The 72,089-nt window shown below is 39.9% G+C and overlaps 1 long non-coding RNA gene, 1 pseudogene and 6 gene segments (V, D, J or C); all 8 read left to right on the top strand.

Annotated features, from left to right (window-relative positions):
* The window catches only part of LOC121820056 (uncharacterized), a 6,534-nt gene extending 1,383 nt beyond the window's left edge, over nucleotides 1-5,151 (top strand). Inside the window, exons 1-2 of the long non-coding RNA XR_009601447.1 lie at nucleotides 1-2,763; nucleotides 2,874-5,151. The exon at nucleotides 1-2,763 is cut by the window's left edge and continues 1,383 nt beyond it. This is a non-coding gene — a long non-coding RNA (uncharacterized LOC121820056). The remainder of the gene's footprint in view (nucleotides 2,764-2,873) is intronic.
* An 8,495-nt stretch (nucleotides 5,152-13,646) lies between these two features.
* Nucleotides 13,647-14,400, top strand: LOC114115816 (T cell receptor alpha variable 22-like). The segment is given in 2 exon segments: nucleotides 13,647-13,835; nucleotides 14,007-14,400. Coding segments are annotated over 2 exon segments (429 nt in total).
* A 5,897-nt stretch (nucleotides 14,401-20,297) lies between these two features.
* Nucleotides 20,298-20,975, top strand: LOC121820055 (T cell receptor alpha variable 13-1-like). The segment is given in 2 exon segments: nucleotides 20,298-20,439; nucleotides 20,608-20,975. Coding segments are annotated over 2 exon segments (387 nt in total).
* Nucleotides 20,976-39,783: 18,808 nt separating this feature from the next.
* LOC114115807 (T cell receptor alpha variable 13-1-like) lies at nucleotides 39,784-40,983 on the top strand. The segment is given in 2 exon segments: nucleotides 39,784-39,899; nucleotides 40,065-40,983. Coding segments are annotated over 2 exon segments (387 nt in total).
* A 15,199-nt stretch (nucleotides 40,984-56,182) lies between these two features.
* LOC114115805 (T cell receptor alpha variable 9-2-like) lies at nucleotides 56,183-57,294 on the top strand. The segment is given in 2 exon segments: nucleotides 56,183-56,288; nucleotides 56,412-57,294. Coding segments are annotated over 2 exon segments (381 nt in total).
* Nucleotides 57,295-60,207: 2,913 nt separating this feature from the next.
* On the top strand, nucleotides 60,208-61,267 carry LOC106991256 (T cell receptor alpha variable 22-like; annotated as a pseudogene).
* A 3,009-nt stretch (nucleotides 61,268-64,276) lies between these two features.
* LOC114115760 (T cell receptor alpha variable 13-1-like) lies at nucleotides 64,277-65,363 on the top strand. The segment is given in 2 exon segments: nucleotides 64,277-64,404; nucleotides 64,571-65,363. Coding segments are annotated over 2 exon segments (474 nt in total).
* Nucleotides 65,364-68,016: 2,653 nt separating this feature from the next.
* Nucleotides 68,017-68,588, top strand: LOC132660114 (T cell receptor alpha variable 14/delta variable 4-like). The segment is given in 2 exon segments: nucleotides 68,017-68,137; nucleotides 68,269-68,588. Coding segments are annotated over 2 exon segments (369 nt in total).
* Nucleotides 68,589-72,089: the final 3,501 nt, after the last annotated feature.

Genomic DNA, 72,089 nt, shown 5'->3' with positions numbered 1-72,089 from the left:
CTGAATCACTGCATGGAGCAGATTTGCTCTGTCACCCTGATCTCTCACCTCAGTAGAGGTGGTTATTTGAGAGAGCAGTCACATTCTTTAAGCCAGTGCATTTGGGGTGAAAGGAGGGATATCTTGGTTACGACAGTGTACCCTAATTAACATAGGTTCATTTGAGGGAAACACAATAATATTTTCATGGCAGAACCAACTTTTTAACCTAATTAGGTGACAGAATCCACTGGAAGGTAGAGTGGGGAGAGGACAAAATCAAAATTCTAGACCCAAAGCAGTAGATCTGGTCTTGTTTTTGCTGACTGTGTGGAGCTTCTCCACCTTTGGCTGCAAAGAATATAAACAATCTGATTTTGCTATTGACCATCTGGTGATATTCATGTGTAGAGTCTCTCTTGTGTTGTTGGAAGAGGGTATTTGCTATGACCAGAGTGTTCTCTTGGCAAAACTCTTGTTAGCCTTTGCCCTGCCTCATTTTGTACTCCAAGTCCAAGCTTGCTGGTTACTCCAGGTATCTCTTGGCTTCCTACTTTTGCATTCCAGTTCCCTATGATGAAAAGGAGATCTTTTTTTTGCCTTAGTTCTAAAAGGTTTTGTAGGTGTTCTTAGAACCATTCAACTTGAGCTTCTTCAGCATTAATAGTTGGGGCATAGACTTGCATTACTGTGATATTGAATGGTTTGCCTTGGAAACAAACATAGATCAGTCTTCAGATTTTGAGATTGCACCGAAGTACTGACCGCTACCTCTGGCGATATCCAATCTGTTCTCCATAAGCTTTTTTTTTTTTTTTTTTTTAAGATGCCATATGTAAGTAATATCATTAAATACTTGTCTGTATCTCTCTGACTTATTTCATTACTTTAATGCTTTCATGATGCATATATGTTATTGAAAATAGCTTAATGTTTTCTTCTATGAGTTTTATTTTTGGGGGGTCTTATGATCAAGTCTTTAAGCCTTTTTGAATTGATTTTTTATGGAGTATAATAGGGGTGCTCTTTCATTCCTCTGCTTGTGACTGTGCAGTTTTCCCATCACCATTTATTGAAAACATTGTCTTTGATCCATTGTATTTTCTTTAATTGTAAATTAACTGGTCATACATATGTGAATTTTTTTCTGGGCTCTCTATTCCATTCCATTGATCAGTGTGACTGTTTTTATGTCATTATCAAACAGTTTACGGAGAGGACAATGGCAGCCCACTCCAGCACCTTTGCCTGGGAAATCCCATGAACGGAGGAGCCTCGTGGGCTGTGATCTATGGGGTGGCATAGAGTCAGACATGACTGAAGTGACTTAGCAGCAGCAGCAGCAAACAGTTTTATTGCTATAGCTTGTAATATAGCTTGAAATCAGAAAGTGTGATGCCTCCTACTTTGCTATTCTTTCTCAAGATTGGTTTGGTTATTCAGGATCATTTTTAGGTCTATAAAATTTTGGATATTATTTTTTCTACTTCTGTGAAAAGTGCCATTGGCATTTTGATACGGATTACATTGAAACTATGGGCTTCCCAGGTGACTCAGTGGTAAAGAATCCGCCTGCCAATTCAGGAGATGTGGGTTCGATCCTTGTGTCGGCAAGATCCCCTGGAGCAGGGAATGACAACCTGCTCCAGTATCCTTGCCTGGAAAATTCCATGGACAGAGGAGCCTGGCAGGGTACAGTCTGTGAGGTTGCAAGATTTGGACACCACTGAGCACTCCCGCATGCATTGAACCTATAGATTGCTTTGGGTAGTATGAATATTTTAACAATATTAATTCTTCCAATACATGAGAATAATATATCTTTCCATTTATTTGTGTCTCCTTAAATTTTCTTCATCAATGTCTTATAGTTTTGGGCCTTGTCTTTACAACTAAAAGATTTCACAAGCATCATGTGGACTCATGAGCATTAGTCAAAGAAAACATCTCTGCCATCTTCCATCACCACCATGACAGAACTGTCTGAGGCATTTAGCCTAATTCCAAAGATTCTCATAGACTCAAATTCCAACTCTGAGATGCCTTTTATAAACTGATTTCTCAGTGAACTAACTTGTTACTCTACTTTTATATGACATCTAATTTCTATAGGCTTCCCTGATGGCTCAGCCGTAAAGCACCTGCCTGCAATGGGGGAGACCCAGGTTCGATCCCTGGGTGGGGAAGATTGCCTGGAGAAGGAAATATCAACCCTCTCCAGTCTTCTTGCCTGGAGAACCCCGTGGACAGAGGAACCTGGTAGGCTACAGTCCATGGGGTTGCAAAGAGCCGGACATGACTGAGTGACTTCAGTTTCTTTTCTTTGTCTTCATTTTCTGTAGACTCTAGGACTAACACACCATCATAGATTTGGGACAGTAAAAGCATATTGGGAAGACAGACGTTTTTGATGTAGCTCAGAAAATAAAAGGAAGACACGTGGGGCCTTGGGATCTTTGTTCTACATTTGGCCTTCAGAGGGCAATGTGCACAAACCAAAGATCTTGTTCAGCTTCCTCTGTTCAGTCCTTCCTCCCTGCAGCTTGCTGAGTTCTTTGCAGAGGCAAGAGAGAGGAATCAGACATCAAACATCAGAAAGCTGTAGGCTCGTCTCAGAAGCATTTGCGTTTTTATCTTAGCAAGGAACTTGTCCAGACTTAAATTTCTTTCTCCTGCCACTTTCCTGTCTGCTCAGGGGAGATCATTCAGAAAAGACTTCACAGCGTTTCCACTGCTCAGCCATGCTGCTGCTGCTCATCTCAATACTGTGGATATTTGCCCCGAGTGAGTAAAGTTTCTTAGTGGTCTGTAGTTCTACAGACTGTTACTACAAGTACAATTCTTTTCATAGTGATGTCTGCATTGCTTTTACTGACATGACATTGATTTTGCAGGAGATTCCTGAGGCCAGTTAGTGACCCAGCCTGATGACCCTGTTTTGGTCTCTGAAGGAACCTCATTGGAGCTGAAGTGTAACTATTCTCACGGTGCAACTCTCTATCTCTTCTGGTACATCCAGTACCCTAGGCAAAGTCCCCAGCTGCTCCTCAAGTACTTTTCAGGGAACACCGTGGTTCAAGGCATTAGAGGCCTCGTGGCTGAATTTAAGAGCAGTGATTTTTCCTTCAACCTGAGGATATTCTCAGCCCATTGGCGTGACTCAGCTGAGTACTTCTGTGCACTGAGTGCCACAGTGCCTGGGACTGCAGGAGGAGTTGAACACAGATCACTCATGGTAGTGGAGTTTTCAGACACTCACGATCGCTTTTTGTCTTATTTTAAACGATCTTTTGCTATATGATTGCAAATGAGGCAAAGAGAGCTGAGCAGACAGAAGTACTTTTATATAAGCCTATGGTTCCATGTCTGGTAAATTTTATTTCAGGAACTTTTCACTTGCTTTAGAAACCAAGTAACAATAAATAGTTAAGATCCTAGAATGTTCCTATCATGTACTAATCAGATGCTTGAGGACTTGCCTTTAGGTTGACTGTTTTAAGGGATTGACTGTATGGGTTTTCATTTAACACTTTGTGTCTCGCTCAAGATAGAAAACTGAAGATGAACTGCTCATGTTCTCTCCCTGAAAATTTGCCTCCTTAACTGGGTCATTCACAGACAATTTTCTTGAATTTTTTTCCCCCACTGGATCTCACTGTGTTGGTCACAAAATGTTAGAATATTTTCTCTGAATATTTATTTCAGTTAGGAGGACTTCTGAAGTTGGTTAACACTAAGAGATTGATTAGAATCTTACAGGGCTTAGAAAACTGTTATAGTCATATTAGTTCTGGCAACTCTTTAAGAATAGTACCTAAGGAGAATGGAGATTTAGAATTCCTCATATCTAAAGAATTTTTCTCAGTTATAAAGGTAGCTTCTCATTCTTTTGGTATTCTCTTAAATTCTATAAATCTACAGCAGAAATTTGTGAATATAACTCCTTTGCTGCTTTCTTTCAGTAATGGACATTTTTCCCCCTGCCTTGCTTTCACCCTGTTCTTATATGATTTCACTGTTAGAATGTTAGAGTTTGATTTTTATATGTTAAAATTGTCATAATTAATCAGGTAGTAAGTTTAGCAATTCAAACTTTGCTAGAATATTGATAAGAATTTTGATGAATCCTAAGATGATACTGGAACCAGTATAAATTTGTGATCCATATAAACTTTTTATCTAGGATGGGAAGAATTGTATAAGAAGTTTTTATAGTCCTTGTGTTCTTAAGGACTTGGAACATAATGAGTACTCTAGAGAAGGAGGAGAAGGAGGAGGAGGGGGTTTTCTGGTTGCCTATTTGGCCTACACTATAATGAATGAGGGGTTTTTCCCAGGTGGCTCAGCGGTAAATCCACCTGCCAATTCAGGAGATGTGGGTTCAGTCCCTGGGTTGGGAAAGTCCCCTGGAGAAGGAAATGGCAACCAACTCCAGTATTCTTGCCTGGAAAATCCCATGGACAGAGGAGCCTGGTGGGCTAGAGTCCACTGGGTGGCAAAGAGTTGGACATAACTTAATGACTAAATAGCAGCAGCAGCAGCAGCATAATGTATAGGAGATACGTGCATAGGAGCTCAAAATATAAAGGGAACGAGTAGATTGTGACCATGATTTATCTTAGTAAAACGGTGAGTCTGAAAATAACAATAATTTTAGGACCTACTGATATGGTTTGTAATAAATGTGTTTAAGTGATTGCTGGATGAATATAATAAGGAAAGTAAAAGGGGTATTGGAGAAACACAATTAAGAACAAGCAATGTATGCTCATTTAATGTCTCTTTCCCTCCCACCCTTCCTTTCTGTTTTTGGATCACACTCTCTTCTACCTCTCTTTCCAGGTGACTCACTGTCGTTGGTTAAACCACATGTCCTGTAGGACTACAGGGAGCACTTTATCCAGGAGAAGTTTTTGATTTGAGGTTTTCCTTTTGATTCTGAACTCAAGCTGAGTTTGAAGAAAAATAAGTCCTATACCAAGGACCCCAAGCAGCTGGGAGATCATAATCCAACCTCCCAACCCTAACTCTGCCTGTGAAATCAAAGTGGTCTTCCTCCCTCCCTGGGTCCCTCCCTTCTTTCTTTTTATTAATAATTCATTGTTATTTATATAATTGTATGAGTTTTAGAAGTTTCTACAATAATAAATTATATGAGGAATAAAATGAAAATCTTGAGCTACTTTATCTATGAAATTAACAATTTTGACTTTTCCAGTAATTAACCAGGGCTTCCCTGGTAGCTCAGCTGGTAAAGAATCCACCTGCAATGCAGGAGACCCCGGTTCAATTCCTGGGTCAGGAAGATCTGCTGGAGAAGGAATAGGCTACCCACTCCAGTATTCTTGGGCTTCCCTGGTGGCTCAACTGGTAAAGAATTTGCCCACAATATGGGAGACCTGGATTCGATCCCTGGGTTGGGAAGATCCCCTGGAGAAGGGACTGTATAGTCCATAGGGTTGCAAACAGTTGGACACGGCTGAGCGACTTTCACTTTCTAGATAGTACCAGTTGGAAGACAACATGATAGGATGGCTCTGTGTGTAACAGGGTTCAGCATGTGCTTCGAATCAGAGACCATTGTATGTTACTGTCTCCATGTAGCCAGAATACATGGGACCTGGAATCAAAAGAAGGGAGTGGCTCCTCTCACTGTTACACCTAATAATCCATTAACAAACTTTAATAGATTTGGCAATTTTATGCATGTAGATCTGGAGATCTTAGTCCCTCTGGGAAGAATTCTTTCACCAGAGGGCAAAACAATGGCTCCAGTCAATGGACAATGAGACTGGATATTTTGGGCTCTCTAGCCATCAAATCAACATGGAAGAATAAAGAACATGTTAGCTGGAGTGACTGATCTTGAATAACAAAAGGATATTGGATTGCTTTCATACAATGGAAGCAAAGAATACTGTGTTTGGAGCCGCTTACTATTGTCACGTCCAGTGGTCAAGCTTAATAGAAAATATCAGCAATCAAAACTAAAACAGGACCATTGAAAACTCAGATCTTTCTGGAATAAAGGTTTGGGTCACTCAAACAGGCAAAGAACCAAGACCTGGAAAGTGATGACTTCAAGGTTTTTTTGTGACATTTCATATGATATTAAAATTGACCATTGTGATAGTTTTCTAAGGCTGCCATAATAAAATACCTTAGCCTGGGTGACTTAAGTAGCAAACATTTGTTTTGTCATAGTTCTAGATGCTATAAATCTAAGATTTAGGTATTGGCAGTGTTAGTTTCTTTGAGGCCTCTTGCCTTTGTTTGAGAAACATAACTCCTTTCTCACTGCTTTTGCCAAGTCTTACTTCTGTTTCTTGCATGTCTGTGTCCAAATTTCCTATTCCTATAAGGACACTACTTAAATGGATTAGTACCCACCCATATGACTTCATTTTATCTTAAGACTTAAGGCCAGATACAGTCAGATTCTGAGTACTGGGAATTAAGCTTCAACATATGAATTTGGGTGGGGGATATGATTCAGTCAGTAACAACCCTCTAGTAAATAAATGTGAAGTTCATAAATAAGACAGCTGAGGCCTTCCTTAATTAAAATTTTCACTAATTTCTGGTACACAGAATGATTATGAATAATTCTGAGGATGAGGTTTCCCACTTTCCCTTGATGTGTTTTTAGAGAAACTTGAAAAGTGGTTCCTTTTAAATGATATATTTAAAAATGCTTCCTTAATCCCTCTTACACTGTTGGTGGGAATGCAAACTAGTACAGCCACTATGGAGTACAGTTTGGAGATTCCTTAAAAAACTGGAAATAGAACTGCCTTATGACCCAGCAATCCCACTGCTGGGCATACACACCAAGGAAACCAGAATTGAAAGAGACACATGTACCCCAATGTTCATCGCAACACTGTTTATAATAGCCAGGACATGGAAGCAACCTAGTTGTCCATCAGCAGATGAATGGATAAGAAAGCTGTGGTACATATACACAATGGAGTATTACTCAGCCATCAAAAAGAATACATTTGAATAAATTCTAATGAGGTGGATGAAACTGGAGCCGATTATACAGAGTGAAGTAAGCCAGAAAGAAAAACACCAATACAGTATACTAACACATATATGTGGAATTTAGAAAGATGGTAACGATAACCCTGTATGTGAGACAGCAAAAGAGATGCAGATGTACAGAACAGACTTTTGGACTCTGAGGGAGAGGGAGAGGGTGAGATGATTTGGGAGAATGGCTTTGAAACATGTATAATATCGTATAAGAGACGAATTGCCAGTCTAGGTTCGAAGCAGGATACAGGATGCTTGGGGCTGGTGCACTGGGATAACCCAGAGGGATGGTATGGGGAGGGAGGGGGGAGGGGGGTTCAGGAGCGGGAACTTATGTACACCCGTGGTGGATTCATGTTGATGTATGGCAAAACCAATACAGTATTTTAAAGAAAAAAAAAAGTAAAATAATAATAAAAAAGAAAATGTAACAGCTCCACAATAAATATGCCAAAGAAGAAAAAAAATTTAAAAAAAGCTTCCTTAAAGCTCTTATTCATAGCTGTCTCTGACCTTTTGCTGTATCGGATTATGAAATGTCCTCATTTTTAGTTTCATCCTCTTCTGTAAGTAAATCTTAATTTCTTAGTTTCATCTCTGCTAACTTTCCACCACTCTCTTTTTCTTTTTGAAAATTAATTTTTTTGAATTTGTGTCTTTTTAAAAAATTAGGTCTTACCTTGCAGAAGTTAATTTTGTTCACTAACTTGGTGTCCTCTTGGACTCCTTCACTGTCCCTTAAGCAGAATTGACACTCATTTGGAATGTCTCTTTGATGGGTCTGATGCGTTCACTGGGTAAGGGAGGGGGCTTCAATCCTTACACACAGGGCAGTAGGGACAACCATCAATAGGGGAAGGGCCATATAAAGGGTAGTATATGCATAGTATGGAATACAATACAGCAGAAGAACCTATGTTAGTATATATATATATATATATATATATATATATATATATATATTAACCTATGTTAATATAAGAAGACCTACAAGATTTATTATTGAGTCCATAAAGCAAGTTACAGAAATGTTTCACAATATGCATCATTTTGTATTAAATAAAAACTAAATAAAATACTAAAAATGCTATATATTTTCTACTGGCTTGTATATTTGGTATACCTACAATAAGTCCCCTATATAGGAATGAGTTCTGTTCTGAGAGTGTGTTCGTTAAGTCCAGTATGTTCCTAAGTCCAACAAAGTTAGCCTAGGTACCCAACTGACACAATCGGCTATATAGTACTGTAATAGGTTTATAATACTTTATCACACAATAATGTATAACAAACAAACAAACACAAAAAGTAAAGAAAACACTTTTAATCCTACAGTGCTGTACCTTGAAAAGTACAGCAGTACAGCACAACAGCTGGCGCACAGGGAGTAGCATCGAGTGAACAGGCAGGAAGAGTTGCTGATGGAGAAGGGAGAGGAGGTGGGAGATGGTACAGCTGAAGGGTCATCAGCAATAGGAGATGGAGGGCGGACTCTGATTTCATTCACACCTGATGTTGATGGCATATGTTCTGCTTCCTTGCTGGATTCAATTCTATCTACCCTCTTGAAAAGAATGATCCAGGCCTTGTCTGGGTGGTAAGTAACTCTTTTTCGCATCATAAAAGACTCAGTAGCACTGGCCTGCATTCTGAACAGCTGCTGCAACCTTTGTGTACTCTATGTTCTGGTCCTCTGCCTCAGAAACTAACAGTGCCTCCTCCAACAAAGAAAACCCCCTTGCCATTTCCTGCTTTGTGAATCTCTTTGGTTCTTTAGTTACTTCTTCCTCTTGTCTCTCTTCATCCTTACTCTGCACCTTCAGTTTAGATCTTCATTAGTAAGCTCCACATTTGCATCTTTGAAAGCTCTCAACTTGTCGGTTCGTATGTAGGAGACTTACTGTAGATAAATCTAAAGTAAACCTGCTGGCATCAATTCCAAATCTATGAATGATCAAAATGGTCAAATTTGGAAGTGAAGAGTCAAAGAGAATTTTAATTTATATATAATGTTTTATTATTTTAATCCTCCATAGATTCATGAATTCCTCTTAATGTTAAACTTAATAAAATTATAAAAGCTTTCCTAAAATGTTATCCATATTCTGCTATATTCTCATAAAAATGCCAGAAAGAGAAAACAATCTCCTTTTAATAAGATTTTGTTCACCTGCATCAAGTGAAATATTTCTCTCTTCCCTGGGATCATATAGCTTTCAGTACTTTCCTCTTATGGTCCTACTCTTTGATTCTTGGCTTTACTCAGTGGACTGTAAAATGCTGTCTCATCCCTTTTACATATTCTTAAGATTTCATAAATTGCCTCATGTACAGTAGAATTTTAGTAAATATTTATGCACTTATTTTTAACTAAGTAAAAAAATCAAATAGCAATAGATGAGAATTGTCAAATTATTTTACAGTATTAATTTTCATGAAATTCCATCTTAAAAGTAGGATTTGTTCATTTTTAATCCCTGTTTAATCCATGCAGTTATACTGTTTTCTGACCTTCAGCATTTCTTTGACCAAGAAACAGGAAGTGAATGGGGTTGGGGTTGTGTGATGTTGAGTTGAGTGAGTGAGTTCAGTTGCTTAGTTGTGTCCTACTCTTTGCAATCCCACGGACTGCAACACACCAAGCCTCCCTGTCCATCACCAACTAGCTGGTCTAAAGTGAGCTTTGTTTCTGCACACTAGGGGCCGCTGTAGGCTTTACAAGAAGTAAAGACTGATGGTTCCAAATGTTCCAAAGAGGGGAGCCCAGAGAGCAAATATTCAAACTACTACACATTTGCAGACATTTTTCAACTAGCAAGGTAATGCTCAAAATTCTCCAAGCAAGGCTTCAACAGTACGTGAACTGAGATATTCGAAATGTTCAAGCTGGATTTAGAAAAGGGAAAGGAACCAGAGATCAATTTGCCAACATCTGTTGCATCATAGAAAAAGCAAGAGAATTCCAGAAAAACATCTATTTCTGCTTTATTGATTATGCTAAAGCCTTTAATTGTGTGGATCACAACAAACTGTGGAAGACTCTTAAAGAGATGAGAATACCAGACCACCTTACCATCTCCTGAGAAACCTGTATGCAGGTCAAGAAGCAACAGTCAGAATCAGACATGGAACAACAGACTGGTTCCAAATTGGGAAAGGAGTACGTCAAGGCTGTATATTGTCACCCTGCTTATTTAACTTATATGCAGAGTACATCATGCGAAATGGCAGGCTGGATGAAGCACAAGCTGGAATCAAGATTGCCAGGAGAAATATCAATAATATCTACATATCTCAGATATGTAGATGACATCAACCTTATGGCAGAAAGTGAAGAGGAACTAAAGAGCTTCTTGATGAAGGTGAAAGAAGAGAGTGAAAAAAACTGGCTTAAAACCCAGCATTCAAAAAGCTAAGATCATGGCATTTGGTCCCATCACTTCACTGCAAATAGATGGGGAAACAGTGGAAATTGTGACAGATTTTATTTTCTTGGGCTCCCGAATCACTACAGATGGTGACTGCAGCCATGAAATTAAAATACACTTGTTCCTTGGAAGAAAAGCTATGACAAACCTCGACAGCATATTAAAAAGCAGAGACAGAAATGCAAATCAAAACTATAAATATCACCTCACACCAGTCAGAATGGCCATCATCACTAAGTCTACAAACAATACTTGCTGGAGAGGGTGTAGAAAAAAGGGAGTGTTTTTGCACTCTTGGTGGGAATGTAAATTGATACAGCCACTATGGGAAGATGGTAGGGAGATTTCTTTAAAAACTGGGAATAAAACCACCATATGAATCAGCAATCCCACTCATAGGCATATACCCTGAGGAAACCAAAATGGAAAATGACACATGTATCCCATTGTTCATTGCAGCACTGTTTACAATAGCTAGAACATGGAAGCAACTTAGATGTCCATCAACAGATGAATGGATAAAGAAGTTGTGGTACATATACATGATAGAATATTACTCATCCATAAAAAGGAACACATTTGAGTCAGTTCTGTTGAGGTGGATGAACCTAGAACCTATTATACAGAGTGAAGTGAGTTAGAAAGAGAAATATAAATATCATATTCTAAAGCATGTATACAGAATCTGGAAAAATGGTACTGAAGAATTTATTTTCAGGGAAACAATGGAGAAACAGATATAGAGCATAGACTTATAGACATGGGGAGGGGGGAGGAGAGGGTGAGATGTATGGAAAGAGTAACATGGAAACTTACATTACCATATATAAAATAGATAGCCAGTGGGAATTTGCTGTATGGCTCAGGAAACTGAAACAGGGGCTCTGTATGAATCTAGAAGGGTGGGATGGGGAGGGAGATGGGAAGGAGGTTCAAAAGGGAGAGGATATATGTATATTTTTGGCTGATTCATGTTGAGGTCTGACAGAAAACAACAAAATTCTGTAAACCAATTATCCTTCAATAAAAAAAATGAAAAGAAAAGAAAAGCAAAAAAAAAAAAAAAAAAGACTTTTTAAAGTGCTTGCAGCTAAATTGTGCTAAACAAGTTGCCAAAACTTGGGAGTGTACCATAAAAGAAAATTGATGCTGAAAAAGTCAACCTTTATCTGAGGAAAAAAAAAAAAAAGCAGAGACATTACTTTGCCAACATATGTCTGTCTAGTCAAAACTATGGTTTTTCCAGTATTCACATATGGATGTGAGAGGTGGACCATAGTGAAGGCTGAGCACCAAAGAATTGATGCCTTTGAACTGTGGTGTTGGAGAGGACTCTTGAGAGTACTTTGGACTGCAAGGAGATCAAACCAGTCAATCCTGAAGGAAATTAATCCTGAATATTCATTGGAAGGATTGATGCTGAAGCTGAAGCTCCAATACTTTGGCCACCTGATATGAAGAGCTGACTCATTAGAAAAGACCCTGATGCTGGGAAAGATTGAGGGCAGGAGGAGAAGGGGACGACAGAGGATGAAATGGTTGGATGTCATCATTGACTCAATAGACATGAGTTTGAGCAAGCTCTGCTGCTGCTGCTGCTCTGGGAGATGATAAAGGACAGGGAAGCCTCTTGTCCTGAAGTCCATGGGGCTGCAAAGAGTCAGACAAGACTGAGTGACTGAACAACAACCAGAGAGCACAGAACAGTCAAATCATACATAGCAAAGGTGGGGAGAGGGGAACAGTATTTGTGTAAAGTTATCTGAAGTTTCAGCTTTGTCTTTCTCTATAAACTTAGGAAAGCTGAAGTCCTTACCTCTCTAAATCAATTATGAGGATGATTCTTTGAGCAGAGGTAGAGGGATGGGAATATTAATATTACTGAGCTCTGTGAGCATGGAAGCTCAACAGGAAACATCTCCATTACCTGTTTTCAATATTTAAATTTTGTGATTAAACTCTCCCAATTCCATGGACCTAGGAAGTTTTCATATATCTCGCCTGAGACTAGAAGAAGCAAGAATAATCAGGAGCAAAAAGGAAAGAATTAAAAAGCAAGAAACACAGGTAGAAAGAGGAAAGAAAAGGACAATATTTAATTTGACTAGCAATATGCATCCTTTTCAGAATCAGCTGTGTAGTGCATCTGTCCGCCAGTTGGGCAGGAGAAGGGGGGAGGTGGAAGTTAAGTCAGAATGGACATTGTACATATATCCTGTGTTTCTTTTAACCCACTGAAATCTTACTAGAATAATATTCTGTGCAGATGACAGCTGTACCTTCTGGGTTTCTAGAGCTCTCAATTTCAAGGAAATGTATCACTGTCTTCATATATACTGCTTGTATCAGTTTTCCTTTATTAGAATTAACATATCACTGAATTATTTTTTAAATGAGGTATAATTGACATATAGCATGGTATTAGTTTCAGGTATATGACACAATGATTTGATATTTATATACAGTGGAATGATCATTACAACAAGTCTAGTAACATGTGTCATACAGAGTTGCAATTTTTTTTTAATGAGGAGAGCTTTCAAGATCTACTCTCTTAGCAACTTTCAAATATGCAGTACAGTATTATTAACTATAGTCATCTTACCATACGTTCCATCCCCACAATATTTGTTTTATATCTTAGAGTTTGTACCTTTTGACCGCATTCATCTATTTCATTTCCAACCCTCATCCCTCCTTTTGGCAACCACTAATTTGTTCTATCTATGAGCTTGATTTAAAAAAAAAATACTCCACATGGAGTAGAGTATTTATATGTTATTTGTCTTTGTCTGACCTACTTCACTTAGCATAATGCCCTCAAGGTCCATCCATATTGTAGCAAATGACAATGTTTTACTCTTTTTAAAGGCTGAATTGTCATACAACTGAATTCTTAAATGCTCTGTCATTCTAAGTAATTTGGGAGCGAGCTCACTCTTCCTATGATTCTTCAAGGTTCCATTTAACACAGTTGAGACACTGATCTTCTCAGAAGTAACACCCACCCTTTCTCACACACTCTTGCACAAATTTTTCTTACATAAAGTGTTTTTAAAATGCCTTATATCTTCATATACTACAGATATTGTTCCTACCCTCCTGCACTGTTTGCAACTACAGTTCTGGAGAGATTACTGCACAATCTTCCTGGTTCACTGTGGGTGGAGCTTCCTGTTAAGTGAATGACAGAGCTCAGATGTGACTGGTTCTCAGTAATACTGGTGAGTTCCAGTAAAACTGGAAGATTTTGACAGTAAGAAGAAAACTTCTCTGGATCCAAGACTCTACACCCTCCAGAGTGGGGGAAAAGTACCCCAGTAACTGAGCAAGGAGTCATGAAGAGGTGGTGGGAAGCCTTGCTGGGGCTTCTGTGGGTCCAGGTTTGCTGTGAGTCTGGGTTGTCCTAGAGTGCAGCTGGGAGGGAAGGTGAGCTGAGCCAGAGCGCCCAGATGGTCCTACATCCTCCTGGGTGTTTCCTGAGATAGTTTACAGGTCTGGAAACTGCATCCATGACTCCCCAGAGACATCATACGTGTTTGTTTCTCTCTTTCCAAGCAGGGGTGAAAGCGGTGAAGGTGGAGCAGAGCCCTTCTGTCCTGAATCTCCAGGAGGGAGCCAACTGTACTCTGAGGTGTAATTTTTCTGCCACAGTGAAGACTTTGCAGTGGTTCCAGCAGAATCCTGGAGGCAGCCTCATCAGGCTGTTTTTCATAGCTTCAGGGATGAAGCAGAATGAAAGACTGAGTTCCACAATGAATTCCAAAGAGCGGTATAGTACCCTACACATCACAGCCTCCCAGCTGGAAGACGCAGCCACCTACCTCTGTGCGGTGGAGGCACAGTGCTCCCAGGTGATCTGCAGCCTGTATCCAAACTGCAGCTGCCTCAGCCCCAGCCCTCCATGGGCTGGCATGTGTCCCCACAGTAGCCTTTGATAGCAAGTTTGAGTCAATCTCTGACTTTGCAGGATCCTAAAGTGGGTATCAGTAAATTTTGTTGCTCAGTCATTACAAAATAAACGTTTATATGTCAACATCACAATAATGCTTGTGGGAGAGATGTTAAAATTCTCTGAAAAATGAGAAACTGTGATTTTGAAAATTGCTGCTACATTGGAAAGCAAATTTTCGTAAGTGTAGAAATTGAAATTGCATGTGATAATAGCTTTAATGAAAAGAATAGTATTTTCATTTTGAATTAATCCAATGAAACAATTACTAACATAGAAAAATAATTTGTACTCACTTCCCTATAATTAAACAGTGATATGATGTATAAATAAGCACTTAATTATAAGTAAGTCATGAAGCCACTTTTAGTCTTATACGCCTTCCACAAGTTACAGAGAATGTCAGTGGAAACATTAAAATGTCCCTGTATAAATTTATATTTGGCATTAAATTCAGAATTACATGAAGTTGATTGGTTTAAAGAATTAAGTTGTTTCTACAAAAATTGTTCCACTGGAGACGTCAACTCTGGATTTACTAGAATTTATATTTCAAACTAATTTATCAGACATTTATATTATGTTGTTACAGCATACAAAATACTCAAGAGCTCTAGTATCAGTTACATCAACAGAAATATTCTCAAAATTAAAAATTATAAAAAGTTTTGTTTACAATCTTGCATTTACCAATAGCAACTGAAATTGCTTTCAATTATATTAATTAAAATTAAATTGTTAAAGTTATAATTTTTATATCCTAATAAATTAATTTGCAGAAAAGCAAGCCAGGTAAATCTTATTATCAAGATATGATATTAATAAAGTATTTGTTATTAATTCACTGCAGATGGTGATTGCAGCCATGAAATTAAATGACGCTTACTCCTTGGAAGGAAAGTTATGACCACCCTAGATAACATATTAAAAAGCAGAGACATTACTTTGCCAACAAGGTCTGTCTAGTCAAGGCTATGGTTTTCCCAGTGGTTATGCATGGATGTCAGAGTTGGACTGTGAAGAAGACTGAACGCTGAAGAATTGATGGTTTTGAACTGTGGTGTTGGAGAAGACTCTTGAGAGTCCCTAGGACTGCAAGGAGATCCAACCAGTCCATTCTAAAGGAAATCAATCCTGGGTCTTCGTTGGAATTTTGCCCTCCTCCTGAAATATCTATCACAAAAGAAAAATAGTAACCTTAAAAAATTTCTCTATTTGCATCAGTAATTTCACATCTAGCAGTGGAGTTTTTATTTTCTTGTAGCTTGCTCAAGTGTTCCTTTATTTCCTATGACATTTTTCATTAAAATGATTTTTGGTTCTTAAAAAAAAAAAGACTGATGCTAAAGCTGAAACTCCAATACTTTGGCCACCTCATGTGAAGAGTTGACTCATTGGAAGAGACCTTGATGCTGGGAGGGATTAGGGGCAGGAGGAGAAGGGGACGACAGAGGATGAGATGGTTGGATGGCATCGATGACTGACTCGATGAACGTGAATTTGAGTAGACTCTGGGAGTTGGTAATGGACAGGGAGGCCTGGTGTGCTGCAATTCATGGAGTCGCAAAGAGTCGGACATGACTGAGCGACTGAACTGAACTGAAGATCCAAAATATTTTTTGCAAGTTGTAAATTTATGTTTCTATTTAATATATCATTAAATGGCAATCCACTCCAGCACTCTTGCCTGGAAAATCCCATGGACGGAGCAGCCTGATAGGCTACAGTCCATGGGGTCACAAAGAGTAGGACATGACTGAGCAACTTCATTTTCACTTTCACTTTCACTTTCTTTATAAACTCTACCTGGCTTCCCAGATGGTGCTAGGGATAAAAACCCTGCCTACCAATGCAGGAGATGTAAGACACATGGGTTCAGTCCCTGGGTGAGAAAGATCCCTTGGAGGAGGGCATGGCAACCCAGTCCAGTATTCTTCGCTGGAGAAGCCCATGGGTAGAAGAGCCTGGTGGGTTACATTCCATAGGGCCACAAAGAGTCAGACATGACTAAAGCAACTTAGCGCTCATGCACGCATAAACTCTATTGCCTTTTTTAAGTAAGAAAATATTTTTTAAGATCTCTATATTTTTTAGTGTCACTTTTTTCTGTTTTTCTGAACAAGCGGCCTCAGATTTTCATTTTGCATGGAGTCCCTCAAATTTTACAGCCATCCCTGCCTGGGAATCTTGAGTACCCAAGTCAGACCTGGGAGGAGGGAGCTATAAGCCAGGGTACAGTTAGGCTGATTGAGAAATAATTTGTTGCTTTACCCGTGAGTGAGTTCATCCACCTCCTTCAGGTTCCAAAAGTCACTGAGTTTCTTTCTTTCTTTCTTTTTTTATAAGAAATATATGTTATAGATAAAAAATAAAAAATATATCTCTGGAAATAAGTTCCCTGCTTACCTATGGCTCATCCGTGTGGTGATTTTGATACTCAGTGAGTGAAGTCCCATTTTATTCCATTTTACTTGGATTTAGGTTCACCTTGATCTGTCATTGATCTCATAAGTGAAAACCCAGATCTGATCTGGTCCCAAGGACCCTGGCTCTGCTTCTGAAGAGACCCCCGTGTTGCTTTGTGACAACTTCAGTCTCCCGAGACTGCATGGGGATATGAAGACGGTCTTGAGGTTCCATGATGCAGGCAATTTCTCCCCACTCTCATGTCACTCTACATTGCACATAACCTGTCCTCAATAAATATTTGCCTTATTAAACAGTATACAAGAACACCTTTTGGAAATTCTTTAATCCAACTTCATTTTACAAAACAGGAGCTAATCCAAGATGACAGTAGAAAAAATTATACACTAACTGATTTGGGAGAAGAAAGAAATTGGATTTTTCTCACTTATTGTTTAGCATCTTTCCCCCTGCTTTCTTCCTGTAGGGCCATGTTTCTGAGCAAAGAGAAACTAATGTAAGACCAGCCATTTAGGTCACTGTAGGTTTGGATATGGGAAAGTTATGGTCCAACTTATTTGACCACCTGTATGAAGAATCCCAATTTATATAAACATTTGACACTTAGGGCAGGAAAGGAGCCTCAAGTTGAGCCTTTGTTGGTACCAGCAGACCAGTCCATCCTTCACAGGCTTCTGTAGTAATAAAGTCAAAAGTAAATGTGCCATCTCAACACTCAGATATATTTTAAGGACTTTCCAAGAAATAGCAGCTATAGTCATTATTTCAGGGAGATTTCTTGAAGGCAAGATATAACTATATAGCATCACTAATACATTGTTATACAAATGATTATTGGATCTGAAGACCATGAGGGCATGAATATTGCCCTCATTCTGCTTGACAGTCCATGAAGATACTAGAAAAAGCCTTCTAAGATCACATTTTTTTATGGTAAGCCAGGCAATGTTCAATGAAATATTTTTGAGGCAGTAAATTTTGCCCAGGGGATGGCTGTGCCTGTACTAAACTTTAATATGTGGAACCCTGTGCTGAGCAGACCATATTCAAACTATACTATTCTGTCCTGGATACCATAACTTGAAAGAGAAAACGCTGACCTAAAGTCTCTCTGTCTCTTGCTGCTGCTGCTGCTAAGTCGCTTCAGTCATGTCTGACTCTGTGCGACCCCATAGACGGCAGCCCACCAGGCTCTGCTGTCCCTGGGATTTTCCAGGCAAGAGTACTGGAGTGGGTTGCCATTGCCTTCTCCACTCTCTGTCTCTTAGAAGAGGACAAATCTCCCCATAAATTATTTGGGAATTATATCCTATGATGGATGATTGAAAGAATAGAGGACATCTGGTGGCTCAGATGGTAAAGAATCTGTCTACAGTGCAGGAGACCTGGGTTTGAAACCTGGGTGGGGAAGATCCCACTGAGAAGGGAACCCATTCCAGTATTCTTGTCTGGAGAATCCCATGGACAGAGAAGCCTGGTGGGCTACAGTCTATGGGGGTCACAAAGAGTCAGACATGACTAAGCTACTTTCACTTTGGAATGGAAACAGTTTATATATGTAAAAACACACATTTTACATTGACATACAAATTTATGTGTTGATTTCTGATTCTTTATCTTAGCTGTGCTTAAATCTTTAAGGGTGCAAATGTGAATGAGGCATTATATTTATTCTTCATACCTCCAGAAGACCAGTGAGTACAGATCACAAAAAAGGGCCCTCACTTCTATAAATGAGTTAATCTTGGTTTCACTTTTCATAGTCAGTTATTTTTACCTAACCTATTTGGATCAGTTACCTATTTGTACTACTCCCATAGTAAACACAGGCAATGTTTAGGGTTCCTTTTTTTTTTTTTCTTCTTACAGAGGTAATTGGAAACTGCCAAGTTATTAAAGTAGATGACAGAGGAGAGGGAGATAACTCTGGAAGTTTACAGAATTGAAGAACTTTCTTAAGGTCTTGGGGAAAGAAAACTGTAGTGGAGTTTGGGAGAAAAATTATAGAGTCTGGAAACTGAGCCAGCAATAGTCAAGACAGCAGAGATTCATGCCCTGAGAGTGGGCATATATTTTAGAGGAAATTTCTTTAAGATGTGAGTTAGTCATTGCATTTATGCTAGGCCATGCCTTTTGTTGGGCTTCCCTGGTAGCTCAGCTGGTAAAATATCTGCCTGCAATGTGGGAGACCTGGGTTTGATCCCTGGGTTGGGAAGATCCCCTGGGGAAGGGAATGGCTACCCACTCCAGTATACTGGCTTGAAGAATTCTATGGACTCTAGGGTTGCAAGAGTTGGACACGACTGAGCAACTTTCACTTTCATACCTTTTGATATCAGAGAGTAAAAGCATCTGTAGTATAAATTTACATATGGTTATTTTCTGAATATGCAGCCTGATGTTTTATGAGGATTTTTTACTTTCTCTCAATACTTTGCAGAATATAATCCACATAAGCAATAGGAATAGATTTCTTAAAGAATGTTCAATTTCTCATTGTAAATCAACACAATCTACAGGTTGAACTGTTTACTAACTCATAGAACTTCCTCCTGCACCCTTATCATTCAGATTTGATCCTTTCAGTCAGTTCAGGTCAGTCACTCAGTCGTGTCCAGCTCTTTGTTACCCCATGAACTGCAGCACACCTGATCTCCCTTCCGTCACCAACACCCAGGGTCCACCCAAACCCATGTCCATTGAGTCGGTGATGCCATCCAACCATTTCATCCTCTGTCATCCCCTTCTCCTCCTGCCCTCAAACTTTCCCAGCATCAGGGTCTTTTCAAATGAGTCAGCTCCTCCCATCAGGTGGCCAAAGCATTGGAGTTTCTCAGCACATTCTTTGTTGAAGGAAGTTTCCACATTTTGACTGATGGTACTGTCAATTCTCTGGGGATACCAAGGTCATGGGCAAGACCAGCTTAAGGGGCAGAGATTGAGTTAGCAGATCTTTGAAATATCAAATGATCTTCTCTGCTCTTTGATTTTCATATTCCTTTCACAAAGTTTTTTCTCCATTACAGACAAATGGGGATGTTAGATTTGGCTGAAAAGGAAGATTTTAAATTTTCTTTGTTTGAGGGAGTAAATGATGGTGCTTTCCTGATTTCAAACCTGAATAAATGGCAACAGCATTTACCTTCTTCCAATTTATTAACAGTGACTCAGTCCTGTGCAGAGATTTAAATGTTAATCTATACATTCTTACCATGCATTTAAATTTTCAATCTAAAACATAGTTTGTTTGATCTTTGCTGTTTTTATGTATCAGAGTCCCTCATAGGCACAGGTGCGAGAAAGACATTTAACCAGAGAGTTCCGTAGTTAGAGATGTGACCACCAGATGGTGGTGCACCTCTGCTGATCAGAACATGTGGAGGGTTCATGTGAGTGGGTTCTGAATGGATAGGTAGGCTTGGGGCAGAAGCAGAGCCTTTTTCTTATTGGCTGGGTAGACAATGAAAGAAACCACTAGAGAAAAGAAGGGATCACTTGGTAACAGTAGCAGCTCTCCTGGCTGGAGACTGCAGGTCCACAGTTGGTCCTAAACGGGAAAAACAATGAAGACACCCATTGGAGCTTTAATCGCATTCTTGTGGCTGCAGCTGGACTGTGAGTTGAGGGTTAAAGGGAAACAGAGTATATTAGTAGATATTCTTTAGATGCCAAGACTGGCTTTATTCAGGTTTCTTCTAGTTGTTGTAGAAAAGGGAAAGTAAACTCCAGAGCTAAATAATCTGACAACCTTTCTCCTTTCTCTGACTTCTACTTTCTCCGTAGGTGTCAGCCTTGGGAACAAGGTGGAGCAGAGTCCTTCTACTCTGAGTGTCCAGGAGGGAAACAGTTCTGTTATCACCTGCACTTATACAGATGGTAACTCAGAGTATTTCCCTTGGTATAAGCAAGAACCTGGGAAAGGTCCCCAGCTCCTTATAGCTATTCGTTCAAATAAGGGCAAAGAGGAAGACCAGAGACTGACTGTTTTATTGAACAAGACAGCCAAACGTCTCTCCCTGCACATCGCAGCCACTGAAGCTGGAGACTCGGCTGTCTACTTCTGTGCAGCAAGTACACAGTGCTTCCCAGGCATCTTCTGTCTGTACTCAAACCTGTGACTGGGGCAACCCCCTTCCTTTGGCACAACCTTCAAGTTATAGCATTTGTCATAGTGTTTGTTTACAAGCATGAAAAAGATAGAATAAAAACATTAGGTTTGAAATGACACAGAAAGTGTTAAAACACATTCTGTTGGATGACTACTGCTTACTGAATTATTGAAGGGAGTTAGGTTTTACTTTAAAATTCAGGCTTTAAACATTATCCTCAATGGTGAAAAATTGAAAGCATTTCCCTAAAGTCTGGAACAAGACAAGGGTGCCTACTCTCACCACTACTATTTAGCGTAGTTTTGGAAGTTTTGACTACAGTAATCAGAGCAGAAAAAGAAATAAAAGGAATCTAGACTAGAAGAGAAAAAGTAAAACTCTCACTGTTTGCAGATGACATGATCCTCTACATAGAAAACCCTAAAGACTCCACCAGAAAATTACTAGAGCTAACCAATGAATATAGTAAAGTTGCAGGATATAAAATCAACACACAGAAATCCCTTGCATTCCTATACACTAATAATGAGAAAACAGAAAGAGAAATTAGGGAAACAATTCCATTCACCATTGCAACAAAAAGAATAAAATACTTAAGAATATATATACCTAAAGAAACAAAAGACCTATATATGGAAAACTATAAAACACTGGTGAAAGAAATCAAAGAGGACACAAATAGATGGAGAAATACATTGTGTTCATGGATTGGGAGAATCAATATAGTGAAAATGAGGATACTACCCAAGGCAATCTATAGATTCAATGTAATCCCTATCAAGCTACCAATGGTATTTTTCAGAGAACTAGAACAAATAATTTCACAATTTGTATGGAAACAGAAAAAATTTCGAATAGCCAAAGCAATCTTGAGAAAGAAGAATTGAACTGGAGGAATCAACCTGCCTGACTTCAGTCTCTACTACAAAGCCATGGTCATCAAGACAGTATGGTACTGGCCCAAAGACAGAAATAGAGATCAATGGAACAAAATAGAAAGCCCAGAGATAAATCCATGCACGTATGGACACCTTATCTTCAACAAAGGAGGTAAGAATACACAATGGAGACAAGACAATCTCTTTAACAAGTGGTGCTGGGAAAACTGGTTAACCACTTGTAAAAGAATGAAACTAGAACACTTTCTAACACCATATACAAAAATAAACTCAAAATGGATTAAGGATCTAAACATAAGACCAGAAACTATAAAACTCCTAGAGGAAAACATAGGCAAAACACTCTGACATAAATCACAGCAGGATCCTCTATGACCCACCTCCCAGAATATTGGAAATAAAAGCAAAAATGAACAAATGGGACCTAATTAAAATTAAAGGCTTCTGCACAACAAAGGAAACTATAAGCAAGGTGAAAAGACAGCCTTCAGAATGGGAGAAAATAATAGCAAACGAAGCAATGGACAAAGAATTAATCTCAAAAATATACAAGCAATTTCTGCAGCTCAATTCCAGAAAAATAAACAACCCAATCAAAAAGTGGGCCAAAGAACCAAACAGAAATTTCTCCAAAGAAGACATACATATGGCTAACAAACACATGAAAAGATGTTCAACATCACTCATTATCAAAGAAATGTAAATCAAAACCACAATGAGGTACCCTTTCACGCCAGTCAGAGTGGCTGCTATCCAAATGTCTACAAGCAATTAATGCTGGAGAGGGTTTGGAGAAAAGGGGACCCTCTTACACTGTTGGTGGGAATGCAACCTAGTACAGCCACTATGGAGAAAAGTGTGAAGATTCCTTAAAAAGCTGGAAAGAGAACTGCCATATGACCTAGCAATCCCACTGCTGGGAATACACACCAAGGAAACCACAATTGAAAGAGACACATGTACCTCAGTGTTCATCGCAGCACTGTTTATAATAGCCAGGACATGGAAGCAACCTAGATATCCATCAGCAGACGAATGGATAAGAAAGCTGAGGTATATATACACAATGGAGTATTACTCAGCCGTTAAAAAGGATACATTTGAATCAGTTCTAATGAGGTGGATGAAACTGGAGCCGATTATACAGAGTGAAGTAAGCCAGAAAGAAAAACACCAATACAGTATACTAACACATATATATGGAATTTAGAAAGATGGTAACGATAACCTTGTATGCGAGACAGCAAAAGAGACACAGATGAATAGAGCAGTCTTTTGGACTCTGTGGGAGCGGGTGAGGGTGGGATGATATGGGAGAATGGCATTGAAACACGTAAATTATCACATGTGAACGAATCGCCAGTCCAGGTTCGATGCATGATACAGGGTGCCTGGGGCTGGTGCACTGGGATGACCCAGAGGGATGGGATGGGGAGGGAGATGGGAGGGAGGTTCAGGATGGGGAACACATGTACACTTTTCACGGATTCATGTCAATGTATGGCAAAACCAATACAATATTGTAATGTAAAATAAATAAATAAAACTGAAAAAAATTAGCTCACTTGTTTAAGTGGTATCATTGTTGCCATAATTTTAGAAAAATAAGGTAAAATAAAAGATGAGATAAAAAATAAAATTCACGCTTTAAATATGACTTTATATTTGCTATCAGACTATTTTTCTATAAATGAATACTTGGGAACAATAGTACATTCTTATTATGGATGGGTTCTTAATGCTTGTGTTTAAAAAATTATGTATGTTATTTTTCACTTATTGTAAAAATTATATTCTAAATGTAGAAAATGTGTCTAATACAAAAATGTAAAATTTATAATTCTGCATCCAGATAATTTATTGCTAATATTTGATTTACTCTCTTTTTAAGTTCTAGTATGATTAGAATTCTGATTTTTTTTTACTTAATATTGTATCCTGAAATGAGCACTTTTAGTTTCATTATCTTCATCTCTGACACCTACTTTTTAATGGCTTCATGAAAGATTTTTCTCACAATTATATTTAAAATTTTCTTTCTATATTTCTGGCAAAATTGGACTGTCTTTTCTATCTATTCTGAGTACTTTCTTGTTGAAAATGTGACTTGGGTTTTCTTTGGAGCCTAATGATGGAGCATATATAATTTTGTATGTTTGAGGGAAATCAGAATAGAAAGTGATTTATTCAAGAATATAATTTGAGGATTAGGCTCACAAATATATTCTTCTTTTCAAAATGTTATTAGTGTTCACGTTTACTCTCATGTAAGTTAAAAGGGAGAGTTGTGTTTTTAAATCAAATTCCTTTTTGGTATAATTTTGTAATTACACCCTGCTGCTGCTGCTGCTGCTAAATCGCTTCAGACATGTCTGATTCTGTGCGACCCCATGGACTGCAGCCCACCAGGCTCGTCCGTCCATGGGATTTTCCAGGCAAGAGTACTGGAGTGAATCACACCCTGACCTATATTAACTCCATGCAAACCTTGATTTTATATTTTTTTCTTTTCAGAAATTTTATATGAATAAGTGAAAGTTGCTCAGTTGTGTCTGACTCTCCAGGCCAGAATACTGGAGTGGGTAGACTTTCCCTTCTCCAGGGGACCTTCCCAACCCAGGGATTGAACCCAGGTCTTCCACATTGCAGGAAGATGCTTTACTAGCTGAGCCACAAGGGAAGCCCAAGAATACTGAGGTGGGTAGCCTATCCCTTCTCCAGCGGATCTTCTTGACCCAGGAATTGAAGCGAGGTCTCCTGCATTGCAGGAGGATTCTTTACCAACTGAGCTATGAGGGAAGCTCCATATGAATAAAGTCATACAATAAAAAAAGCTTTTGAGAAGTCTGCATCTTTGTGAGGTGGAGCATATGGTACTAGGCATGTATGATCGCTTTCACTGCCACCACTCTCACTATTTTTTAACCCAATTGTTTTGAAATTTTAAGTTATTTTACATAAATAACTCATCATTTAAAGTGTTTGAATTCCTTTAAAATTTTATTTGTATTTTTACAAAAGAAACATTATGGCAACAGATAATGATCAGGTTCATTGGAGTGTTGGACCAACTCATAATCAAGTTAAGAGGTATTCTTCATGCAAAGCTAACTGTACCAACTCCATTATGAATTTTTCTAATATTTTTAAGACAAATGTTATTGGTCAAACTTCACTTTAGCAGTACTAATTAGGGTATGTTTATTACTTGGTGTTTACAGGAGTTGAAACTAAATAACATCTCCAACAATTCTTTAACATTGTTGCACAATCAATGGGCTTGTTGAACCAAATTATAGCATTAGGATGGTTACTGCTTCAAGTGAAGCCAATATGTTAGTAAGTTATTTTATTGGTAGGAGAAAATCATAAAGTAGGGGAAATCATAAATATATAACACACTAATGTTAAAGTGGGCAAGTACCACTAAAAAGATGAAAAATAGAAGAACAGAAAAGGTAGTGTGACAAACAGTGGTTCCAGATATCTTAGAGAATTCTCTAGTGGTCTTGCATGGAGATATCCACCTTAGGCAGTCGTATATTTGTTTCAAGGATCTTGGGTCAACCCCATCTTCTGTGGATTATCTGCTTCGGACCATTCTCTGGAGAACCTTGGTTTAATATCTCTAATGTAAATAACTTTACAATTCTTGTCAATTAGGGATGCATGATGTTATAGTAGTTGGTACACATGCGATGAAGGATCAATTTCCTGTACTTTACCTGCTGAATTGATAACAAATAGAACATGTTAAAGTCATTTCCGCAAGTTCAATGGCAGTTTTTCTCTGGGTATTTTGCCAGTACTCAGTCATCCAGGTTGTCATGAAAAACATTAAATGAAAGGCTAGGAAATCAACCTGTGCCTGTCATGAAAGGACTGATTATAATGGGTTTATTTATTTAGTTCAGTTGGTGAAGGATTGGAATATGTGTCATTTGGGCCCTTGTGAATTACCTGGGCATATCAGGGACCAGCTGGAAGTGAGACAACGTATGATTTTGTGAGAGAAGGAAGCAGGGCCATGGGGGCCAAGACTAATTAATAATGTATTAGGCCATAGCAGTTCAAGGTTGTCTGATACTGTAATTCATTTCGTTCTAATATTCTATTTGTTCTTTCCACATCTTCAGAACATAGAGGGACAATAAGAGTAGCAAAATGTCTGAGTGAGGGCAAAACTTTATATAACTATCTCAGAGAAACTGCTTCCTTATAGAGATACAATTTGAAATGACACAGGTAGTAAACACAGCACCAAGTTCATTTTTAATTATAGTGAGTGCTGTGGTTTATCAAAAGATTGCTTCGACCCATGTGAAGAATAAAAATACTGTTACTAGTACATACTCATAACCCATGGAGATGTGAAATTGTTTAAATTTCTTTTAGAAATACCCAAATATTTCCTTGGTATAGTATTCTAGTTCATATTTGACTTTTACAAATTTTATGGGGTTTTATGGCTTCCAAGAAATGCATGAGCTGACCCCAATATCTACCAGTCTAGAAAAGTTTTCCCACAATAATTTTTACAGTGTTGCAGCTAATATTTCCCTAATGCCATATCTCAAGATTTGAGTAGGAGTTCAATGGAGATCATTTGGTTTCACCAGACAGCTGTCTTGGCTTTGATATATTGTGTCCTCATGGATCCAACAAATCAATCATTCTTAGTCATTCCTTACAAAATCAGGGTCTGGCATTCTGAACCTAAGATGGAATTTTTGAGCCTTTCCATGGATTTGCCTTTATGTTCTAGAAGAGGTTCTTGCATAAGGACTTTACTTAGAAAGTTACGTTTAATGTGATGATCTGCTCGATCATTTTTTCCCCATACTCTGCAGTCTTTCATGCTGAGAGACTTTGTCTTTATGACAAAATTTCTTTGCATAGCATGATGACATCAAATAATTCATGTATTTAGTGTTCATTTTAATTGGAGTACACAAGACATATGCCAAGACTAAGAAAAGCCAGGGAGTTAGGAAATCTCTTTGTCTCCATTGTATTTGAAAGCTATGAACTGCATTCAAAACCTACCGACCAACACTGAATATAATATTTTTTGTAAATTGACTTGCCCAAGAGAGATGCACAAGTTCAGCTACTTGAATTAATTATACTTCCCCTAAGGATTGAGTTTTATAAAGGGGTCTGGAGTAATTATTGCATAAACAGCCTGGCATTGTCCCTTTCAATTTTTAAGATCAAATACTTATTAATGAAGAAATTCATATGAGAATGTCTGAAAGATCTGTTCTGGACATGGACACTTCTTGAATGATAGAAGTGTAATCATGAGAGTCCTTTGATTGAGAAATATATTGCAGTTGAATAATGGGAGGAGAAATTAATACTATTTCATATTTATTCAGCCAACTGACATGAAAATGTTGAGTGTGTCCAGAGAGTTATAGTCATGTGGTACCATCATATTTAATGGAGATACTAGAGCAAGATTTGATAACACTTCAACCAATTTAGCTGAGGCTGCTGTTATTTTGAGAAAAGGCTGATAAAGTTTGGATACCATATTAAGAGGTAGAATAATAGGCCAGGGATTGTTGTTATTTGCCATGATGTTGAACAATATTCCTAGAGCATGGCCTTACTTTTAACATACATATGCAGAGAAAAAGTTTCATAACCATCAATAATACTGCAATCACAGTCCTTTGTAGGTATATGGGGTCACCTATGATACGTTCTCCATAGAAATGGGCATTCAGAATATAGAAGCTTATTGCAGTTCATTTAGGGTCTCAACTGAAGTAAAGGGAAAAATGTAATTTCAAAGATTTGATAACCTGATGACCAAACTCTGGTGTCTAAATGACCTTTATGAATGAGTAGAGCTGGGCTATAAAAACTAATAGAGAAGAGTCTGTGATAGGACTCAGTGTGAGTGTGCGTGTGTGCTAAGTCACTTCAGTCGTGTCCAACTCTGTGAGACTATGGACTGTAGCCTGCCAGTCTCCTATGTTGGCAGATGGGTACTTTACCCCAGAACCACTTGGAAAGCCAACTGCTGAGTCATGTTCAACTCTGCAACCCCATGGACTGTAGCTTGTCAGGCTTCCATGTCCAAGGAATTCTCCAGGCTAGAATACTAGAGTGGGTTGCTGTGCCCTCCTCCAGGGGATCTTCTCGACCCAGGGGTCAAATTTGGGTCTCCTGCATTGCAGGCAGTTTCTTTACTGTCTGAGCCACCAGGAAGCCCCTTAATTTGAGCAGCTTCAGTCTAAATTCTTCAGCCAATTGTGATTAGATTTTTTTGCTTTTGACCACAAGACAGGCAACTGAACATTGATAGTGAAGAGAAATAGTGCCTTAACAGCAAGAAGAACAAAAAAGTTACAATAATTAGTCCAAACGGCTTTCCCTTCTTATTATTAAATGGTTTATTTCTACCTTAGGAGATGTGAGGATGGGTGCTTATTATATCTTACACTGTTTCCATAATGTATTACACATAATATTTTAAAATAAGAGCTACCTACTCAATTCCTTCACAGATGCAATGACTGAATACAACATTGGTGGGGTCATCAATCTTTGCTGAAATACTAGATTTAACTCGTTTTTATTTTCAGATGTAATTGATAGCAACTGAAGAGCTGGTTAATGCAAAGGAAGTTTGGGGTGAGTGAGACTCTCACCTGGTCCATAGAGAAGTTGACATACCCACATCAACTTGCTACTCCAGGAAACCCCTCTTTCCTGTTGTGGAGGGGCAGCAGCACATACCCAGCAACTCTTTCCTCACCCTGTCAGGCTCATCTCACGTTGCACACCCTTGACACTGAAGAAGATATTTTCCATCTAGTGGAAGAGCTGCAACATGCTTCTCTCCAGCCTTCTGAAGGTGGTCGTGGCTTCACTGTGTTTAGGTAAGGATGGTCCCAGTGGGATTGTGACTCCTCTGTGACCTAAGGACTGGGGGAACAGGCAGTCTTATGGGAACCCTGGGAAGAAGGGGTAGTAAGATCTAAAGTAGGATTTCCTTATTCCACATCACTATTCCTAAATTTCTAATTCTATTTTTTTCCTTTAGGATCCATTATTGCCCAGAAGGTAACTCAAGACGCACAACCAATGTTAATACAAGAGAAGAAGGCTGTGACCCTGGACTGCACATATGACACCAGAGATTCAAGTTATAGTCTATTCTGGTACAAGCAGCCCAGCAGTGGGGCAATGATTTTTCTCCTTCGTCAGGATTCTTATGGCAAGCAAAATGCCGCAGAAGGTCGCTGCTCATTGAATTTCCAGAAAGCAAGCAAATCTATCACACTTGTCATCTCAGCTTCACAGCTGGAGGACTCTGCAGTGTATTTCTGTGCACTGAGAGAGCCCACTTGTACCAGAACCCAGGGCTCTACTCCACCTGCTGTAGGGACCAGGGCAGGGGATTGGCAGCACAGACAGGAAGTGGCTAGGATGGCAGTACAGGTGCAGGGTAGGATGGAAGACACTCACCCTGAGAAAATACCTCTCTAGGTTCATAGACCATGTTCAGAGTTATCATCAAAAACACCTTTATCCCTGACTCATTGTCTTGAAGGTAGACACATAGCCTTTTTAGCCAAAGATCGGAAAGAACAGCTACATAAAATCTTAGCCATTTGATGATCAGATTGAGCTAGAACAATTGGCTAAGGAAGTTCAGAAACATATGATGGAAAAATCAGTAAAAATATGTGTGACTTGTTGGGTTTTCAGATCAATTTTTCAATAAATATTTATGGATTACATGTTGTGTGGAGGAAGAAAAATTCTCCTCTACCCTCTTTGTGTCCCTGGTTAGGCCTAAGAATTAAACTGACCTAAGATAGATTAGATTGACTAGTTTTCTGTGAGTATGGAGCTAAAAAGCCTCTTGATGAAAGTGAAAGAGGAGGGCGAAAAAGTTGGCTTAAAGCTCAACATTCAGAAAACGAAGATCATGGCATCCAGTCCCATCACTTCATGGGAAATAGATGGGGAAACAGTGGAAACAGTGTCAGACTTTATCTTGGGGGGGCTCCAAAATCACTGCAGATGGTGACTGCAGCCATGAAATTAAAAGACGCTTACTCCTTGGAAGAACAGTTATGACCAACCTAGATAGCATATTCAAAAGCAGAGACATTACTTTGCTGACTAAGGTCCATCTAGTCAAGGCTATGGTTTTCCCTGTGGTCATGTATGGATGTGAGAGTTGGACTGTCAAGAAGGCTGAGTGCCAAAGAATTGATGCTTTTAAACTGTGGTGTTGAAGACTCTTGAGAGTCCCTTGGACTACAAGGAGATCCAACCAGTCCATTCTGAAGGAGATCAACCCTGGGATTTCTTTGGAAGGAATGATGCTAAAGCTGAAGCTCCAGTACTTTGGCCACCACATGCAAAGAGTTGACTCATTGGAAAAGACTCTGATGCTGGGAGGGATTGGGGGCAGGAGGAGAAGGGGACGACTGAGGATGAGATGGCTGGATGGCATCACGGACTCGATGCATGTGAGTCTGAGTGAACTCCAGGAGATGGTGATGGACAGGGAGGCCTGGCGTGCTGCGATTCATGGGGTCGCAAAATGTTGGACACGACTGAGTGACTGAACTGAACTGAACTGAACTGAAGATAGATTAGAGGAGAAAAACATGCAAATTTTGTTAAATTTGTACATGTCCATGGGAGCCTTCACAAGAAAATGAAGATCTGAAGGAACACCCAGAGCAGGGACAGTTTTTATACTTCTAGGATGAAGCAACAATAAATCTGTGAAGAACTGACAAGACCATGGGCTAGTGATAGTCCACATACCCCCTGTGTATCCTAATCTTTCTTGAATACAGAGAGTCCTTGGTGCCATTATAAAATCTCTCTTCAAAAAAAAGAATTTATTTACTGCTTTTAGGCAGAAAAAAAGGGATCCTTTCCTGCATTTACTCAAAATATTTTTTATGTCAAAGAGGCATAATTTGAGTTGACATATTCTGGTTTCCTTCAATTATGTCATAGGCATTGTTTTCAATAATGATGGTCCTCTCAGAATGATGTCTCTTTTTATAGACCATGCTGTTTTATACTATTTCTGAATTAGTCTGATCTAGGTCTGTTTGGTGTGAGTCCATGGTACTCATATTTACTTTCTAAGGTGACTACTATGCAATTTTCTCAGTTTGTAAAGGACTGTTAATATTTTTCTTTATATTTTAGTTTTTACCTTATCTTCAAACAAATTTCCCTCTCGATATTCCTACATGTTCAAGTCTCTATACATAATTAATTTAACTTTCTTTTTTATATTTATTTTTAATTTTCTTCCAAGTACAAAAATGTTATTTAGATTAAATAACTATAGTATGTAACTCAGGAAATTAGTGTGAACAATAAAACAAAATGAAAGAAATCAGAGTGAAGGAATTAAAGATAAAGCAGAAATTGACTGATCAAGGGAAAATAATAAAATCAATAATAAAACCATAACCTGACATTTTAAAAAAAGGGTTATTTTAGTACTTGGAAGTGTATTAACAGATGAATTTGATCTGGAAATGTTTCCTTTTGACCTGGCATGATTCACTCACTATAGCTGTTCAGAACATATGTATTTGTGTAAGCTTATCTGATTTTGGTATCTCGTATCTGATATTTTGACTCCTCTCTAATTTAATTGAAATTATAGATATAGCATTTATTCCTTTTCTTTAATCTCCTTGTTGCATTTAGTTTATTTCTATTTCTGTGGTGTATAAGAAAAAAAAATGATAAGTTTTTCTCAACCATATTTATATTGAAATCTTGGCTTCCACTTACTGCTTGTATATTTGTCTTTTATTGTGAGGGGTCCAAGTTTTACTCTAGAAGGTGCTGGGGTAGTAACTGTGGTCCAAATTTATGAGATGTAGAGATGCTTCAGATTTCTGTAGGGCATCTGAAAATTATTCTCCTTTCTATCCATAGACCTCTCATAATCTTGCGGAAGTCTCACAACTATGATGATTCTGTACAGGTCAAACCATGGTTTAAATAAAGTAGCAGTATAGAAAGGACCAGGCTTCACGAATAAAGGCAAGAAAAAGGGAAGAATTTAGGCTTTTAGCACTTGTATTTAATATTGTACCAGGGGTTCTGGTCAGTGCAATAGGCAAGAGGAAGAGACAAAGGCAAAGAGTTTTGAAAGGAAAAGTGAAACTATCTTTAGTCACAGATAGTATAATTGTCTGAGTATAAAGTCCAATGGATCTATGAAAGAAATCTACCAGAAAAAATAAGAAAGTTAAAGTCAACTATACACCTCTTATATGATTCAGCCATTTCACCCCAGATATTGACCCAAGAGAAATGAAAGCATGTCTATAAAAAAAAATCTTATTCACACATATTCATAACAACTTTATTTGTAACAGCCCTAAAATGAGACTAACCTAAATGTACATCAACAGGTGAAAAGATAGGAAAATTGTTTTGTATCCATATAATGGAATACTACTCGGCAACACAAAAGAATAAGCCATTGATATTTATAACCATGAAAGAATCTTAAAATAATTATGCCGAATGAAGGAAGCTAGACAAAAGGTATACATTATCCCATTTATATCATGTTATACTAAATAATAACAAGTTTTACTTGTTGTTAATAACAATTAACAACAAGGAGGTGGGGAGAGGGTCGAGAGGACCCCAAAGAGATGTGAGGAAACTTTTGGTGGTGATGCACAGTTCAGTGTCTTGATTGTGATGATGGTTTCACAATTATGCATATATATGTACATACATATTTGTCTAATCTTATGAAAGCTTTCTTTAAATAAGTTCTGGAGAAGGAAATGGCAACCCACTCCAGTATTCTTGCCTGGAAAATCCCATGGACTGAGAAGCCTGGTGGGCTACAGACCATTGGGTCACAAAGAGTTGGACACGACTGAGTGACTTCACTTTCACTTTAAATAAGTTCAGTATATTTTTATGAAAACTATGCTTTAATAATGGCATTAAATCCAAATTTAACAAATATCTTTCTTCATTGTTGTACAAGACTTCTGGTGTGACTCAAATGCAAATATTTGTGCTCTACATTCTTACTGGCCTTAAAATATGTTTTCTTTTTAAGCATGGATAACAACTTTCTGCATCCATGCATTCTGTACTCATTTTTTCAACTCAGCATCATCAAATCTGTATTGTTTTTCCACTTTATATCAGAATAAATGTTTTTAGCTTCTTTTCCTGAATTCCTTTCTAGCATAATTTTGAGGCAGGTTCTGGCAATGTGATTTGGAAGGTGAAGGAGAAAGGAAGAAACATGTGAGGCCAACCAGTATCTGAGTCTGCTTTTCCTACTTAATTGGAATATGGGAAACCAGTCACACGCTGACTTTGGATTCATGGAATGCCCTGATCTGAAACTGTGGAGAGTCAATTCTCTGAAAGAAACTGGGCTAGGCTTCCATCTAGTGTCTAGGGACTAATGATTACAGGGGCTTTATGGACTGTTTCCTTCTCCAGAACTTTAGCCTGATAGCCCTCAGGGTTTTTGGTTTCTTTTAATTTTTTAAATAAAATGAACATTCATAAAAAGCCAGCTAAAAAAAAGCGAGCTAAAGAAGACTTTTTTTTTGCTGCTGGTACTTTACAGAAAAGAATCATTTAACACAACGTGTATAGTTATAGGCTTCCCAGGTGACGCTAGTGGTAAAGAACCAACCCGAGAGTCCGTCCCTGGGTCAAGAAGATCCTCTGGAGGAGGATATGGCAATACACTCCAGTATTCTTGGCTGGAGGATCCCATAGACAGAGGAGCCTGGTGGGCTACAGTCTATACAGTCAGAGTCCGACACAACTGAAGTGACTTAGCACTGTGTAGTCATGGAAACATTTTTCCATTCTGAGCCCAGAGCTTTCTCCCTGAACCTTGGCAACTATCTTTGTCTAGACATTGATCACAAATGAAATTTTGTTGGACTGTTTTCAACAAAACCTCCTAGGGAGCTTTCAAAATTACAAATTCACAAGTCTCAAGTCTGGAAAATATGATTCCTGAAATTTGTGCTGCATCTGGAATCTGTAATTTTAAATCATGCACATATTGATTCTATCATCAGCTGTTGTATAAATATCAATTTATAAGTCTTTAACAATTTGAAAAGCTGGGAAAGAAGAGTCCTAACTCAAGCTCCAGGCTTTTGACAGAAATTCACATCTTTAGGGTTCCAGACATGGTGGAGGAAAATTATTTGGTTAAAGCTTGGCATCAAAATGTTGGTATAACATTTTGCTTATTGCTATTACATTAAGTAATAAAAAGTGTACTTGAGATTAGATATCTACTGAGTGTATTATTAGTATGATTTAGTAAGATTAGTATTTGTAGCTCAGACAGTAAAGAATCTGCCTGCAATGAGGGAGACACAGGTTCGATCCCTGGGTTAGAAAGATCCCCTGCAGAAGGGAATGGCAACCCACTCTGGGATTCTCACCTGGAGAATTCCATGGACAGAGGAGCCTGGCAGGCTACAGTCATTGGGGTCACAAAGAATGAGACAGGACTAAATGACTAATACTTAACCAGCTTGAAACTGTGAGAGAATAAGATATTCATATCAGAACATCAAGTAGAATTTCATAAATTCAGGTTATGGTGTTTCTTTCTGACTAGGATTCACATTTTCATTTTCAAATGATTTTTATATTCAGGAATACATGGCTATTAGTAAGATATGTGACATTTCCTCCTTAAAAGCTTTCATTAAAAGACAGGGTTCCTTACAATTGATATAATTTAGGACTAGTCCCTCATAGCTCAGTTGGTAAAGAATCTGCCTATAAAGCAGGAGATCTGGGTTTGATTCCTGGGTCAGGAAGATCCCCTGGAGAAGGAAATGGCGAACCACTCCAGTATTCTTGCCTGGAGAGTCCCATGGGCAGAGGAGCCTTGCAGGCTACAGTCCATGTGGTTGCAAGAGTTGGACAAGACTTAGCGACTAAACCAACCAACCAAGGAAACAGTGCATTTCAAAAGTAGTGATTCCTCAAAGATTGTTTATTCATCATTTTTGTTTAATTGGACAGATATTTTGTGATGTAATTAATCTCAGTTGACTACTCTACATATTAGGGTACAGTGTTGAAAAGTAAAGAATCACTCAGTAATGACTTGGTTTTTTATTACTTCTAAGTTCAACCCCAAACGCTTTTCTGGTATTCGATGAATTATGACTAGCTCACATGGAATACATGACGATGTAAAGGACTGTTTTAACATGCTCAAAGAAATTGGTATCTTTTCAGTTACAGACATACCCTAGGGATGTTCTGTTAAAGGACTTCTGTCAGGTAGGTAGAGGCCTAGCAACAAAATAGACCTAAGAGGTTAGAGCAACTTGTTCAGATTTCCAAGCGCCATCTGAAGACTGGTATCGTGTTAGTGTTAGTCGCTCAGTCATCCCCGACTCTTTGCGACCCAATGGGCTGCAGCCCACCAGGCTCCTCTGTCCGTGAGATTTTCCAGGCAAGGATACTGGAATGGGTTGCCATTTCCTTCTCCAAGGGATCTTCCCAACCCAGGGATCGAACCCTGATCTCCTGCACTGCAGGCGGATTTTTACTGACTGAGCTACAAGGAAAGCCCTGAAGACTGGTATATGTCTCAAAAAATAAAGCTGGGGAGGAGAACATGTTTGGGAGACTAGGTTACACACATCCTATTCCTCTCTCTGTCCACCAGAGGGTGCAGCTTCCTGATGCCAGCACATTTCCTGTGTGAAATGCAGGCTTCGATTTGTCACTTCACTGTGATTTCAACCTTTCTTCCTCTGAAAAGTCAAGAGCTTTATTCAGGTGACACTCCAGAGATGAGCTCTTCGCCAGGCTTAGTGACTGTGATACTCTTAATGCTTCGTAAGTAAAATGCCTCTTAAAACGTGGATTCTTCCTTCTATTATGTCAGCAAAATCTTTAACCATAATTTTATCCTAGAAAAATATGCCCAAGGTGACACAGAATTTTTTTTTTATAATTTGCCCAGGACAAACCCATGGAAACTCAGTGACCCAGATGGATGGCCAAGTGAGTCGTTCAGAAGGGACTTCTGTGACTATAAACTGCACTTATTCAGCCTCTGGGTACCCTGCTCTTTTCTGGTATGTCCAGTATCCTGGAGAAGGTCCACAGCTCCTCCTGAAAGCCACGAAGGCCAACGACAAGGGAACCAACAAAGGTTTTGAAGCCACATATAATACAGAAACTACCTCCTTCCACTTGGAGAAAGCCTCAGTGCAAGAGTCAGACTCGGCTGTGTACTACTGTGCTCTGAGTGACACAGTGACGGAAACTGCAGGGGGAGCTGAGCACAAACTCTGAGCAGCAATGGGGCCTGGATGCTGAGTCTCTGATCCCCTCTGGTCCCAGCAGAGTTTATGGTGGCTTGTCACTCAGTCTCTGGTTGATACAAAAATCATACCAGTGTCTAGAGCAGAAGGACAAGAAGTAAACATTCCCCTGTGTGAGTGCTCAGCCACTTCAGTCATGTCCGACTCTTTGGGACCCCATGGACTGTAGCCCGCCAGGCTCCTCTGTCCATGGAATTCTTCAGGCAAGAATACTGGAGTGGGTTGCCATGACCTCCTCCTTGATCTTCCTGACCCGGAGATCTAACCTGGGTCTGCTGCACTGCAGGCAGATTCTTTACCACTGCATCACTGGGAAACCTTCCCTTTACCCAACCTCTTATTAGTGAAGCTAAAAACTGTCTGACACCAATGGTTCCTTATCAAAGACCAAAGTAATTTCAAGGTTAAACCACATAAACAATGCAATAGTCCCTTGCTCATCCTTGTAGCCAAAATCCACGCCCCGCAGGTTGTTCCAGGCCAACTAGATGGGTTTCGCTTTACCAAGTTTTATTACACTTTTAGTATACAGTATTCTTTATACTGTATACAGTACACAATATACTGAGCCAGAGTGCCCCAGAGAAGGTGTCATTTGCAGAGTGTCTTCCTGACAGAGCATGCAGGTGAAGTAATAGCAGAGCTGCAGCCTCCAAAAACCATGACTTTTAAAAAACTTTTATTTTTAAATTGAAGTATAGTTGATATACAATGTTGCGTTAGTGTCAGGTGTACAGCAAAGTAATTGTTATGTACATGATTATAATACATTATACGCATAGCATATGTATTCTTTTTCAGATTTTCCCTTACAGAGTTTTGCAAAATATTGAGTATTTTGTAATAATCTTGAAATTGTGAGAGATAAGGAAGTGAGAGAAGATGGTATATTGAAAAGAATAATAGAGCAATCAACCTCTGTATTACACTGCAAATATACTGCTGGTCTTTGCAAATATTGGTGCAATCCTATTTAATTAACATCTGCTTATTGGCACACTAGGAGTACTTTTGTTGTTTGGAAGAAAGTTTTAAGCACAGAAGTAAACAACATATGTTTTCTGGTTCTGCAGTGGCTATTATGATAAGAATGATGAAAAATGTTATTGACCTTGAAATGCTTGCTGCTTCTAAAATATTTTTCTTTACTTCAGTCTTCCACCTTCATGAAATTTTCTTCTACTTTTTTCAAAGGCTGTATTTGTAGGCTTTATGAATGAGCTATGGTCATAACATTAATATATTTTTGTTATGTACTGTTGGTTTAAATCTAGTTAATGTTTCATTAGACTGGTTTAAATGTAAATTTTATTTTTAAAATTTTATAAGTAAAATGTATGTCAAAGTATACTTTAAACAATACAAAATGTTGTGCAATAAAATGTTTTGTCTGAAATTTGTATAAACACAGTAGATTAATAATACACATTTGTCTCTAAGATAGTAAAGAAATCAGAAAGGGTATAAACCTGCAAACACAAAAAGAATAGATAAGGAGATCACAGCACATAGTGATGTCAGCAAAATTTCCAAAGGTGAGAAGTGTAAGGAAGAATTAAAGCTTGTGTTACAGACTAGACGAAGAAGAAACCTAGGTTTAGTGCAAGAGGTGTCACGATGTGTGCTGTGGAAGGGTTTTTAAAAAAAGGACCAGTTGTCTTTGAATAGTTGAGAAGGATGGTGTTGCTCTTGCGAGTGCCTGTGTATGTGTGGGTTGAAGGTGTGTGGCGGGCACTAAAATAGGAGGCCTGAGTGAGATTACTTACAAGTAAAGAACACCAGTGCTCTCCATAATTCTTTATAGTAGTGTTAGTCGATCGGTCATGTCTGACTCTGCGACCCCATGGACTGTAGCCTGCCAGGCTCCTCTGTCCATGGGATTTTTCCAGACAAGAATACTGGAGTGGGCTGCCATTCCCTTCTCCAGGGGATCTTTCTGACCCAGGGATCAAACCTGGGTCTGCTGCATTGCAGGCAGATTCTTTACTGTTTGAGCCACCAGGGAATTTATGACAAGCAATAACTGCTTTCTAAATCCAGAAGAAAAGTGGAAGTTAGTCTTTGATGAATTAAGAACATCACATAAAAAATTGTTCCAAACTTTGTGTACTATCTGGGCTTCCCTGGTGGCTCAGATGGTAAATAATCTGCCTGCAATGCAAGAAGTTTAACACACATAAAACCCCCACATTTTAATAAATATACATATTTATATATTGAGTAGATATTCTTCACCATAGCTGTGCAAATTTTTTAAGGTATGAGATATGCAACAGAGGTTAAACTTATTCTTTGTAATCCACAGGGCCAGAGAACCCAAATCACAGGAGAGGGGCTTCTACCTCTGGAAATGAGGTAGTCTTGGTTGCCCAGGGACCATTTCTTATGACAGGTTCTTTAGGGCCAGTCTTCTATACACACTATTTCTCTAGAAGATACAGGCAATACTGAGGCTTTCTTGTTATTCTCACAGCGGTAACCAGAAAATTCTAAGTAATCAAAGTGGAAGATAATTCTGGAAACTCACAGAAGTTAAGGGGAAATGTATTGGGGAAAGAACATTTTATTGGGGAAATGTCAATGTCAGTGACTTGGGAAACAACATTGTAGTGGAGTTTGGAAGAAAAATAATAGAATACAGACTCTGAGCCAGTGATGGCCCAGGCAGCAGAAGCATGCCAGTAGAACTGACTCATATTCATACTCTGGAGGAAATTCCACTAAGGCTGAGTCATTCACTGCTTTTAAGATACGTGTGAGTTTAAGGTGTCTATGATGATTTGATATATGTATATATTTTGAAGTGATAACACTGAAAAGGTTAGTGAACACATCTTTCACTGCACATAATCACCAGGGTTTTTGTCTTCTTGTTATTATGGTGAGTTATTTAAGGTCTGTACTCTGAGCAACTCTCAAACGAAAAGTACAGCGTTGTTAACTACAGTCACAGTTGACAGGCAAGACTGGCTTAGAGGAACACAATCTAAGATAACAGGCATTTGGAATATCAAATGATCTTTTTTCTCTTATAGGCTTCTTTGGCTTACATGTTCCTTTTAGAAAGATTTTCTCCCCATAGTAGACAAAAGAGCATGGTATACAGGCTGAAAAGGAAAGTTTTATATTTTTATGTTTAAGAGTGACTCATGGTGCTTTTCTAATTTCAAAACTAATATCAGGCCCATCTTTGGATGAAGAGCAACAGCATCTACCTCTTTCTAACTTACTAAAAATGACTCAGTTGTGTGCAGAGGTGAAAACCTTGATCTCTACGTTATTTCTGTGCATTTAAATTTTCAATCTAAGACATAATTTGTTTGATCTTTGCTGTTTTTATGCATCAGAGTCCCTCATAGGCACAGGTGCGAGAAAGACATTTAACCAGAGAGTTCAGTAGTTAGAGATGTGACCACCAGATGGTGGTGCACCTCTGCTGATCAGAACATGTGGAGGGTTCATGTGAGTGGGTTCTGAATGGATAGGTAGGCTTGGGGCAGAAGCAGAGCCTTTTTCTTATTGGCTGGGTAGACAATGAAAGAAACCACTAGAGAAAAGAAGGGATCACTTGGTAACAGAAGCAGCTCTCCTGGCTGGAGACTGCAGGTCCACAATTGATCTTAAATGGGAAAAAATAATGAAGGCACCCATTGGAGCTTTAATCGCATTCTTGTGGCTGCAGCTGGACTGTGAGTTGAGGGTTAAAGGGAAACAGAGTGTATTAGTAGATATTCTTTAGATGCCAAGACTGGCTTTATTCAGGTTTCTTCTAGTTGTTGTAGAAAAGGGAAAGTAAACTCCAGAGCTAAATAATCTGACAACCCTTCTTTCTCTGACTTCTGCTTTCTCCGTAGGTGTCAGCCTTGGGAACAAGGTGGTGCAGAGTCCTTCTACCCTGAATGTCCAGGAAGGCAACAGCTCTGTTATCACCTGCACTTATACAGATGGTAACTCAGAGTATTTCCCTTGGTATAAGCAGGAACCTGGGAAAGGTCCCCAGCTCCTTATAGCTATTCGTTCAAATAAGGACAAAGAGGAAGACCAGAGACTGACTGTTTTATTGAACGAGACAGCCAAACGTTTCTCCCTGCACATCGCAGCCACTGAAGCTGGAGACTCGGCTGTCTACTTCTGTGCAGCAAGAACACAGTGCTTCCCAGGCATCTTCTGTCTGTACTCAAACCTGTGACTGGGGCAGCCCCTTTCCTTTGGTGCAAACTTCAAATATGACAAATGTTATATTGTTTGTCTGCAGGTGGAAACTGATGTGCTAGTCATAAAAAACATGTAAAAGAAAGTGAAAGTCACTCAGTCGTGCCCAATTCTTTGCTGCACTGTGGACTATACAGTCCATGGAATTCTCCAAGCCAGAATACTGGAATAGGTAGCGTTTCCCTTCTCCAGGGGATCTTTCCAATGCAGGGATCAAACCCAGGTCTTCTGCACTGCAGGCAGATTCTTTACCAGCTGAGCCACAGGGGAAGCCCAATAATACTGGAATGGGTAGCCTATCCCTTCTCCAGGGGATCTTCCAGACCAAGGAATCGAACTGTGGTCTCCAGCATTGCAGGCGATTCTTTACCACCTGAGTTATCAGGGAAGCCATAAAAAGCACTGGATAACAATATTAGGCTCAAGGGTGGCTAGAAAGGGTTAGAACATGTTGTTGGATACCTGTTGCTTAGTGAATTCTTGAAGAGAGTTGGTAATTTACTGATTTATTTTTAAATTGTAAGACCAACTTTACATTTTGACATTCAGACTCCTCTTCTATAAATACTCCCCTGTTATCCATATCACAATCCTTATTATGAATGGATTTTAAAAAATATTCTGCTTTGACAATAGCATACTTTTCTGATTATACTAATTACATGCCAAATATAAGAAAATCCTTTATATAATTAATACGATATTGACAATTCTATGATCACATGATAATGCTAATATTCAGTTTACTCTTTCTATAAATTCCTATCTTAATTAGTATCTTTTTCCACTTAATATTAAATATTGAACTGAGCATTCCCCATTTCATTGTCTTGTTCCCAAACATCAGCTTTGAAATAGCTCTATGAGAAATATTAATAAATTACAATTTTACATTGTTTGAAATCCCTTTTATGCACATTGACCAATTTCTTATTGAGAAAACGTGACATGTGTTTTCCTTTAGTGCCCAGTAATAGTATATATTTTTTGTGTATTTGAGGAAAAGTAAGATAGAAAGTGATTTGAAAATGTCATGTTCAAATGATTGCAAATCAAATGGTGTATTTGCTTTCTCCTGTCTCTGGACAATTTACTACAAACTTCATGGCCTTCTCTTGATCCTAGGAGGCCAGTCTGGGTGTTGATAGCCTCCATTTTTCTTCCTTTCCCTAGGGGGATGCTGGCTGCTTACATCTGTCTTGTTTCTTCCAGGCCAGCAGAGTGGGGCCGCCTTCTGTACACGCTCACTGCTGCTGCTGCTGCTGCTGCTGCTGAGTCGCTTCAGTCGTGTCTGACTCTGTGCGACCCCATAGACAGCAGCCCACCAGGCTCCCCCGTCCCTGGGATTCTCCAGGCAAGAACACTGGAGTGGGTTGCCATTTCCTTCTCCAATGCATGAAAGTGAAAAGTGAAAGTGAAGTCGCTCAGTCATGTCCGACTCTTAGCGACCCCATGGACTGCAGCCTACCAGGCTCCTCTGTCCATAGGATTTTCCAGGCAAGAATACTGGAGTGGGGTGCCATTGCCTTCTCCTCACATGCTCACTAGGCATCTGCAAAGCCTCACTCTGGCTATTCTTTGTGCCCTGGGAGCAGTGACAGGGTGGGGTAGTGTTTGAGTCAGACGTTGTGTGATGGCTGGCATCCCTGGGCCACTTTTGATGATTGGCAGGCAAGGCATCCCCAGTGACTGGTGGGCAGTCCTGATGGAGCCAGTGCCCTGTAGGAGGAAACTTGCCCATTATTTAATGCCCTCCTGGGGACCTGGCTGCTGTTCCCAGTCACTCCCCACTCCCCAGCTGAGCTGTACACCTAAGTATTCTGGGTGAGGTGAGAAAGGAGCGAGTCTTTTCTGCAGGTTCTCCCAAAGCTGGAGAGCGGATGCTCACTCACAGGCCCCCACTTTCCTCTGGAGAAATCGCAGGTCAAGAATGTTTCTCCTGGAGTCCAGCTGTGTGCTTTGAGGGGAGGAGTGATGAAGGTAATGTGAAATTGTTTCCCGATTGCCGGGAGAAATATCAATAACCTCAGATATGCAGATGATCCCACCCTTATGGCAGAAAGTGAAGAGGAGCTAAAAAGCCTCTTGATGAAAGTGAAAGTGGAGAGTGAAAAAGTTGGCTTAAAGTTCAACATTCAGAAAACGAAGATCATGGCATTCGGTCCCATCACTTCATGGCAAATAGATGGGGAAACAGTGGAAACTGTGTCAGACTTTATTTTTTGGAGCTCCAAAATCACTGCAGATGGTGACTGCAGCCATGAAATTAAAAGATGCTTACTCCTTGGAAGAACAGTTATGACCAAACTAGATAGCATATTCAAAAGCAGAGACAGTTACTTTGCTGACTAAGGGCTGTCTAGTCAAGGCTATGGTTTTTCCAGTGATAATGTATGGATGTGAGGGTTGGACTGTGAAGAAGGCTGAGTGCCGAAGAATTGATGCTTTTGAATTGCGGTGTTGGAGAAGACTCTTGAGAGTCTCTTGGACTGCAAGGAGATCCAACCAGTCCATTCTAAAGGAGATCAGCCCTGGGATTTCTTTGGAAGGAATGATGCTAAAGCTGAAACTCCAGGACATTGGCCACCTCATGCGAAGAGTTGACACATTGGCAAAGACTCTGATGCTGTGAGGGATTGGGGGCAGGAGGAAAAGGGGGATGACAGAGGATGAGATGGCTGGATGGCATCACTGACTTGATGGACGTGAATCTGAGTGAACTCCGGGAGTTGATGATGGACAGGGAGGCCTGGCGTGCTGCGATTCGTGGGGTTGCAAAGAGTTGGACATGACTGAGCGACTGAACTGAACTGAACTGAACCCATGGATGTGAGAGTTGGACTGTGAAGAAAGCTGAGTGCTGAAGAACTGATGCTTTTGCACTGTGGTGTTGGAGAAGACTCTTGAGAGTCCCTTGGATTGCAAGGAGATCCAACCAGTTCATTCTAAAGGAGATCAGCCCTGGGATTTCTTTTGGAAGGAATGATGCTAAAGCTGAAACTCCAGGACATTGTCCACCTCATGAGAAGAGTTGACTCATTGGAAAAGACTCTGATGCTGGGAGGGATTGGGGGCAGCAGGAAAAGGGGATGACAGAGGATGAGATGGCTGGATGGCATCACTGACTTGATGGACATGAGTTTAAGTGAACTCCGGGAGTTGGTGATGGACAGCAAGGCCTGGCGTGCTGCAATTCATGAGGTCGCAAAGAGTCGGACACAACTGAGCAACTGAACTGAACTGAACTGAACCCTCTTCAGTGTGTCTGATGTCAGACGGTGTGCTGGAATTTCTCTGCTGGATTTCTGGACTTCTCAAAACTCTCTTGGAGTATGACTTTGAAAATTGGTGTTTTTGGTAGGTGAAAACATGGTAGAAGATTCCTATTTTGCTATTTTTAGTTCAGTATTTTAAATCTTAATTCCTAAGTAATTGCATAGAAAAATTGACTATTTTTTAATTTATATTTCTGCTTATTTTGAATTATAATCCATTATAGAGATCATGTAGCCATCACAAGATAACGACACGTGCCGGGGTCCAGCCCCAGTGGATCCAGGGTAATTCGAAGAGTGAATGGCGTAGGTGAGGAAAAGCTTATTTATATAGAAATATTAAAAGAGATTAGGAAGAAATAGTAAAGTAGGAAAATTTAGTAGAGAAAAGAGGCTGAATAACTTGGTTTATGAGGAAAGCCAATAAAATCTCAGAACAAGAGATTTGCACCATCTACGTTGGGCCACCAGTGCCTGTTTGAATATCGGAGGGTGCCCCACCTTGGGCTCCCCCTCACGTGGATCTTAAAAGCTGGGGCAAGTAAGTAGACATGGCGAGCCTCCACGCCCCAGATGGGAATTCAGCCAGAAATTAGAGTAAAGGGAAGACACGAGGGAAACCAGTCCAGTGACTGGTCCAGCCTCTATTGTCTAGAAAGGCCTTTTATATCTATTTGATTGTACATAGAGATCAATGGGTAATACAAAATTATGCAGTGTTAGCAGCCCAGACTCTTACCAAAACCAGGCTTTTCTCTCTGCATACCTAGTTGTATACACAAGTCTTAGGTGATTTACATCATCTTCCAGCCAGAGGGCCAATTAACATTTTACAGCCTTTTTTCTGATAAAGTCAACCAGAAGACTTATTTGTTTTGATCTTCCTAAAGTCTGGTGCCACTCTCAGAAAACACTAAATGAAGTTACATTCTTACATAGCAAAGATACAGCAATTTATAACAAGTAAAAGGAGTACAGTGATTTATAACAAAAGAAAAGGAATTAACTGGGAAGTCTAGTGTTGCTAACATCAAAACTACTATATACCTTTTTCCATATCCCAATTGCATTGATTAATATCCTCCCAGGTGCCTAAAAGATAAAGAATATGGAGGCCTGGCAGCAATCATTGAGTCAACAGTGAAAACCTGTCACCAATATGATTTATAGCTCTTTAGAAAAGGCTCTGTATCTTTAAGATGCTTTAAGCTTTGTGCCTCTCGCAGTTGGGGGGCTGTAAGCAATTCACAAGATGTAAAAAGTCCAGGGGAACCTGTTAGGCAAGCTAGAGAGTTATCAGAGGGTTTGAGCTGAAACATACCTTTCAAATGCAGAAGACTGAAGCCCTGAGTTAACTTTTTTCAGAGAATGTCAGAAGAGTTGAAAAGCAGAGTACAATAAGGCAGGCAGATTCTGGTTTTGGGGGTACATGCTCAGGAAATACCAGGGGGAAACCCTGAGGCCTGACTCGCCTTGCTCATCAGGCCTCTCCGCATGACCTTGTCATGGGTGGGATTCCTCACGCTGGCTCCCAGCAGACATGGAACAGTTTCACTGCCCCCCAAAACTCCCCTGCATTCTCCTTTTGTAATGACAAACTCCCCTTTTCCAGTGTTGTGCTGTGCTTAGTCACTCAGTTGTGTCCGACTCTTCTCGACTCCACGGACTGTAGCCCGCCCAAGATCCTCTGTCCATGAGGATTCTCTAGGCAAGAATATTGGAATGGGTTTTCATGCCCTCCTAAAGGGGATCTTTCCAACCTAGGGCTCAAACTCAGATTTCCTTCATTGCAGGCAGATTCTTTATTGACTGAACTACCAGGGAAGCCCATGAATACTGGAGTGGGTAGCCTATCCCTTCTCCAAGGCACCTTCCCAACCCAGGAATTGAACTGGGGTCTCCTGCATTGCAGGCGGATTCTTTACCAGCTGAGCTACCAGGGAAGTACCCCCCCGCCCATACCTAACTCATTTCAAAAATTAAAGAAAATATAAATTCAGAGTTTGATATGAGACTGTCCAAAGAATTTCTCTGGGTATGGATGTATTTTGAGTAACAGAATACAATCATGGGATCCTTTAGTTAAGAAGTTTAAAAGACTTAAATAATATGAAGAGAAATTAATGATATTTCATATTTAGTCAACCAGTTGTTAGAAAAAAGTTGGGTGTTTTTATATTAGAGAACAATTCCTTTTTTAATATAAATTTATTTATTTTAATTGGAGGTTAATTACTTTACAATATTGTATTGGTTTTGCCATACATCAACATGAATCTGCCACAGGTATACAGGTGTTCCCCGTCCTGAACCACCCCCCACCTCCTCTCTCCCCGTACCATCCCTCTGGCCGTCCCAGTGCACCAGCCACAAGCATCCAGTATCAATTCCTACTGTATGTGGTCCCATTAAACTTAATAGACATTCCACTGCAAGATGCTTCAAACAATTTCGCTGAGGCTGTCATTACTGAGTCAGGAAGATGTGAAATAAACAGTGAGGTGAAAGTCACTCAGTCATGTCTGACTCTTTGTGACCCCATGGACTATACTGTCCATGGATTTCTCCAGGCCAGAATACTGGAATGGATAACCTTTCCCTTCTCCAGGGGATCTTCCCAACTTGGGGATTGAACCCAGATCTCCCGCATTGCAGGCAAATTCTTTACCAGCGAAGCCACAGTGGAAGCCCAAGAATACTGGAGTGGGCAGCCTATCCCTTCTCCAGTGGAACTTCCTGACTCAGGAATCAAACTAGGGTCTCCTGCATTGCAGGTGGATTCTTTACCAACTGAGTTATCAGGGGAAGATAAGTTTTGGCTAATGTATCAAGGAACAGGCTGTGAGAGGCAGTGGGTCTTTGTTGTTTGCCATGGTGTTGAGTCATATCTCTAGGCATGGCTTTCCTGTTATATTCATACACAAACAAAGATTTATTACAGACAGGAAGTGGTTAAGGCTGTGGTAGCACAGGTGTAGGGTTGGAGGTGGAATCAGTGGTGATCTTAGGGATAGCTGTCTTATGGAGGTGTATGATATCACCTGCTATATATTTCCTTTAGAGCTGGGCATACAGAATATATAACACTTTGGTACGGCTCGTTTATGGTCCCAGTTGAGTTAATGGGATGAATATAAATTCAAAGTCTTGTAACCTAATGACAAAACTAAGATATCTATATCCTGTAAAGTAAAAAAATAAAAATAAATAAAGCCAACAAACCAAAACAAACAAACAAACAAGTAAAAAAACTAAGATATCTAATATGGCTTTCATGAACAGAGCTGGACTGTCAAAATTAGTAGAGAATAAAAGGGGATTTCTGTGACAAGAGTCAATCTCTGCAATCTCAGCCCAAACTCCTTAGTAAAGGGTGATTAGATTTTCCTGCTTTGGCCCCAAGATGGGCAACTGAAAATACTGATAGTGAGGAGAAGCATTATTGTAACAATAGAATAGAAGAGCTAAAGTGCTTTGCCTTCTTACCATAAAGTGATTGATTTCTACCTTGGAAGAACTGAACACAGAAGTGAGGATGCATGGTTAGTATGACTTATATTATTTCCATAATACATTACAGACAATATTTTAAAATAAGAGCTACTCACTCATTTCTTTCACAGAAGCAATGACCCAACATATTGTGTGCATGTGTGTGTGTCAGGGGTCTTTTTGCAATATCAAATTAACTCGTGTTTATTTTAAGGTGTAATTGCTAACAGTTGAAGAACTGGTTAACACAAAAGGAAGTTAAGTGAGTAGGACTATCATCTGGTTCATAGAGAAGTTGATGTAACCCACATCAACTTGCTACTCAACTAACTACATCAACTTGCTGCATCAACTCACCCCTGTTTCCTGTGGTGGGGCAGCAGCAGCGCACACCCAGCAATCCTTCCCTCACCCTGTCAGGCTCACCTCACCTTGCAAAGCCTTGACATTGGAGAAGAAGATATTTTCCATCTAGTGGAAGAGCTGCAACATGCTTCTCTCCAGCCTTCTGAGGGTGGTCGTGGCTTCACTGTGTTTAGGTAAGGATGGTCCTGATGGGATTGTGCCTCGTCTGTGACCGAAGGACCAAAGGAACAGGAAGTCTTAAGGGTACCCTGGGAAGGTAGCCTAGCTGAGTGTAAAGTAGAATTTCTTTATTCTACATCACTTATTCCTAAATCTCTATTGTTTTTGTTCAGTAGCTAAGCTTTGTCTGGCTCTTTATAACTTCATGGACTGCAGAACACCAGGCTCCCCTGTTCCATGCTATCTCCTGGAGTTTGCTCAAATTCACGTCCATTGAGGCAGTGATACTATCTAATCATCTCATCTTCTGCTGCACCCTTCTTTGTCTTCAGTCTTTCCCAGAATCAGGGTCTTTTCCAATGTGTCTGCTCTTTGCCTCAGGTGGCCAAAGTATTGGAGCTTCAGCTTCAGCATCAGTCCTTTCAATGAATATTCAGGGTTGATTTCCTTTAGGATGTACTAGTTTGAGCTCCTTGCAGTCCAAGGGACTCTAAACAGTCTTCTCCAGCACCACAATTTGAAAGCATCAATTCTTCAGCATTCGGCCTTCTTTCTGGTCCAACTCTGACATCCATACATGACTACTGGAAAACCCATAGCTTTGACTATACAGATCTTTGTTGGCAAAGTAATGTCTCTGCTTTTTAATACACTGTCTAGCTTTTCCATAGCTTTCCTTCCAAGGAGCAAGTGTTTTTTAATTTCATGGCTACAGTCTACTTCTATTTTTTTTCCTCTAGGATCCAGTATTGCCCAGAAAGTAACTCAAGACCAACCACCCATGTCAGTGCAGGAGAAAGAAACTGTGACCCTGGATTGCACATATGACACCAGTATTACAACCTATAGTCTATTCTGGTACAAGCAACCCAGCAGTGGGGTGATGACCTTCCTCATTCGCCAGGACTCTTCTAACAAGCCAAATGCCACAGAAGGTCGCTACTCATTGAATTTCCAGAAGGCAAGCAAATTCATCACATTTACGATCTCAGCTTCACAACTGGAGGACTCTGCAGTGTATTTCTGTGCACTGAGTGAGCCCACAGTGAGAGGCATGTAGGAGGGACCTGCACCAAAACCCAGAGTTCTAATTGATACATCCACCTGCTGTCGGGACCAGGGTAGGGAATCGCCTTCACAGACAGGAAGTGGTTAGCACTGTGGCAGCACAGGTGTAGGTTTAGAGCGGAAACTCTCATTCTAAGAAAGTATTTCTCTAGGTTCATAGACCATGTCTAGAGCTATCACTCATCAAAAACATTCTTATCCCTGAAAATTTGGATTTAAATTTCTTATCAAACACAAATATAACCACCAAAATCTTTATCATTTGGTGATTAGATTAAACTAGAAGAATTGACTAAGGAAATTCAGAAATTTCTGAATTAAAAATCAGTTTAAAATATGTGTGAATTATTAGTCTTTTAGATAAGTTCTGTTCAGTTCAGTCACTCACCTGTATCTGACTCTTTGTGACTGCATGGACCGCAGCACACCAGGCCTCCCCGCCTAACACCAACTCCTGGAGTCTACTCAAACTCATGTCCATTGAGTCGGTGATGCCATCCAACCATCTCACCCTCTGTCATCCCCTTCTTCTCCCACCTTCAGTCTTTCCCAGATCAGGGTCTTTTCCAATGAGTTAGTTCTTCACATCAGGCAGCTAAAGTATTAGAGTTTCAGCTTCAACATCAGTCCTTCCAATGAATATTCAGGACTGATTTCCTTTAGGATGGACTGGTTGGATCTCCTTGCAGTCCAAGGGACTCTCAAGAGTCTTCTCCAACACCACAGTTCAAAAGCATCAGTTCTTCGGCACTCAGCTTTCTTTATAGTCCAACTCTCACATCCATACATGACCACTGGAAAAACTATAGCCTTGCCTTGACAGACCTTTGTTGGCAGAGTAATGTCTCTGCTTTTTAATATGCTATCTAGGCTAGTCATAAGTTTCCTTCCAAGGAGTAAGTGTCCTTTAACTTCATGGCTGCAGTCACCAATTGCAGTGATTTTGGAGCCCCCCCCCCCCGCCCCGCCCCCAAATAAAGTCTGTCACTGTTTCCGCTGTTTCCCTATCTGTTTGTCATGAAGTGATGGGACCAGATGCCATGATCTTTGTTTTCTGAATGTTGAGCTTTGAGCCAACTTTTTCTCTCTCCTCTTTCACTTTCATCAAGAGGCTCTTTAGTTCCTCTTTGCTTTCTGCCATAAGGGTGCTGTCCTTTGCATATCTGAGGTTATTGATATTTCTCCTGGTGATCTTGATTCCAGCTTGTGCTTCTTCCAGCCCAGCGTTTCTCATGATGTACTCTGTATAGAAGTTAAATAAGCAGGGTGACAATATACAGCCTTGACGTACTCCTTTCCTGATTTGGAACCAGTCTGTTGTTCCATGCCCAGTTCTAACTGTTGCTTCCTGACCTGCCTAAAGATTTCTCAAGAGGCAGGTCAGGTGGTCTGTATTCCCATCTTTTTAAGAATTTTCCACAGATCAATTTGATCAATAAATATTTATTGTAGGTATATTGTATTACCGACATTACTTGGAATGAGGAAGGTGGTAAAATCTCTCTGTGGTAGTCCTCTTTTTGAATATCTGTTTGAATGCAGTTTTATACCATTTAATGAATAAGTTTATTTTAGATTTATTAGTGGAATTAATGCACTCTCATTTACTTTCTAAAATGTTTAATATGTCACAAATTTTGTGCTAATACTCATTCTGCAATATTAACACCTCTAGCGTGAAATAGCTCAATTTCTAGAATATAGTTTAACTGCCTCCCATTGATCTTATTCACAAATGATTAATAGTTAACTGCTCTTAGAAGGACATTGTGAAGGAGAAGAGTATGAATTGTCTTCTTTCTCTGCTCTTGCCCTTTGCTGTACCACTCTTCATAAAGCATTTTTACCATCATGTGACTGATTTTGCATCCCTCTAGGCCCTCTTTTTCAACAGTGTTGAAAAAGTCCAAACACTGTTAACACAGTGGTAACAAAGTCCAAAATATTCCTTGTCTCCAATTACCTCCTACCTCTAACCTCATTTTCTCAGCTGCTTAAAATCTGAATGGTAATGGATGATTGATAAGTGGTTTTGTATTATAACTCCCTTTTATATTTGCATTTGGAAGCAGATGTGTAAAGTAGAATTCTTAAAATACTCTCTTAAATTTTTTTTAAATTAAGTTTTTATCATTTTGACATTCATTTTTACAATTTTAACTATTTTAAGTGTTCAATCCAGTGATACTAAGTACATTTACATTGCTGTTCAGCAAGCACCATCCATCTATACTACTCTTTGCATCTTGAAAATTGAAAATTTGTACTCATTAAAGACTAAGTCCTCAGGAGTTCCCTGGCAGTCCAGTAGGAAGACTCCATGCTTACAATGCAGGGAACACAGGTCTGATTCCTGGTCAGGGAACTGATGTTCCCCATGCCTCAATGTGCAGCCAAAAACGTAAATTGAAAAAAAAAAAAAAAAAGACTAACTCCTCATTCCCTTGTCCCTCCAACCCATGGCCACTACTGCTCTGCTCTCTCTATGAGTTTGACTACTTTAGATAATTCATATAAATCAAATTATAAAATATTGGTCATTTTGTGACATTTCTTTTATTATAGTGTCCTCAAATTTCATCCATGTTGTAGATTTTTTTAAATACCTTTCTAAGGTTGAATAATATTCCATTGTACATATACACTACTTTTTGTCTACTCATTCATCTGTTGATGAACATTTGGGTTCCTTCCATCTTTTGGTAGAAACATGGATATATGAATATCTCAGTATTTGGAGTATATATCCAAATTCTTTCAAGGGTTTTGAATATAATATAATCAGAAGTAGAATTGGTCGATCACATGGCAGTACAATTTTTAAATTTTTGAGAAACATTTATCCTGGTTAGTCTGAAAAACTATGCTCTAGACTACTTTATCACATGCCAGTTTCAAGGGAAAGAGAAATAGAGTGATCAGTAGTCATGAATGAAGTTGCAGAATTGTGGTGGTTTGTCACCCTGGGGATGGTGTATTGCTCCTCAGGTGCCTCCTAAGCAGTAGTCTGAAAGGAATGGTCAAGGCACTACCTTGTGGTCATCTTCTGAATCGAAGCTTGGGTATTTCCTTTTTTAAACTTTATATTATTTTGGAGTATATATGGATTAACGATGTTGTGATAGTTTCAGGTGGACAGCAAAGGAATTCAGCCATACAGATACATGTATCCATTTCCCCCTAAGCTCCCATCCCATTCAAGCTGCCACGTAACACGTAACATTAGGCAGAGTTTCCTGTGCTATGCATTAGGTCCTTGTTGATTATCCATTTTAAATATAGCAGTGTGTACATGTCCATCCCAAACTCCCTAACTGTCTCCCCACCCCCATCCTTCCTCTTTGGCAACCATAAGTTCATTCTTTATGAGTCTATGAGTCTGTTTTTGTTTTGTAAACAAGTTCATGAGTATTCTTTATGTTTCTTTCCTCTTTTGGCGAAAGGGCCAAATCTATAATTATTTAATTAGCTCAATATGCATAAGTAAAGAACCTATTAAAAGACTGTCTTAAAATATTTCAAAGATTTGAGAAGTAATTTTGCTGCCCTCTCTCTCTCAAAAGTTCTCTGAAAAGAATCTATAGGGGAAAAAAGGGAACAGATTTTTGCGACTAGATAGGTCTGCGTTCAAAACTATTAACTCTAAAATTAAGTTTCTAGATAGCTTTGTTTTACTATTTGTAAGATGATAGAGTGATATCTTCTTTAGTATTTTGTTGTGACAATTTATCAGTAATGTATCCACAGAGATTAACAAGTCACAGATGATTGATTAATGACAGTAATCTCTATAGGTACAGAAAAACCACTGGACAAAACTCAGTATCTATTCTTGATTAAAAACTCCCAGCAAACTAGGACTTAAGAGAATTCATTAACTTAATAAAGGTTCTCTACAAAAAATCCACATCAAATACACTGGATGGCAAAAGACTGAATGCTTTCCTTCAAATTTCAGGAATAAGGGAAGACTCTTGACTCTCACCACTTGTACTGAATATTGTACTAAGGGTCCTAGCCAGTGCAATAAGGCAAGAGAAAGAAACAAAAGTCATACAGTTTGGAAAAGAAGTGAATCTACCATTAGTCAAAGACAGAGTAATTATCTGAGCGTCAAATCCAAGGGAATTTGCAAAAATGTTACTAGAAAAAAACGAAAATTAAACAAAGTCAAATATATCCCTAACATAGGCTCCAGTCACTCCACTCCCAGATATTGACCCAAGAGAAATGAGAGTATGACTATAAAAAATCTTATTCACACATGTTCATATCAGTTTTATTTGTAACAGCCGCAAACAAGGACTAACCTAAATGTCCATCAATAGGTGAATAGATAAACGTACCTACAGATAAATCATATCCATATAATGGAATACTACTCAGCAATACAAAGGAATGAAACATGATTGTAATAACCGTGGGAGAATCCTAAAATACTTATGCTGAATGAAAGAAGCTATCAAAGGCACACATCATACCATTTATTTGAAATTACTGAATATGCAAACTATTTTATGAGAGAAATGTTGCTTGAAAATGGGAATAGGATGTGAAGAGAGGGCCGAGAGGACTAAAAAGAGACGAGGAAATTTTGGGGTGACGTGTTGTTCATTATCTTGATTGTGGTGATGGTTTCACAAGTATAAACATGTGTCAGTCTTAAGTTAAGGAGGTACAATTTATTTTAAAGAGAACTATGTATTAATAAAGCCATTAAAATCCAAATATAGCAAATATCTTTTCTTCAGTGTTATAGAAGTCTTATTTTATGACCCCGAAATGCAAAAATATTTCTCCTATATGTACTCATTGGCCTTAAACTATTTTTTTTTAAAAGTAGAGGTAATAACTATTTGCATCCATGTGCATCCATTTATTTTCAGTCCTACATCATTACAACCTAGTTTGTATTCTTTCTATATACTAGAATTGCCAGTGGATTCTTTACCATCTGAGCAACCAGGGAAACCCACCTACCAGAACAGAAGTTTGTAATTGATTTTCCAGAATTTTTTTCTGGCATAGTTTTGAGGCAGTTTCTCACTATGTGATTTGGAAGGTAGAGAAGAAAGGAAGGGATATGTGAATCCAAGCAGTATCAAGCCTGGTTTTTAAAATTTAAATCTGGGTTTGGGAAATGATTCATGTTCTGACTCTGGACTCATGAAATTCCTTGATGTGAATCTGAGAAGAGTGAACTCCCAGAAACAGATGTCTAAGCGTCCATCTGTGTGTTTAGGAATCTGTGGTTACAGGGCTTTACAGAAGATGACTGCCTCTTAGAACTTCATCCTGATACTCCTCAGAGGTTTTGTTTTATAAAATGAATGATCATAAAAAGGGAGCTAAAGAAGTGCTTGTTTTTGCTGCTGGTACTCAGAAAGAGAAGTTTTGAGTATGTTTGTAATCCTGGGAACATCCTGTTGCCCCTGATCTTTGACAGCTACCTCGATCTAGGACATCTGCCCCAAATGAAAACTTGTGAACCAACATCGGACTGGCTGCAACCCTACTTCTTGGGGAGCTCTAAAAATTACAGATTCATGGGTCTCAACTCTGGATAATGTGATTCATGAAGTTATTGGTGGGCCCAGAACGTGTAATTTTAAGTCATTCACTCATTAATGCTACTTTCAGCTGTCATGTGAATATTGGCTGAGAGGTCTTTAACAATTTGAAAAGCTGGGAAAGAAGAGCATCCTAACTCATGCTCTGAGCTTTTGACACAAATCTACATCTTCAGGGTTTCAAACACTGGGGGAAAATTATTTGGTTCAAGTTTGGCAACAAAATGTGGCAGATGGAATAGAAAGTATCTTTGAGGCTAGATGTCAACTAAGAATGTATAATAGGATTAGTACTTGTCTGATTTACATAGGCCAACCCTCTTATCTTAGAGTCAAGGAAGAAGAAGGGGAATAAGATATCAATCTTAGATAATTCTACAAGGATTTGATCATTTCAATTATGATATCTCTTTTGTTTTCACATTTTAATGATTCTGAAATTCAGGATTATTTGACTATTGATAAGACAGTGTGACTTTTTCCCTTAAAATTTTTATTAGAAAGATAACATTTCTTACAAATGATATTATTTTAGGACTGAGAAAATATTTTATTTCAAGTAGTAGTGATTCCGTGATCAAAGACCCTTTATTCATTAATTTTTTTGGTATAGCGAATATTTAGTGAGCATGTAATAAACATCAGCCAGGGCTTCCCTGGGGACTCAGTGGTAAAGAATCTGCCTGCCAATGCAGGAGACTCAGGTTCGATCCCTGGGTTGAGAAGATCCCCTGGGGAAGAAAATGGCAACTCCAAATGGCACCCCACTCCAGTACTCTTGCCTGGAAAATCTCATGAATGGAGGAGCCTGGTGGGCTTCAGTCCATGGGGTCGCTAAGAGTCCGACACAGCTGAGCGACTTCACTTTCACTTTTCACTTTCATGCATTGGAGAAGGAAATGGCAACCCACTCCAGTGTTCTTGCCTGGAGAATCCCAGGGATGGGGGAGCCTGATGGGCTGCTGTCTCTGGGGTCGCACAGAGTCGGACACAACTGAAGTGACTTAGCAGCAGCAGCAGTATTCTTGAGTGGGAAATCCCACGGACAAAGGAGCCTAGTGGGCTACAGTCTTTAGGGTTGCAAAAGGATTAGACATGACTGATTCAGTGACTAAACAACAAATAATTGTCAGTCACTCTTCCATAACTTGGGGTACAATGCTGAAAAACAGAGATTCACTCAGTAATGACCTAGCTTCTTATTTCTTCCTCTCTAATCAGCCACAGACTCTTCTGACAGTCAGTGGATTATAGGTTGGCCCACAATGGATCCATGAGAATATAAAATACTATACTAAAGTTCTTAAGAAAATCAGTATCTTCTCAGCTACAAAAATACCTGGAATGCTTGTTAAAGAACTTCCATGTCAGGTAGTATCCTAGGAACAAAACAGACCTGAGAAGTGTTGACAGCTGTTGATCAGATTTCCAAGCTCCACCTGAAGACTGATATGTGCCTCATGGATAAAGTCAAGGAAAACATTTTTCTAATTTAGGGAGGAGACCAGGATACAGGGGCTTCCCTGGTGGCTCAGTTGGTAAAGAGTCTGCCTGAAGTGTGGGAGAGCCAAGTTCTATCTCTGGGTCGGGAAGATCCCCTGGAGAAGGAAATGGCCACACACTCCGGTACTCTTGCCTGGAAAATCCCATGGATGGAGGAGCCTGGCAGGTTACAGTCCATGGGGTCTCAAAGAGTCGGACCCGACTTAGCGACTTCACTTTCTTTCCACTATACATGCATCGCATTTCTGAACCTGTCCACCAGAGGGTGCAGTTTCCTAACAGACACATTTCCTGTGTGCCTAGTCTTCACTGAAACTAAACCTCACTGTGACTTCAGCATTTCTTCATGTGGAGAGTCAAGAACGTTATTCAGGAGACACTCTGGAGATGAGCTCTTCTCCAGGCTTAGTGACTGTGATACTCTTCCTGCTGGGTAAGAAAAACGCCTCTAAACATTTGGATCCTTTCTTCTGTTATGTCAACAAAACCTTCAAGCGTAATTTTATCCCAGAGTTTTATGCCCAAGATCACAGAGAACTCTCTTATTTTCCCCTAGGACAAACCCGTGGAGACTCAGTGAGCCAGATGGACGGCCAAGTGACCCTTTTGGAAGGGGCTACCTTGACTGTGAACTGTACTTATTCAGCCATCGGGTACCCCACTCTTTTCTGGTATGTCCAGTATCCTGGAGAAGGTCCACAGCTCCTCCTGAAAGCCACGAAGGCCAACGACAAGGGAACCAACGAAGGTTTTGAAGCCACATACGATGCAAAAACCACCTCCTTCCACTTGGAGAAAGCCTCAGTCCAAGAGTCAGACGCGGCTGTGTACCACTGTGCTCTGAGTGACACAGTGAGGGAAACTGCAGGGGGAGCTGAGCACAAACTCTGAGCAGCAACGGGGCCTGGATCCATGTGGTTCCAGCAGAGCCTATGGTTGTTTGTCTCTTAGTCTCTGGTTCATACAGAAAACATACAAATGGCTAAAGCATAAGAATAAGAAGTGAATATTCCCCACACTCAACTCTTCATCAGTGAAACCGAAAACTCTCTGACACCAGTAGTTCCTTTTCCAGGGTCAAAGTAGTTTCAAGGTAAACACATAAGCAGCAAAGTGGTGTTTTGCATGTTCTGCTGCTTCCACAAGCTGTTCCAGGTCACCCGGGTGGCTGTTACTAGGCCTCACTGTACTTTCACAGAACCAAAGTGCGCCAGATGAGGTGTGGTCTGCACAGTGTCTTCCCGACAGAGCATGGCATGAGAGGTGACAGGAGAGCCACAGCCCCCACAAGTTATCATTCTTAATAGAGAAAGAAGGGATGAAGGAGGAGGAACAGAATCTCATACATGATGGAACAGTGGAAAGAGAGGAAAGGATTTTATGCACACTCATCTCTTTATCCCCCTGAGACTCTATTTAAAAGATAGCAAATAAATTAGAATGGGTATACCCCTGAAAATACAGAGGACAGAAAAGGAGTTGGCAGCTGCAAAGGCTGAGAAGACAAGGCACCGATCATCTCTGAGTAACTGAGAAAGACGGTGTTGCCCCATGAGTGCACACGTGTGAGTGCTGAGGGTCTTGGGGAGCACTAAAACAGGAGGTCACTGTGAACAGAGAATAGCTGTGCTCTCCACAGTTCTTTATGACAAGCAATGATGACTTTCTAAACTCAGCATAAAAGTGGAAGTTAGTCTTTAATGAACTGAGAACAACACAAAGAATTCCCCCAAACTTTGTATGTGCCATGCTGTGCTTGGTCCCTTCAGCTGTGCCCAACTCTTCGCAACCCCATGGACTCCTCTGTCCGTGGCTCCTCTGTCCATGGGATTCTCCAGGCAGGAATCCTGGAGGGGGTTGCCATTTCCTTCTCCAGGGGACCTTCCCAACCCAGGACTCGAACCCAGGTCAGGTAGATTCTTTACTGTATGAGTCACCAGGGAAGACCAATAATACTGGAGCGAGTAGCCTGTCCCTTCTCGAGGGGAACTTCCTGACTGAGGAATCAAACTGGGGTTTCCTGCATTGCAGGCGGATTCTTTACCAGCTGAGCTACCCAAGTGTGTTAAACTTTACTATTAAACTTTTTGACTTTTACTCATTGGTTGGGCTTTCTTTTCTTAAAAGTGTCTGTAAAATTTTTCCCTTCTTCCCTATAGCCCTGCAGACACTGGTCTTGCTACTGTCTCCGTAGCTCTGCTCCGTCCAGAATGTCATGTAGGTGGAATCAGATGGTGCAGCTTTCTCAGACTGGCTTCTCTCACTCGTGTGTGTGTGTGCTCGGGCGCTTCAGTCCTGTCTGGTTCTCTGTGACCCTGTGGACTGTAGCCAAACAATGGCTCTGTAACAGTTTTAAAGGTTAGTTTCCATTTACAGTTATTACAAAATGTTGGCTATATTCTCCGTGTTGTAACAGTACATCCTTAAGCCGACCTTGTACCCAATTGCTTGCATCTCCCACACCCACATCCCTCTACTGGCCCTGCCCCCACTAATAACCACCAGCTTGTTCTCTGTGAGTCTGCTTTTATTGTTATATTCACGAGTTTATTGTGTTTGTTAGATGCTATACACAAATATCATACAGCATTTGTCTTTCTCTGACATATTTCACTTAGCAAATGCCCTCCAAATCCATCCCTGTTGCTGCAAATGACAAAATTTCATTCTTTTAAATAAATTACCATATTTACAGCACAACTTCTATAAATAAGGATTTATTTTGAACTAAAGAAATGAAAAAAAGCACAAGATGAAATTTATTAAATTTTTAAGGCATAAATTTCCATGAAGTGACATTTTAAGAGTAAGAGTTTATTTTTAGTCTCCATTCAATCTAGGCAGTGATTTTTTTTTTTCTGACTACTTTCTTCATCAGGAAGCATGCAGTGAACGGGACTGGGGACTGGGGATTTGTGATGCTGCAGTCTGAAGGGGTCTTTGTTGAGGATTTCAGTCCACTAGGGGGCACTGTAGGCTTTACAAGACATGAAGACCTTTTCTAATGATTCCAGAGACCAGAGACGGAAACAGTTAAGAGAGGAGCCCAGAGAGCATGGAGAACAGTCAAATTATATAGGCAGCAAAGGTGGGGAGAGGGGAACAGTGTTTGTGTAGAGTTTATCTCAGATTTCAATGTTGTCATTCTATATAAGGTTTGGAAAGCTGTAGCCCTTACCTCCAGAGAAGGCAATGGCACCCCACTCTAGTACTCTTGCCTGGAAAATCCCATGAACGGAGGAGCCTGGTAGGCCAGTCCATGAGGTCGCTAAGAGTCGGACACGACTCAGAGACTTCACTTTGACTTTTCACTTTCATGCATTGGAGAAGGAAATGGCAACCCACTCCAGTATTCTTGCCTGGAGAATCCCAGGACTGGGGGAGCCTGGTGGGCTGCTGTCTATGGGGTCACACAGAGTTGGACACGACTGAAGTGACTTAGCAGCAGCAGCCCTTACCTCTGTAAATCCATGGTGAGGATGATTCTCTGAGCAGAGGTAGAGAAATAGGGATACTACCGAGCTCTGAGAGCATGGAAACTCAACAGAAAACATCTGTGTTACCTGTATTCATTTTTAAAATTGTTATGACAGAATTCCCCAGACCCACTGATCCAGAAATTATTCTAATACCTCAGACCTCCTACCTTTTCATATATTTCCTCAAGAGTAGAAAGCACAAGAATAAAAAGAGGAAAAAAATAAGGAACAAAAATAGAGGGAAAGGAGAAAGACAATATTGAATTTGGGCAAAAAAGTGTGGCCAGATCAGAATTAGCTGTGGGTCAACAGGACGTCCAAGAGTTGGACAGCAGGAAGGGAGAGGTGGAAATTAAGGCAGAGTGAACATTATATGCATGTCCTGTTTTTCAACAACCAAATTCTTACCGGAATCATTTCTGTGCAGAGGCCGACTATATATCTTGGTTTCTAAATGATTTCAAGAAATTGTAGTTACTTCTGCAATAAACAATGCATGTATCAGATAGTTTTCCTTGATCAGAATTTTCACATAACTGAATTATCAAAATCTCTGCCAAACTATGCAATTTGAAAAATGGGTCATCCTTCCCTATAATTCCTCAAGGTTCTACGTAATCCATCATGACAATTCTAGAAATATCATCTACCTTTCCTCACACACTATCCCACAATCTTCTCTTACATATAGTCTTTTAAGAAAAAAAATTCTTTACGACTTCACATATCGGAAATATTGCTTTTACCTCTCTGCACTGTCTCTCTAAACCTCAATTTTGGAGAAACTGCTGACCTTACTGCAGTCTCACTAGGCCACTGTGGGTGGAGTTTCCTGTTAAGTGAGTTGCCTCACCTCAGATGTGACTGGTACTCAGTGATTCTGGCGGAACGTACTGACAGTAAGAACAAAATTTCTCTGGCCCCAAGACTCTATATTCTTCAGAGCAGGGGCGAAGGCACCTCAGTAACTGGGCAAGGGATCATGAAGAGAAGATGGGGAGCCCTGCTGGGGTTTCTGTGGATCCAGACTTGCTGTGAGTTGGGGTCATCCCAGATAGGGAACTGGGGAGTGTCCACAGCTGTCAGTGGGAGGGAGAGGAGGAAAGCTGACCTGGAGCTCCTAGATGGTCCTACATCCTCAGGTGTTTCCTGAGATAGTTTCCTGGTCTGGAAACCCCATCCATGACTCCTCAGTGACATCATTCGTGTTTGCTTCTCTCTCTTTCCAAGCAGGGGTGAGGGGAGTGAAGGTGGAGCAGAGTCCTTCAGTCTTGAGCCTCCAGGAGGGAGCCAACTCTACTCTGTGGTGCAATTTTTCTGACACGGTAAACAATGTGCAGTGGTTCCAGCAGAATCCCGGAGGCAGCCTCACCAGGCTGTTTGTCATAGCTTCAGGGACGAAGCAGAATGAAAGGCTGAGTTCCACAGTGAATTCTAAGGAGCGGTATAGTACCCTACACATCACAGCCTCCCAGCTGGAAGACGCAGCCACCTACCTCTGTGCGGTGGAGGCACAGTGCTCCCAGGCGGCCTGCAGCCTGTACCCAAACTGCAGCTGCCTCAGCCCCAGCCCTCCACACTACTACACCATCCAAGTACCCTTGTTACCTCTGTGGGTTTCCAGATTCATAATTCAGCACTTTTTCCTCTGAAGATCAGATCCTTTAGGACTGTCATTTCACTTTTTTTTTTTTTTTGCCCTTCTTCTTCCCAGAAATCTCTCATGGATACAAAGCTCTAATATGGAGCCATGTAGATGCCAATATTCAATGTCCTGTTAAACCAATCTAGTGCTCCTGACAGATAAAATATAAGCCACATATAAATTTCTCTGATGGAAAATGCTTGGAAAAATATACGGTGATCAACAAATAGAAAGAGATGACTCAATTTTTTGGTTAATTGCACTTGTGTATTCCTTCAGAGTGAAAAGGGAATTAAATGTGTGTAGTGTTTTTAAAGTTTGTATTCAGATTTTTGAGTCCTGGTAATAACAAATACGAGAAAAATAATTTTTTATGTGAAGACAAGGCAGAGACTGGAGTGATGTGTCTGAAAGCCAAGGACCACCACACACTGACGGCAGCTGCCACAAGCTAAGAGAAAGCACGGGAGTTTAGAGCACTTTATTCATAATTACCAAATCTGGGACTAACCAAGATGTCCTTCAACAAGAGGGTGGATAAGTAAATTGTGGTACATCCAAACAATGGAATATTACTCAGTGTTAGAAAGAAATGGGCTGTCAAGACATAAAAATTCAGAGGAAACTTAAATGCATGATACTACATGAAATAAGTCAATCTAAAAGGCTGCCTACTATATGATTCCAACTATGTGACACTCTGGGAAAGGCGAAATTACAAAGGGAGTGAAAACCAGTGATTGCAAGGATTGAGGGGAGCGGAAGGATGAATGGGCAGAGCACAAAGGATTTTCAGGAGTGAAACTACTCTCTGTGATACTGTAATGATGAACACATGCCACTATACATTTGTGTAAACCCATAGAATGTACAACACCAAGAGTGAATCCTGGTAGACTATAGACTTTGGGCGATTATAATGTGTTAATATGGGCTCGTCAGTTGTGAGAAATAGACCAGTCTCATGTGGAAGTTGATAAGAAGAGAGGTTATGCAAGTGTGGGAGTGGGAGGTATATTGGAAACCTCTGCATCTTCTCTTGAATTTTTCTGTGAACCTAAAATGATCAAAAGTCTCAAAAAGTTAGATTCAGATACATGAAACTAATTTGTATGAAGAGTTAAAGCATTTTAGAAAAATGGTGCCACTAGAAACGTTGAAAGTGAAAGTGTTAGTCGCTCCATCCTGTCCTACTCTGTGACCCCATGGACTGTAGCCTGCCAGGCTCCTCTTCCCACGGAATTCCCCAGGCAAGAATACTGGAGTGGGTTGCCATTTCCTACTCCAAGGGATCTTCCTAACCCAGGGATCAGACCCAGGGATGGGCCCAGGGATCGAACTCAGGTCTCCTGCATTGCAGGCAAATTCTTTACCATTTGAGCCACCAGGGAAGCCCTCTAGAAACATTACCTAATGAAACTTTACTCAGCTTCTTGTAAAGAAGATTCCAAATTTTCATTTTGCACTGGTTCTAAAAATGATATAGGTGATCCCCACCTACACTTGCAAGGAGAAAGGCAGAAGCCAGAAAGCAATTTGGTTGCTTTAGAAAGAGCCTCTTGCTTTACCTGTAGGCAACTCATCTACTTCCTCCAGGTCCTCCAGTCATGCCGATGTTTTTTCTTTTGTTCCTACAGGATGAAATAAGACTCATAGAATGAGTCACCAGAAGAACATCTTCTTGCCAGTTCAGTCACAAAGCCCCTTTGACCTCACTGTCTGTGATGATGCTTACATTCAGTGAGCCATGTCCCATTTTATGCCATTTTACTATGGATTTATATTCTCCTTGATCTTATAGGAGAAATGAAATCACAGATAGGGATTCATTCCAAGGAAGGCCCTAGGGTTAATTAGTGGCAACTGCAGCCCCCAAAGACTGCATGGGATGCGAAAATAGTGTTGGGGGTTCCAGAGTGCAAGGGGTTTCTCCCCACTCTCTCTCATCACTTTATATTGTATATAAGTAGACCTCAATAAAGATTTGTTCTGCTAAATAGTATAAAAGAATTTAGACCTAGATGAGCCCTTAGACAGGGTTTAGTTCAACCTCATTTTACAAAACAGGAACTACATCCAAGATGACAGAATGAAAAATTATATAATTAAAAAATAGATCAAATGAGCTAGCAGTAGAAAGTAGAGGATAAACTGGATACTCTCACCTCCCCCTTATTCCTTTCCTGTCTCCTTCTTCCAGACCCTCGTTGCTGAGCAGAGAAAAGCTGTCTAATGCAAACTGCAACACTTAGATCTCTGCCATTTAGTAATTGCATTTTAGGATACATTTCAACTGATTCTACTGTCAATTCTCTGAGAAAGCAAGGGGCCACTAAAAACCAGCTTAGAGCAGACAGTCTGAGATAACAGGCAGTTGAAATATCAAATGATCTTCTCTCTGTTACTCTCATCTTTGGCTTACAAGTTCCTTTTAGAGAGAGTTTTCCTCCATAACAGGCAAATGAGAATGGTATATTGGCTAAACTTGATAGTTTCATATATATATGAATAGTTTGTTTGTTTGTTTATGAGAGTGAATCGTGGTGTTTTATAATATAAAAATTATATATCAGGCCCATCATTGAATAAACAGCAACAGCATCTACCTCTTTTCAGCTTATAAACAGTCAAATTCTCTATCTCTACATTCTTACTGTGCATGAGTGCTGAAGAATTGATGCTTTGGAGAAGACTCTTGAGAGTCACTTGGACTGCAAGGAGATCCAACCAGTCCATCCTAAAGGAGATCAGTCCTGGGTGTTCATTGGAAGGACTTATGTTGAAGCTGAAACTCCAATAGTTTGGCCACCTGACGCAAAGAGCTGACTCATTTGAAAAGACCCTGATGCTGGAAAAGATTGAGGGCGGGAGGAGAAGGGGACGACAGAGGATGAGATAGTTGGATGGCATCACCAACTCGATGGACGTGGGTTTGGGTGGACTCCGGCAGTTGGTGATGGAGAGGGAGGCCTGGCATACTGCGGTTCATGGGGTCACAAACAGTTGGACATGACTTAGTGACTGAAGTGAACTGAATTGAGATTACATCAATCTGAGACATAATTTGTTTGACCTTTGCTGTTTTTATGCATGTCCCTTGTAGGCACAGCCATGAAAAGGATATTTAACCAGAGTTCAGTAGTTAGAGATGTGACCACCAGATGGTGGTGCACCTCTGCTGATCAGAACATGTGGAGGGTTCATTTGAGTGGGTTCTGAATGGATAGGGTTAGAGCAGAAGCAGAGCCTTTTCTTATTGGCTGGGTAGACAATGAAAGAAACCACTAGAGAAAAGAAAGGAACACTTGGTAACAGAAGCAGGTCTCCTGGTTGGAGACTGCAGGTCCACAACTGATCCTAAATGGGAAAAACAATGAAGACACCCATTGGAGCTTTAATCATGTTCTTATGGCTACAGCTGGACTGTGAGTTGAGGGTTTAAGGGAAACAGAGTGGATTAGTAGATATTCTTTAGACCCCGAGACTGACTTTATTCAGGTTTCTTCTAGTTATTGTAGAAAAAGGGAAAGTAAATTGTGGAACTTAGTCTGACAACCCTTCACCTTTCTCCGACTTCTACTTTCTCCGTAGGTGTCAGCCTTGGGAACAAGGTGGAGCAGAGTCCTTCTACCCTGAGTGTCCAGGAGGGAAACAGCTCTGTTATCACCTGCACTTATACAGACACAGCTTCAGACTACTTCCCTTGGTATAAGCAAGAACCTGGGAAAGGTCCCCAGCTCCTTGTAGCTATTCATTCAAATATGGGTGAAAAAAACGACCAGAGACTGACTGTTTTATTGAATAAGACCGCCAGACATCTCTCCCTGCACATCGCAACCATCCAGCCTGGAGACTCAGCTGTCTACCTCTGTGCAGCAAGGACACATGCTCCCCAGGCGCCCGCCCCCTGCACTCACACTTGTGCCTGGGGCAGCCCCCTTCCTTTGGTGCAACCTTCAAAGCAGCATTTGTCATACTGTTTGTCTGCAAGTGGAAACTGATGTGTTAGACAAGCACAGAATAGAAGGTTAGGCTCAAGATGACCCAGAAAGTGTGACACGTTTTATGCATACTTGCTGCTTACTGAATTCTTGAAGGGAGTTAGCATTGTTTTGTTTCAAAATTGTAAGATTGCCTTTACATTTGCCACTCAGACTCCTTTTCTATAAATAACCTCTTGGGAGCAATTCAGAATCCTTATTATGAATGGGTTATTTTAAAATATTGTGTTTTGAAAACAGCATTTATTATTTTTCTGGTTATATATTGCATGCCAATTATAGGGAAATGTGTGGTATCCAATAAATATGATATTGATAATTCTGCAATCACATAGTATTGTGAATATTCAGCTTACCTTTTTAATAAATTATCATTACAATAGGCTTATAATGTTTTTCATTTACTATTATATGTTGAATTGAGCATTTGCCATTCACATAGTTGATTATCAGTAGATGTTTGTTAAAGAAATAAGAAAGGATGACTCCTGTCATGCAGGAGATGCTGGTTCAATTCCTGGGTTGGGAAGAACTGCTGGAGAAGGGGTAGGCTGCCCACTCCAGTATTCTTGGGCTTTGCTTGTGGCTCAGCTGGTAAAGAATCTGCCTGCAATGTGGGAGAGCTGGGTTCAATCCCTGGGTTGAGAAGATCCCCTGGAGAAGGGAAAGGCTACCCACTCCAGTATTGTGGCCTGTTGTGGCCTGGAGAATGCCATGGGCTGTATAGTCCATGGGGTCACAAAGAGTCAGACATGATGAGCGACTTTCACTTTCACTTTAACAGGCATACATGATATGTGAACTGTGTTAAAAACCTATAACTACCACTGTATGTATACTTTTCACAATTTAATGAATCCAAGATAGATCCACAAGTTCAGCTACTTCGTTAATTTCATTTTTGCTAATGATTGGTTTAAAAAGGAGTTTAGAATAGTTATTGCACAGACAGTCTGGTATTGTCTCTTTTCAATATTTAAGATAAGATTATTTTAAAACACATTAATTCACATTTGGTATGAGAGTGTTAAAAATATCTGTCCTGGACATGAAGGTGTTTTGAATAGCAGAGGTACTATCAGGAGAACCTTTCACTGAGAAGGCTAACAAAGTTGAATAACCTGAGTAATATTTTATATTAGTCAACTGATAGGTAGAAAAAGGTTGGGGGTTTTAGGTTGGAGAACAGTTTGTGCTATGTGTTGTACCATCAAATTTAATGGAGATTCCAGGGCAGGATCTGAAAAAACTTCAACCAGTTTAGCTGAGGCTGTGACTACTTTGAGATAAGAAGATAAGCTCTGTTCAACTTTAAGGGGTAGGCCTTTGTAGGTAACAGCTCTTTGCTGTTTGCCATTGTCGACTAAAAAGATGCACAATGTGAGAGTTGTGAAGTAAGTTTTACTTGGGGCAAAATGAGGACTGCAGCTGGGGAGACTGAAGCTCAGAGAGCTCTGAGAGACTGCTCCAGAGAGGCAGTGGGGGAACGTCAACATACAAGATTTTGGTGAAGGGAGAATTCAATGCAATCAAGTGCTTACTTTACAAAAGATTTTCTGCTAGTCACAAGGAGCTGATGTCACCATGAAGGGGTTTAGCGCTTTTCTAGATATGAAGAGATGCAAGGATTGGGATCATGAAATCGGTTCCTGAAAGTATCTAGCCATGTAAAGACCTGTTTCCCCAGCTGTTGTTCAGTGGCTGGCAAACACTCTTGGCAAGTGCCAGTTTGTAGTTGACACCATGTTGCTTAGTAATATCCTTAGGCATGGCTTTCCTTTCACATTCTTACACAAATATCATAATCAGTAGTGGTCTTATGATCAGCTGTCTTATGGAGGTCTCTTGTGGTATATTCCCTTAGAACTAGGTGCACAGAATATAGAGGCTTTTTGTGGCTCTTTTGGACTTCCCTGGTGGCTCAGATGGTCAAGAATCTGCCTACAATGCAGGAGACCTGGGTTCAGTCCTGGGGTTGGAAAGATCCACTGGAGAAGGGAATGGCTACCCAGTGCAGTATTCTTGCCTGGAGAATGCCATGGACAGAGGAGCCTGGCAGGTCTGGGGTCGCAAATACTCCGACCTGACTGAGAAGGTTCCAACTGAATTAATGGGAACAATATAAATTCAAAGGTTTGATAACCCGATGACCAAAATCTAGCATCTATTTGCCTTCCCTGAACAGACCTGGGCTGTCAGAACAAACAGAGAAGAGAAAGGGACCACTGTGACAGGACTCCATGTCTGCGAGATTCATTCTAGCCTTCTGCAAAGGGAGATTATCTTTTCTCCTACTATTAGGTCCCAAGTTAGGCAACTGAACAGATGTTGTGGTGAAGAATTATAGTGATCGCTACATTGATATGCAGGTTGAGAAACCTGCAGTAATTAGCACAAACAGATTTTTCTTTTCATAAAGCAATTATTTCTAACTTAAGTGAAAGAAAGCATATGTAGGTATGAGGATAAATGATCATTACATCTTATGTTGTTTCCATAATCCATTACATGCAGTATTTTAAAACAAGTTCCATCATAGATGCAACAGCTGAACACAGTAGTTCGTCAAATTATCGCTCTTCCTTTCAATATCAAATTTGACTTGTGTTCATTTTCAGATATAATTGATATCAACTGAAAATGGGTTTGGGTGGACTCCAGGAGTTGGTGATGGTCAGGGAGGCCTGGCATGCTGTGGTTTATGGGGTTGCAAAGAGTCGGACACCACTGAGCGACTGAACTGAACTGAACTGAAGAGCTGCTGCTGCTGCTAAGTCGCTTCAGTCATGTCCGACTCGCCCACCAGGCTCCCCCGTCCCTGGGATTCTCCAGGCAAGAACACTGGAGTGGGTTGCCATTGCCTTCTCCAAACTGAAGAGCTGGTTAATGCAAAAGGAAGTTTGGGGTGAGTGAGACTCTCACCTGGTCCATAGAGAAGTTGACATGAGCCACATCAACTTGCTACTCCAGGAAACTCCTGTTTCCTGTTGTGGGGCGGCAGCAGCACACACCCAGCAATCCTTCACTCACCCTGTCAGGCTCACCTCACCTTGCAAAGCCTTGACATTGAAGAAGAAGATATTTTCCATCTAGTGGAAGAGCTGAAACATGCTTCTCTCCAGCCTTCTGAAGGTGGTCGTGGCTTCACTGTGTTTGGGTAAGGATGGCCCCAGTGGAGCTGTGCCTCCTCTGTGACCTAAGGCAAGAAGGGGTAGTAGGATCTAAAATAGGATTTCTTTATTCCATACCACTTATTCCTAAGGTTCTGATTCTATTTTTTCTCTTTAGGATCCATTATTGCCCAGAAGGTAACTCAAGACCAACCACAAGTATTAGTGCAGGAGAAGGAAGCTGTGACCTTGGACTGCAAGTATGACACCAGTGAGTCACGTTATAGTTTACTCTGGTTCAAGCAGCCCAGCAGTGGGGGGATGATTTTCCTTATTCGTCAGGATTCTTATAACCAGCAAAATGCCACAGAAGGTCGCTACTCATTGAATTTCCAGAAAGCAAGCAAATCTATCACACTTGACATCTCAGCTTCACAGCTGGAGGACTCTGCAGTGTATTTCTGTGCACTGAGTGAGCCCACAGTGAGATGTGTGTAGGAGGGGCCTGCACCAAAACCCAGGGCCCTGCTCCACCTGCTGTAGAGACCATTGAGCTAGAAGAATTGACTAAGGAAATTCAGAAATGTCTGAATTACAAATCAGTAAAAATATGTGTGAATTGTTGGATTTTCATTTCAATTTATTCATGTTTACCAAAAGTTTTCACTTTTGTCTCAGGTTCAAAGGATTTGTTAACAAAATAAGCCACTTGTTATATACAAATAAATAATATAGATGTTTATTGGAGAATTATCTAACTTACTTTCAATATATAAGCATTAAACACACTAACATTAAAAGAAAATAGAAATAGAAAGAGCAGATTATGCATCACCAAATTGGGTTTTGACCGACATCCAGACTTGGATGGAGGTCAACATCCAGACTTGAGAGTTTTCAGCACTGTGAAGTCTGAAGTCACAACATATCTGGAGTCCCAATTATGAAAAGAGTCCTCTCCATGGGTGAGACTTCAAAGATTGCAGTTCAGGGCTCCCACTTACAATCCCAGGGCAGTTGCAAACTGATATCCTCCTCAATCTGTGACGAAATTGCAGCTCTGGTTTCATGTTAATGCTGTTCGTTTTGTCATGTAAAACTTGGAGTGTTGCTAAGGCTGGGGATCCCTTTAGGAGCTCAACAATCTCAAGATTCCTTCCCCATCTTATCCATGGTGCTAGAAGTCTTGCACTCAGAGTAGGCAGTTACTCAGTCAACTCACAGTCAGGGCAGTGTCCAAGCAGGTTAGAAGCAAGGTCAGAGGCCTGTTCTGCTTTGTCTCTGAAGCCTAAACAAGACTATTTATTTAATTTTCCTAGCAATTCATTAAATATTAATTGACTATATGTTATATTACAGGCGTTGTTTTGTCGTGAAATCTGTGTGAGTTTCCTTCTTTTGAATATCATCTTGTTTTACACCATTTAATAAATTCATTCATTTTAGTTTTGTTAGCTGAGTTAATTGCACCCTTATTTACATTCTAAGCTGCCTACTTTGTGCTAATACTCATTGCTTATTAACACCTCTATCACTGAATGGCTCAGTTTCCATAATATAAGTTTTTCCTGCCTCTCTTCAGTCTCATCCACAAACAGATCAATACTGAGTGGCTCTTAGAAGGACATTTTGCGAAGTACTGTATGAATTATGTTCTGTCTCTGGTCTTGCCTTTCACTGCACACGCCTCCAAAACCAATTTTGCCATCATGTGGCTGATTTTGCACCCCTCTAGGCCCTCTCTTTCAATCACTGTTACACAATCCCAAATATTCCTTCTCTCCAATTTCTTCCTTCTACCTTGATTCCCATTTTTCTCAGTGTTTTAAAAGTTGAATGGTAATGGGTGATTGCTAAGTGATCTTGTATAGTAGCTACCTCTTATATTTGTATTTGGAAAACAATTGTGTAGAGTAGAAATCTTAAGAGAAATGTCTTACATTCTTTACAATAAGTGAGGCTGGAAAAACTGGACAGCTAAATGTAGAAGAATGAAATTAGAACACTCTCTAACATCATACACAAAAATAAACTCAAGATGGATTAAAAGCCTAAATGTAAGACTGGATGCTATAAAAATTCTTAGAGGATAACCTAGGCAGAACACTCTTTGACATAAATCACAACAGAATCTTTTCTTGGTCTACCTTCTAGAGTAATGAAAATAAAAACAAAAATAAACAAGCGGAACCTAACTAAACTTAAAAGCTTTTGCATAGCAAAGGAAATCATAAACAAAACAGAAAGAAAATCCACAGAATGAGAGAAAATATTTGCAACCGAATTGACAGAGGATTAGTCTCCAAAATATACAAACAGCTCATGCAGCTCCATATATATATATATATATATATATATATATATATATATATACCAAACAACTCAAATTAAAAATGAGGGGACGATCCAATAGACATTTCTCCAAAGAACATGTACAGGTGACCAAAAGGCACATGAAATGTATGTGAGACAGCAAAAAAGACACAGATGTTTAGAAGAATTTTTTGGACTCTGTGGGAGAGGGAGCGGGGGGGATGATTTGGGAGAATGGCATTGAAACATGTATAATATCATATAAGAAATGAGTCGCCAGTCCAGTGTCGATGCAGGATACAGGATGCTTGGGGCTGGTGCACTGGGATGACCCAGGGGGATGGTATAGGGAGGGAGGTGGGAGGGGGTTCAGGATTGGGAACGTGTGCACACGTGGCAGATTCATGTTGATGTATGGCAAAACCAGTACAATATTGTAAGGTAATCAACCTCTAATTAAAATAAATAAATTTAAATTAAAAAAAAGAAAAGATGCTCAATGCCACTAATTATTAGACAAATGCAAATCAAAACTACAATGAGATATCACTTCACACTGATCTTTGGGCTTCCCTGGTAGCTCAGTTGGTAAAAAATCTTGGGCTTCCCTGGTGGCTCAGCTGGTTAAAAATCTGCTTGCAATGTGGGAAATCTGGGTTTGATCCCTGGGTTGGGAAGATCCCCTGGGGAAGGGAAAAGCTACCCATTCCAGTATTCTGGCATAGAGAATTCCGAAGACTGTATAGTCCATGGGGTCACGAAGAGTTGGACACGACTGAGTGACTGTCACTTTTACTCACACTGATCAGAATGGCCATCATCAAAGAATCTACAAGCAATAAATGCTGCAGAAGGTGTGGAGAAAAGAAGAAAAGGGAACCCTCTAACACTGTTGGTGGAAATGTAAATTGGTATAGCCACTATGGAGAACAGTATGGAAGTTCCTTAAAAAACTAAAAAGAGTGCTACCATATGACCCAGCAATTCCACTCCTGGGCATAAATCTGGAGAAAACCATAATTTGAAAAAATACATGTACCCTAATGTTCACTGCAGCACTATTTACAATACCAAGGACATGGAAGCAACCTATATGTCTATGGAAAGAATGGATAAAGAAGATGTGGTACATATAGACAATGCAACATTACTCAGCCATGAAAACAATGAAATAATGCCAGTTGCAGCAACATGGATGGACCTAGAGATTGTCATACTGATTGAAGTCAAACAAAGATAAATATCATATATTACTTATATGTGGAATCTTAAAAAATGGTACAAATGAACCTATTTCCAAAACGGAAGTAGAGTCACTGATATAGGAAACAAATTTATGGTTACCAGGGGGAAAGTAGGGGAGGGATAAATTAGGAGGTTGGGATTGCCATATACACACTAGTATATATATATAATATAGATAGAAAACTAATAAGAAACCTACTGTAGAGCACAGGAAACTCTACTCAATACTTTGTAATGACCTATATGGGAATATAATTCTAAAAAGGGTGGATATGCTGTATACGTACAACTGATTCACTTTGCTGTACAGTGGAAACCGACATTGTAAATCAACTATACTTCAGTTAAAATTAATCTTAAAAAGTCTTAAATTTAAGTCAAAAAATCTTACCATCCTCAGACATTCTTTTACCATATTAATAATTTTGAGTATATAATACA

This window comes from Ovis aries, chromosome 7 (assembly GCF_016772045.2).
Source record: "Ovis aries strain OAR_USU_Benz2616 breed Rambouillet chromosome 7, ARS-UI_Ramb_v3.0, whole genome shotgun sequence".
Lineage (NCBI taxonomy): Eukaryota > Metazoa > Chordata > Mammalia > Artiodactyla > Bovidae > Ovis > Ovis aries.
Note: the sequence above shows the minus strand (reverse complement) of the source record. Positions and strands in the feature narration are given on the sequence as shown.